Source organism: Heteronotia binoei, chromosome 17 (genome assembly GCF_032191835.1).
Source record: "Heteronotia binoei isolate CCM8104 ecotype False Entrance Well chromosome 17, APGP_CSIRO_Hbin_v1, whole genome shotgun sequence".
NCBI classification, from domain to species: domain Eukaryota; kingdom Metazoa; phylum Chordata; class Lepidosauria; order Squamata; family Gekkonidae; genus Heteronotia; species Heteronotia binoei.
Window position 1 is genome coordinate 33217404 of NC_083239.1, and position 70683 is coordinate 33288086.

Here is a 70683-nt window from a genome sequence, read left to right on the forward strand (position 1 = left end):
GGATCCTGGCTGCAGTGAAGCCTACCACTTGCCCCCTGGATCCCTGTCCATCCTGGTTGGTGAAAGCCAGCTGGGATGGTATCAGGGACTCCCTGGGTGATATTGTCAACTTGTCCCTTTCAACAGGGACCTTCCCAGAGAAATTGAAGGAGGCAGTGGTTCGTCCGCTTTTGAACCGCCCAGTTTCAAATTTACTGTTTCTGGGTAAGGTAGTTGAGAAAGCAGTGGCGGAGCGGTTACAGGTTTTTCTGGATGAGACATCCGCCTTGGACCCATTCCAGTCCGGCTTTCGCCTGGGTCATGGGACGGAGACTGTCCTAGTCGCTCTCACAGATGACCTAAAACGTCACCTGGATCAAGGCGGGTAAGCGCTGCTGATACTTCTCGATCTGTCAGTAGTATTTGACACAGTCAAATTGTAAGGGGGTGGCCTTACAATGGTAAGGGGGTGGCCTTACAATGGTTTTCCTCCTTTCTCCATGGACGGGGCCAAAGGGTGGTGATTGGTGAGTAGACTTCTTCGCAGCATCCACTTATATGTGGAGTGCCACAGGGAGCCATTCTCTTGCCAATATTATTTAACATCTATATGCACCCCCTTGCCCAGATTGTCCGAGGTTTTGGGATGGGTTGCCACCAGTACGCTGATGACACCCAGCTCTATCTGTTGATGAGTGGCCGACCAGTCGCCCCCCAGACCAGTTGTCTGAGGCATTGGGATCTGTGGCTTGGTGGTTACAACAGAGCCGGCTGACATTTCAGCTAAGACAGAGGTCCTGTACCTGAGTCGGGGTGGGGTGGGTATGGGCATCGAGCTCCCAGCTTTGGACAGTGCCACATTGGTGCCAGCCCAACAGGTGAAGAGCTTAGGAGTGACCTTGGATGCCTCCCTTTCCCTGGGGGCCCAGATCGCGATGGTTGCCAGGTCTGCCTTTCGTTATCTCCAGCAGATCAGGCAGCTAGCACCATATCTATCCCCCGAGGACCTGGCTACAGTGATCCATGCAATGGTCACTTCCAGACTAAGACTACTGCAACTCGCTCTACGCTGGCTTACCCTTCAGAAACTCAAGAAACTGCAGTGGGTGCAGAATGCGGCAGCTCGCCTGCTGACTGCACCATCTTTACACATGGGCATTCGGCCGGCGCTCCACAGTCTTCACTGGCTGCCCATTGAGAACCGGATCAGCTTTAAGGTTTTAGTTCTAACATTTAAAGCCTTACATGGCCTGGGCCCAACATACCTGCAGGATTGTCTCCTTCCATATATACCCAGAAGGTTGTTACGTTCGGCCTCCCAACATCTGTTGGCCATCCCCGGCCCAAGAGATGCCCGCCTTTCCTCAACTAGGGCCAGGGCTTTTTCAGTCCTGGCCCCGACCTGGTGGAATCAGCTCCCTATTGAGATCTGGGCCCTACGTTCCATAGGGCCTGTACAATGGAGCTGTTCCGCCAGGCTGTTACCTGAGGCTGTGGGCGTCCATTCTTGATCTGGTCGGCCTCCCCAGCCAGCACTGTCATCTGTGCTAGGAAACGGAATAAAAACTGTCATGATGTGAGACGGCTAGGCTGGGCAATATGTGATGACATGGTAATTTGAGTGCTGTTGATAGAATGTTTTTATTGCTTATAGAATGTTGTCTGTTTATAGAATGTTTTTATTGTATTTTATTGTTTTATCATGTTGTGCTCCGCCTTGAGCCCTGCAGGGAATGGGCGGAATAGAAATATACTAAAATAAATAAATAAAATAAAAAGGAAGAAAGGCTTGGCTTAGTAGTTCCGCTGTGAGACTTAAGAGTGCCTGGCAAAGCAAGCGATCCTTCCCCCCTTCCTCCCCAAGGGAGGAGCCTCAGCCAATGGCAAAATAAGAGCCTTTGCTCTGTAGCTCCTGTGCGATTGAGCAAGCCTGGCAAAACAAGCTGTGATGCAGAAGGAAGCAAGCAAGAGGGAGAAGGAAGCAGATGACAACCAGTCCCTTAGGGGCCTGATAGGAGTCCACCGGGGGCCTGATTTGGCCCCTGGGCTGCATGTTTGACGCCCCTGTGTAAACCAATGGCTCCCAACCTTTTTGGCACCAGGACCAGTTTCATGGAAGACAATTTTTCCATGGATGGCGGAGGGCAATGCTGGGGGTTTTGCCACCCCAGGCTGCCCCCTTCTGCTCCTGCTGTGTCCCTGCCTCCCATGGGGATCTTTAAATGGGGGTGAGACTGGGGCTGTTTCTGCTGCCTCCCTGCTAGGTGGCCAGGCAACAGAAGGCCTATCTGGCTCCCCCTCCCATTTAAAGACCCCCACCTGAGGTTGTGCTGCCTCTTTCATCTGCCCGGGTCCCAGGTGGGTGGGGACAGTGCCTTGCTCTGCGATCTCTGCCTTGCTCTGCGGCCCAGTTGCTAGCAGGCCATGGACCGGTACCAGTTCATGGCCCTGTGGTTGGGGACCGCTGCTGTAAACCACTTTGGGTCCCCAGTAGGGAAAAAGTTTGTGTTCAAATGAAGCAATGGAAGCAATAGATTTATGGGAAGGCAAGAAGGCTGACAGCTGATTGTCAGAATAAAATCTGCTTGAAGAAATACAATTGAAAAGTGCTCCCAGGACCAGGTCTTTTTTTTTGAGCAGGAAGGCACAGGACAGGAACACAGTTCTGACTAGCTAGGTGTCAGGGGGTGCGGCCTAATATGCAAATGAGTTCCTGCCGGGCTTACTCTACAAAAAGCCCTATGTGAAAGAGTGGTGATGTCACAGGGTGTGGCCTAATATGCAAATGAGTTCCTGCTGGGCTTTTCCGACAAAAAACTAAAGGACACTTGCTATATAGGGGAAGGGGGCGGAATCCCTGTTACAAGGCTCAGATGAATTCGGCTTGACGCCAGCCAAGCATTGATTCTCACGGCAAATGCTGTGCAAACAGCTCGCCGGGGCGTCCACGCGAACGAACCGCAAAAAAAGAGACTGGCACTGCCCCGCTGACCGCGGCTTCTCACGTTACGCAACTCCTGCCGCTCCTCACGTGTCTTTGATCGCGCCGGCGGCCCTTCGCAAAGGGAGGGCGTCTGGGTCCGTGGAGCCTTGCGGGTGAAATACCAGAACGCGGGCGACACGCGAAGGCCCCCGCGATGCCCTGCCGTCACGTGTGAAGCGTCGTCCCCTTTCTTTCCACCCACCACCGCTCCTTGGGGGAGGTCATTTTTGGTCTCCCCCCCCTCCCCCTTTGCCCGTCCGCTGGAAAGGAGCCGGGCGCTGGCCGGCGGACTCCTGCGCCTCCATTGGCTGGCAGCGATGCGTGTGGTTGTGAGTGTGTGGACGCGGCAGTGATGTATCCGCAGAGACAGGAGAGAGGAGCCGCTCAGAGCGGGGAGAGAGAGAAGGAGAACGAGCGAGTGGCCGCGCCGGATGCGTTGCTGCCTTAGCCCAACAGGGGGTCCTTCCGATTCGCTTTGAGATCCGGATTGGCTGCTGCCCTTGTGTCCAGACGGACGCCGAGATCGGGGCGCTTTGGTCTCCCGGGACCGGATTGCTCGCGCCTTTCCATCTCCCCCCCCCCCCCCAGGGGATCCAGTCCGCCGAGGAGAGCCCCCTTCCCGGGGGGCAGCCGGGAAGCGCCCCAGTCGCTCCGGGGAGGCACGGCGGATGGGAGCGGCGGCCGGGCGGCGGCGGAACCTGCCGGGAGCCCCGCGATCCGCCACTGCAGCAGGGACAGGGGCGATGGTGACGGCCGCCGCTACGGGGCCGCTGCTGGGTTAGAGGGCCACGCCACGCCGCGGGCGCCGGGCACCCGGTTTGGGGAAGGCGGCGGAGGAGCCCGCCAGCGAGGGGCTGCTGCTGCTGCTGCTTCTTCCCGGCGGCCGGAGGATGGGCTGGCGCCTGGGGCTCGGCGGGGCCGGCGCTCCGCTGCTCCTGCTCCTGCTGCTGCTGCTGGCCGGGCCGGGGAGCGGCCGAAAACCCTCGCGGAGGAAATGCGCCGTCCGCTGCTCGTGCGCCAAAGACGCGGCGCTCTGCGAAGGGGCCGACGAGATCCCCAAGGAGCTGCCCCCCAAGCTGGTCTCCCTGTAAGAGACCCTCTTGTCCTCCGGAGCGGGGGGGGCTGGGAAAGGGCTGAGCCTGCAAGAGGGGACTGGATAAGCATTTGGGGCAGAGGCCCACTAGTGGCTATTGGCCACAGGGTATAGATAGACAGAACTCCCTGTCTGGGGCAGTGACGCTCTGTATTCTTGGTGCTTGGAGAAGGGGCACAGGGGGAGGGTTTCTAGTGTCCTGGCCCCACTGATGGACCTCCTGTTGGCACCTGGGTTTCTTTGGCCACTGTGTGACGTGGAGTGTTGGACTGGATGGGCCATTGGCCTGATCCAACATGGTTTCTCTTATGTTCTCCAGATCAGTCTCTCTTATCCCCCCCCCTTCCTCCTTGTTCAGCCTTTCTTGCATGGTTGGGGTGGGCAATAAGGGGTTAATGGTGGAGGGCGAACCTCTCTAGTGGAGTTGTCTGCCTCCAGGTGGGACCTGGGGATCCCCCAGGATGAGTGCTCATCTCCGGACTTCCAAGATCGACTCGCCTGGAGAAGAAGGGATGCTTTGGAGGGCGGGCTCTCGGGCATTGTACCCCACTGAGGTCCCTGCCTTCCCTGGGCTCCACCCCCAAATCTCCAGGAGTTTCCCAACCTGGAGTTGGCAATCCTCCCCTCCTACATCCCCTGTCTTGCCCCCCCCCCAAGCTGGTGGGGACTAGAGAGGTGGGTGGGTTGCACTGGGGTGAAGTTGAGAGCAGTACTAGTTCAGGACTAGTTGGAGTTCGGCTTGAAGATGCCTTGGGTTGGGGGTGGGAGCTGTGATTCCCCTCTCCTCCCTTCCATCTTGCAGGGATGGAGGCTGTCGGTCCAGCTAGGTTTCTGGAAGGCCCTAGAGATCTGCATCCCCTATAGACCCCAAGTGGTTCCTCCCCCCCTCCCCCACAACCATTGTTAGACACAGAAGATGAACCACCCCTGGAATGGAACCCAGAAACCCCTTCTCTGCTTCCCTCCCCACCTAATCCTCACCTCTGTCCAACAGCCCTTTAGTGAATGGCTGAGAGGCAGGTTGGAAGGTGCCCAGTCTTGTCAGATCTCAGAAGCTACGCAGGGTCAGCCCTGGTCAGTACTTGGATGGGAGACCACCAGGGCTTTTTTGGGGGTAGAAAAAGCCCAGCAGGAACTTATTTACATAATAGGCCACACCCCTGATGCCAAGCCAGCCAGAACTGAGTTCCTGTGTGTTCCTGCTCCAAAAAACCCCTAGAGACTGCCAAGGAATACCAGGGTCATGACATGGAGGCAGGCAATGGCAAAACACTTCTGGACATCTCTTGCCTTTGAAAACCCCACTGGGTTACCATAAGTCAGCTGTGACTTAATGGCAGTGGGGGGGAAAGAGGGGCTGCCTCTTGTTATGGCATCTGAAGGGCTACATGAACTGCACCCCTGGAGGGAAACGGGGGAGACCCCTGGTTTGATGCTTTTGGCCTCTCTCTGGCTGATAGGCCACTCCAGAGCATGCAGATAGAGCTCTAGAAGGGAGCATCGAAAAGGGTTTCAAAAGGTTGTGTTGTACTCCAGGAAGGGGTTGGAGATACATGTGGGCGGATTTCTGCTAGTTTACCCGGAGATGCTACAGGAAGAAAGTGGCATATGGGTGGTTAACAGGGTTCAAAATGGCTCTGAAATTCGATGGCTGGATTTGTCATCTGTTTTGGGAAGCTCAGCTGTCATTCTGGTTGGCCCTTGAGCGTCTTCAGTTTGGAAACCCCTGAGTCAGGCGCTAATGGTTCCGATCCTGCCATCCCTTTGGGGGCCACCACTGCTGATGTCCCCACCAAGCTGGCTGAGTTCACATCCAGCTTCTCTCTCTCTCTCTCTGCAGGTCTCTCATTCGCTCAGGATTCACTGAGATCATGGAAGGCAGCTTTCACCACGTGCCGACAATTCAGCTGCTGTAAGTACCCTTGGGGTTGCATGAGTGGCACGCGCCAGGGCATGCAAAGGCCATGTCTGTCACAGGTTGGGGAGGTAGTGTGTGGGAATCGGCTTTTGGTCGACCCATCTGCCTTGCCATGTGTCCAGTCCGTATAAGCCCCTGTGAGTGTGAGAATTCCCTTTAGTGAGCCATTAGTATGCGCTCCACAAGCGTGAGTGTGCAAAAGGAGCGTGGGCGATCTGGTGACCATTTTGATGTGCACAGACCATGCAGATGTCTGTCTGTCCTCTGTATCCTAGTACCCTTGTGAATGATGTGGATGAACCTTTGCAGGTTCTTCCTTAGGAGCATGTAACCGAGGGGTTCTTGATGTCTCCTTCGCTATGATAATTGGCAGGGTCTGTGTGCGGAGGAACGTTCTTCTTTAGGCAAATGAAACTGGGGCATTTTCACTGGCACTAATTAGCCTGAGGGCCATTCTTTCATTTGCAAATCAGTAAGCCTAATCCACCAAAAGCTGTGGTCAAGATGAGGAGCAAGTCACTGGAACTCATACTCCCCTCCCTATTCACTCTCAGTGGCATGATGGAAGAAATTAAATTCTTGGGCATGTGCTGTGGCTCAGTGGCAGAGCACCCACTTGCCATGCAGTAGGTCCCAGGTTCAGTCCCCAGCATCTCCAGTTGAAAAGATCAGGTAGTAGGTGATGGGAAAGAGACCTTGGAGAGCAACTGCCAGTCATAGCAGACATTACTGAGTTTGATGGACCCATGGTCTGAGTGTTCATAATGGCTGGTGTGCTGTCTGAAGACATGCAGGTGATGGGGAAGATGCTACCTGAGACTCTCAAGAACCACTCAAGTCATGACCAATGTTCCCACTAAACCAGGGGTCCCCAACCCCTGGGCTGCCCAACCCCTGGGCTAGAGAGGGCTAGAGAGGTCAGCAAGCCACCCCCCGCCCAAAATCACATAAGTGGAGAAAGGGTGGTGTGGGCTTCTCCAGGGGTTAATGAGGGCTGCTGGGGGCGTGGCAAAGCTCCTGGAGGCTGGCTGGCTGCCCGCTCTCCTAATCCAGGGATTGTTATACAGCTGCACCTGCTATTAAATGGGCAAGGTAGGTGAGGAGGAGAAGGGGGAACCCTCAGAAAGGTTCAGGAGCTATGCTCCTGTGAGCTCCTGCTGAATTCAAGGCCTGGGGGTGACTATCTGGCCTTGTCTCTTCCTAGGATTGTAGATCTGTCTACAGGCATCCCAAAATCTCAAGGCCAGTGGGTGAGGTGCCTACAGCTACACCTCAACACAGCCCGGATAGCAAACCTTGAAGTATTTATACATGTATTTGCTTGATTTGTAGTCTGTCTTTCTTTCTCATGGAGACACGCAGTGGATTACCGAATGAGAAGCAAATACAATGAAAAACAGTATTGAGGCAAATGACAAGTGCAAAATTTTGCAACGGAAACCATATAAACCATATAATAAAAACTAGCTTTTAGAAAGCAGCCTAACGTTTTCAGGGATTAAAATTAGAATCCTGTTCACTTTATTTAAAAATGCTATTTTGGCCAGTTTCTTTTTGCTGCAACCAGATCCCTTATATATATATTAAAGCAGTGATTTATTTGTTGGTAGATCCAAATAGACAGCCGTGTTGGTCTGAAGTAGTAGAACAAAATAGGAGTCAATTGCACCTTTAAGACCAACGTAGTTTTATTCAGAACGTAAGCTTTCGTGTGCATGCACACTTCCTCAGACGAGGAACGAGGTACAGTAAGCAGAGTACAATAAGCATAGCTGGTGGGGTTTGGAATGCCAAGTGGTACAGAGTTAAAAACCAATAGCAGAATAGTAAAATTAACAAATTCAGAAAACCTTTGATTGGGTTGCATTAGCGTGGGAAGCCAAAAAACAGTAACATGTCAGAATGTGAGAATGCCTGTTAATTATTCTATTGCTAATAAACCTGGGTCAAAAAGAAGGTATTTCTTTTCCATAAGTTTTTCCTGTCCAGCTAATTTACCTTTAAACATGTAACAAATATGAATGTCATTTTAGTTTGCCATTAGGAAAAAATACATTAAAATATAGTGGAAGATGGGTTTAGTATATGTAATGAGATAAACAAGCAATATCCCTTGTTTGAGTATGTCAATGCAAAAGCATTATTCTGATACACTGTCCTAAAAGAGAAATACATTGGTGAAAGTGGGTTTAGCATCTGTAATGAGATAAAAAAAAACAATATCCCTGTTCGGTCCAGGGGAGGTGTTTGTTCCAAGTTTCGTAATAATTTGTAATTCAGCAATTTCTCTCTCCATGCTGTTCCTGAAGTTCCTTTGAAGTTTATTTGTAGGTAATGGCTGTAGTCATGTGGGAATTGCAAAGCAGGCATTGGTTTTTATGCGGGAGGAATCTGGTTCCCCCAGGGGCTGTTTCTCCCCATCCCACCCCAGACTTGATGGCTTCCCTTCATTCTTTGAGTCTGACTTGCCTGCTTCTCTCTCCCCTCCCCCCCACCCCCAGATTACTCACTTACAACTCCCTGGACCAGATCGGGGACAATGCCTTCGATGGACTCATACACCTGGAATATCTGTAAGTGTGCAAAGATGTTAAGGTAGTGCAGGCGGGGAGGGGGCATGGGCCGAGCATGAGGAAGGTGGGGACTGTGTACTTGGCGTGGAGAATGCTGGAATAAGCCTGGAAAGGTCGTGATGAACCGGATTAACAATTAGGCCAAGTAGGCACTGGCCTATGGGCCCCATGCCTTTAGGGGCCCTGGGCTGGCTCCCCCCCTGGTTTCCCCCCTGCTTGCAGCCCTCCCAGCCTGCACATGCAGCCAGCAACTGAGCTGCTCTTTGTCCAACTTGCCTGGTACGGCTGCTGCTAGTATTGTCACCAAGTTTGCCTCTTTCTGGCGCTCTCCTGCAGCTTAGTAAAAGGGGCTTTTAAGAAGGTGCCTGCAGGCTGCAACAGGAGCCGTGGGTGGTGGGGCAGGTGCTCAAACTCTGAGATAATTTGCAAGGGGGTCCCCAAGATTTTGACTGCCTAGGGGCCTCCACAGGGTTTAATCTGGCACTGTTTATGGACCAGTGTAAAAGAGGCAGTGAGGCTAAGAGGCCATTTGAATCCCTGTCAAGTCAATTTTTTTGAGGAAAATCTTTTGCTGATTAATTATTTGGCCATCACCGATTCAGCATCCTTTCAGCTGGAATACATTTGCCCTGAAGCCTTGGAAGGAAGGGCTTACGCAGGGCAGGATCACTCTCTCTCTGTCTGGGAACATCTCAGAGTTGCGCAGACGAAACACTTTCCCCGGACTTCTTCCTTTGCGACCCTTCCGCAGTCAGGAGAAACTGTCCTGGGTAGACTCGTCTTCTGCAGGTGTGACAAGTAAAGCCACCAGAACTTTGAGCCAGTGTGGTGTCATGGTTACAGTGTGCTGGGCTATGATACATGGGAGCCAAGTTCGAATCCCCACTCGGCCATGGAAGCTTATTGCATGACCTTGGAGACCTCTCTCTAGGGCCAGCCCTAGACTGGCACCCTAGGCAAGGCTAACTTCTGAAGCCCCGCCCCCTGCACTGATAACATCACTGAGTCACATGGTGGGTGCCCAATTTGGTACCTCCAGAAGGCTGGCGCCCTAGGCAATCACCTAGTTTGCTTAGTAACAAGGCCAGCCCTGCCTCTCTCTCTCTCTCTCTCTCTCTCTCTCTCTCTCATTGTCTCTCAGCCTAGACTACATCATAACAGGGTTGTTATGAGAATCAACAGAGGGTGAGATGCCGATTTTTTTTTTTACACTGCTTTGGGCTTCCACTGTGGGAAAAGACAGGCTATTGGTTTTTTTTAAAATAACATATTGTATTTACTCAAAAGGAAGTCTACCTTGAATGAAAGATGACCCCCACGAAGAAATGTTATACACAAATAATTATTAATTGGCATAACTAATTTGTATGTGCAGTGCAACCCTATGCAGTTACTCCCGTCTAAGCTCATTTCATTCATTTGGCTCAGAAGGGTATAACTCTTCATAGGATTCATAGAGCCTTGCATTTGAGTAAATACAGTGATATGATCGTGGGCTTTCTGATAGCTGGGTGGTCTGTTAATATCCAGATTCTGTCCTCTGGTGAAATTATGAACATTAATTAACATTGATTTGTCTGCTTTTTAACCTGCCCGGTCCCCAGAGGCTGAGGGATTGTGAAAGCTCGGGAGAAGATACTCGATGCAGGGCCGAGCAATCCACAGTTCATTGTGGATGATTGATTCCTGTTTCCAAATATAGGCCTGCTATCTAGTGAGTCAGTGCAGCTAGTTCCAATGCAACATGTCAGAGCCGCCTGCCAAGCACAGGGGCTAGATCTTTTCCAGGATTTTATTCATCTGTTTTGTTGCGTTGCTTCCTTTGGATCCTGTTCTTCCTTAGAGAATGGCCTTCAGTCATTTTTTAATTCACTTCAAAAGGGACGTGGACAGAACAGAGTGGGTGAAGAAGAGAGCCACGACGAGGAGGATGAGGGGCCTGGAGTCCAGCCCTGTGAGGAAAGGCTGAGGGACTTGGGAATGTTCAGTCTGGAAAAAAGGTTGAGAGGGGACGTGATTGCTCTCTTGAAGTATTTGAAAGGCTGTTGCTTAGAGAACGGCAGGGATACTTGAGGCTAATCTAGGGTTGCCAAGTCCAGTTCAAGAAAATATCTGGGGACTTTGTAGATGGAGCCAAAAGACATTGGTTGGAGTCAGGAGCAAGGTTGTGACAAGCATAATTGAACTCCAAGGGAGTTCTGGCCATCACATTTAAAGGGACCGCGCTCCTTTTAAATGCCTTCCCTCCGTTTGGAAATAATGGACAGGGGCACCTTCTTTGGGGGCTCATAGAATTGGACCTCCTAGTCCAATCATTTTGAAACATGGAGGGTATTTTGTGGAAAGGTGCTGGATGCGATGCTGCAAATTTGGTGCCTCTATCTCAAAAAACAGGCCTTTCAGAGCCCCAGATACCTGCGGATCAATTCTCCATTATATCCTATGGGAATCGGTCTCCATAGAGAATAATGGAGTGCCCAGCAGACATTTCCCTCTCCCCCCACTTTCTGATGACGCTGAAGCTGGGGGAGGGCCTCCAAGCTGGGGGATCCCCTGCCGCACCTGGGGATTGGCAACCCTATGATAATCCTGCATTGAGCAAGGGGGTTGGATTGGATGGCCTATGTGCTCTCTTCCAGCCAGCCTTGTAGCCAGGATTTTAATTAGTTGTGTGTGGGGGGGGTGCTTAGCAGCTCCCCTTCCCTGGCCGCCATCACCATGACTCAGGGCACCCAACTCCGGGTGCCTGCTGATTGGCAGACCCTTTAAATGGCATGGGAGCAACTGCTCCTGGGTACCCCTCCTGTGCAATTTACATTGTGGGGGGAGGGAGGGGGCAAAAAAAGCCCCGGGAGAGGGAATGTTGAAACCATTTGTCTGCACTGCCAGCCATACTTTCCTGGCTCTCTTGGCAACATAACTGAGTTCCTCATTATAAGAAATATGTTGATCCTCTTGGCCCACTTGCAAATCAATTGGGAGAGGGAGGGAGAGGTGGAAAGAAAAGAACTTTAACTTTAAATGCATTATGCAAGCTGCCAGCTGGCCTGACTTGGCAAAATGATTTAAAGAGACAAGTGCCTTCTTCAAACCAGCTGATGGGGCGGTGTAGGCTTTGAGAGCCACATAATATTTGTGAAAGAGCCACATGTGGCTCCCGAGCCACAGTTTGGCCACCCCTGCTCTTGGCTTTATAGGTGAACCTTTTCAGGCCTTTAAGATGATCTCCTCCCCCAGCAAGCCAAGAGATGAGTCCCCTCATTAAACTTCTCAAACTGACAGCAGTGTTTTCCCTTTCATGGCCTCTCCTTTGCTCATCATTTAACTAGTTGCGGCTTAAGAGATCTTCTCTCTCCTTACAGGTTCATTGAGCACAATAGACTGGATATGATCTCCAAGAATGCCCTCCAAGGCCTAAAAAGTCTTCTCCATCTGTGAGTGCTTTGGGGATTCCTTCCCCATCCCCAGCATACACTCTTCACCTAACACAGACCACCAACAATCCTCCAAACACAGCATCCTGCAACCCAGCACTTCCTTATTCTCCTGGTTCTCCATACGACCTTAACCCCTTCTTGCTGATGACATTTCTGTCCCTTTCTTCCATCATGGAACTTAAAGTGGCCTACCAGGGATTCCGAGGAGATCTCTGATCCAATCACACTGGGATAAAGACAGCGTATCAGAGAGAAGATTAAACCGAAACCCTTCTCTCTGGTTTTCTGTGTAGAGGGAATTGGGGCCATAAATGAAGGGTTGCCAACTCCAGGTTGAGAATTTTCTGGAAATTTGAGGGAGCGGAGTCTGGGGAGGGTGGGGTTTGGAGGGGAAGGATTGCGTTAGGGTATCTTGCCTTAGACTCCGCCCTCCAGAGCAGCCATTTTCTCCAGAAGAGCTGATCTCTGTGGCCCAAAGATTGTTTGTCATTCCATGAAATCTCCAGGCCCTGACTGAAGGGTGGCAACCCTAGTACACAGAAGAGAATTTGTATTATCACGAGATCCCACTTACTGTTTAAAGTCACTGATTTGTCCCCTCAGTGAAAACGGGCCTTCAATCAAACTCAGACTCATAACCGCACCTCATTCTAACATTCACAAGTTGTTGCCAACTTTGGGTTGGGAAATTCCTGGATATTTGTGTTGGGGGTAGATCCTGTGGAGGGGAAGGACCGTAGTGGGGTGTAATGCTATAGTGCCCATCCTCCAAAGCAGCCATTTTATCCAAGGGAATGGATCTCTGGAGAGCCTTTGTAATTCTAGGAGACCTCCAGACCCCACCTGGAGAGTGGCATCCCTCCTTACAGTGCCTCCTCCCAACCCAGTGAAACTTCTGACTGTTCTCCGGCCTGTTAATCCCACTGCGTCCACTGCTTCCCTTATAAGGCTGTTCCTCTTCTTTCTTGTAGGAGCTTGGCTAATAATAACCTACAGACCTTACCGAGGCATCTCTTCCGAGGCCTGAATGCTTTGACCACAGTGTGAGTTGGAAAGAAAGGGAAGGAATGGGAGGGGGGTTATGGACATGGTAAGGTTGTCAGGTCTGTGCGGGAAAATACCTGGAGACTTTGGGGGTGGATCTAGGAGAGGGCGGGGTTTGGGGAGGGGAGGGGCCTCAGCAAGGTACAATGCCATGGAGTCTACCCTTCCAAGCAGCCATTTTCTCCAGGGAAACAGCAACAAAAGAAGGGAAAACCACAGAACAGCTGTGCTTATAAATACAAATAGACTGTGGTCAGAGAACTAACCAACTGTTTTAGCATAGTTAGAGTCATATTCATACAAATATAAGATAAATGAATCAGTTCATACATCATAAATCCTCAAAGTGCAATAGTTGCCTGGATGTTGAAAAACGTCCAGCCCAGTAAACTTATCCGGTCCAATAAAGTGCTCGTGCAGCATCGTTTCTCTGTTTGTGATCTTATTCCGGACGCTCCATCACCAAAAGCTGGCTCCCCCTCCGCTGGAGTGGGGACAACAGGACTGCCAGCTCCAGGATGAGGAACACCTGAAAATGTTGGGGGTGGGACCTGAGGAAGGTGGGGTTTGGGGAGGGGAGAGACTTCAGTGGGGTTTAATGCTGGAGTCCACCTTCCAAAGTGGCCATTTTCTCCACGTTGTCATCCCAGGAGATCTCCTGCCACCACCTGGAGGCTGGCAATCCTAGGGGACAACCAGCCACTCCTGAGCTGGTGTCCCAAGCCCCAGACAGGGGAGGCATGTGTGACTGTCCTTGCAGGAGGACTGTCCGAGACCCAGACGGAATGGGTTCAAGTGACAACAGAGGGAATCTTTTTCCTCTTCCATCAGGTGGTGAGACCATGGGTGGTTAGGGGGCCTCCTGGCACAGAGTCTGATGCATGTGCCTCTGTGTGCCTCTGTTGGCTAAGACCGCCCAGATTTGCAGCAGGGTCCCCCTTGGGCTGATCTCAGTCTTGTATGGTAACAAATTGCTTTCTTACTTGGCAGGGACTTGCGGGGAAACGCCTTCCACTGCGACTGCAAGCTGAAATGGCTGGTGGAGTGGGTGAGCTACACTAATGCTGTGGTGGAGCCCATAGAGTGCCGGTCCCCCATCGAGCTGAACCGCACCAATCTTGCCGAACTGCGCCCAGAGGGCTTCAACTGCATCACCACTGGTATGTCTTGTCATTCTTTGTGCTTCTCTCACAGAAAGGGCTCCCTTAGTCTCTCAGTTTCCCTAAACCATGAAGACCCTTCCATTCCTGCTTTATTTGTCTGTAAAAACTGCTCAAGATTCCTGTCTCACCTCTTCCTTTCCCACCGTCTTTCTGTATCTTAAGGAACTCAGTAGCAGCAGGACAGGGCAATGTGCAATCTTAGGAGAGAGGTGAATTATGCCAAAGGGCAAGTAGACTCCCAGTTGCCATTTTTGGTGTAGTGGTTAAGTGTGTGGACTCTTATCTGGGAGAACTGGGTTTGATTCCCCACTCCTCCACTTGCACCTGCTGGAATTGCCTTGGGTCAGCCATAGCTTTCACAGGAGTTGTCCTTGAAAGGGCAGCTGCTGTGAGAGCTCTCTCAGCCCCACCCACCTTACAGGGTGTCTGTTGTGGGGGGAGAAGATATAGGAGATTGCAAGTCGCTCTCTGATTCAGATAGAAGGGCGGGGTAAAAATCTGCATTTCTTCTTCTTTTAAAATAAGCACTGTATGTACAGTGTACTGCCTTGTTCATTCCTCAGTCTCTCCCCTCATTCTGTATTAGGGTTGCCAGCTCTGAGTTTAGAAATACCTGGAGATTTTGGGGGTAAAACCTAGAGAAAGTGGGGTTTGGGGAGGGGCGGGACCAGAGTTACCAGGTCCCTCCTGGCCACCGATGAAGAAGATATTGGATTTATATCCCGCCCTCCACTCTGAAGAGTCTCAGAGCGGCTCACAATCTCCTTTACCTTCCTCCCCCACAACAGACACCCTGTGAGGTGGGTGGGGCTGGAGAGGGCTCTCACAGCAGCTGCCCTTTCAAGGACAACCTCTGCCAGGGCTATGGCTGACCCAAGGCCATTCCAGCAGGTGCAAGTGGAGGAGTGGGGAATCAAACCCGGTTCTCCCAGATAAGAGTCTGCACACTTAACCACTACACCAAACTGGCTCTCCGATGGAGGATAGGGTTGCAGATCTATGTTGGGAAACTCCTGGAGGTTTGGCGATGCAGCCCGTGGAAGACAGGGGCCTCAGAGGGGTACAATGTCATAGAGTCCACCCTCCAAAGCTGCCAGGGTAACTGATTTCTGTAGTATGGAGATGAGCTGTAATTCTGGGAGATCCTCAGGTTCCACCTGGAGGCCGGCATCCCTAAGAGGGATCTCAGCAGAATATAGTACCATAGAGTCCCCCTCCCAAATCCGCCATATTCTCCAGGGGAACTACTCTTGGTCATCTGGAGATTAACTGGAGTAGTGGGAGACCTCCAGGTGTCCCCTGAAGGTTGGCAACCCTGTGATGGCTAGATGGGCTTCCAGTCTTGTCCAAGCATTCTCCAACATGGAAGATGTTACAAAACCAAACATTGCTTTGAATCTTGTTTCCACTGAATCTGATTCACCATTGTCTTGTTCTATGCACCCTTGGTCGGTTCAGCGAACGAGGCTCTTCAGTCCTCTTACATTGTGCTGCAGAAGACAAAACGCTCTGTGCTCTTAGAAAACAAATATCAAAACTCTGCATCAAGATATTCAGCGCCAAGAAAAATCTGGCTCCCGCGACTCCTATAAATTATGCAAATTCTGGGGGAAAAAATGCAGATATTGCCTTCATGTCGTTCATTAGTTTTGTTTTTGCGAGTCATCAGGAAGGGACGATGAGATATGCAAACCACTGAATCTCTTTGACTAGTCAACTCCTGCTGAGCCCCCCCCCCCACGAGGTACCCCCAACATGCTACGAATCCTATCATTGCACCCATAAGGAGTACAACTTTTTTTAAAAAAATTGCAAGATGCTGAAGTCTGGGGCTTTCTTGTGGCTTTTTCACACTGTACAGAATTGCCAAGTAATGGACTGGCAATGCAGTCCTAAAATAAGTCACCCCCTTCTAAGTCCATCAACTTCAAAGGCCTTAGACAGGTATTAACTCTGCTTAGGATATCACTGCGGGATTCTTGTTGGCCGGATGCTGTCTTCTTTTTGAAGCTGGCTCGGTTAATACAGAAAGGAATGTTCTTTTGAACATGAGGTCACATTAGGTGAAGTACAGGAAGGAATGAGACATTATTTATTTATTTATCCTTTCATTTGGATTTATAACTTGCTCTCCTGGAACCAGCTCAGGGAGGGCAACGTTGGTTTGTAAAAAAACCCAAACATACAGCAATGCTAAAACATTAGGAAATACAATAAATGCACTGAAAATGATAATACTTAACAATAAATTCAATAAGATGATCCATAAAATACACTCACTATATAGCGAAAAATGGCATTCATATGGAGGGGCAATATAGAACCATCTGATGAGAAGGAAGGGGTAGGGGAGGGGTGGGGTTTCCAGGTCTTACCTGGCTGCCGATGGGGGATAGATCTCATGCGCGCAGAGCACACGAGTCACAATGATGTCACCCAGAGTGATGTCATTGTGTTGGGCACATCAAACGCTGATGGAGCTCTTTGGGGGCAGGGATCTCCCTTATGGTTGAGGGCAGGTCTGTGCTGCTGGATTAGGGGCTGCAAAACTGGGGGAACCCCCCATCCCGTGGGTGTCTGGGAACCCTAGGGAGGGGAGAAAGGAGAAGAAGGGGGAGCCCAATCATAGATGAAACTCATCAGAAAGGACCCTGTCGCCGCTCTAAACAAGGGGTGGCCAAACTTGCTTAACATAAGAGCTACATAGAATAAATGTCAGCTGTTTGAGTGCCGCAAGACATGAACGTCAGATGTTTGAGAGCTGCAAGAGAGGGAGCGGGGGAGGAAGGAAGGAAGGAAATGAGATGGGGGAGGGAGGAAGGAGGAAGAGGTGGAAAAGCAACTTTAACTTTAAATGCATTCTCTAAGCTGTTGGCTGGCTTGGTGGAGAAGTGATATAGAGAAATGCCTTTGTGGGGACTTTGAGAACCACACAATATGTGTGAAAGAGCCACTTGTGGCTCCCGAGCCACAGTTTGGCCACTCCTGCTCTGAACCATAGGCCAAGTAAAACAGCTTTGTTTTACAGACCCTGTGTAATTGTAACAAGATCTCCCAGAAGTGTGTATTGGAGATGCATTTATAGATTGGGGACAATTTCTTAATGCGAAGAAAAAACAGACAAGATTGTAATTGCCTTAACAGATTTTTGTGACTACTCTCGTGGTGCAGCCTCCAGGTGGGGCCTGGAGATCTCACGCTTTTACAACTGATCTCCAGCTGGCAAAGATCAGCTCTCCTGGAGAAAATGGCTGCTTGGAAGGGTGGACTCTGTGGCATTGGACCATGATGACGCCCCTCCCCTCCCCAGACCCCGCCCTTTCCCGGATACACCCCCAGAGTGTCCAGGTATTTTCCATCAGAGTTCTGCTCAAGAGCAGTTCTGGGAGAGCACTCCCAGCTATCTCATACAGGGTGTCTGTTATGGGGAGGGAATGGAGATTGTAAACCACTCTGAGACTCCTTTGGGTAGTGAAGGGCAGGGTATAAATCCAACCTCCTCCTCCTCCTTCAGGAGACCTAGCAGAGGGTCCATGATTACCTCTGCCTAGCTTCTGTGTGTTTGTGGGTTTACAGAATTTTTTAAGAGGAAAAAACGGTATCAAACATAGCAAATAGATAGGAAGAACCCATATGGAAAACAAGCGACCTTCTTGATGAATTGTGTTCCAGCCCCTCTCCCCTCGCTGAGTTTTCTGCTCTGGACAATAAAAGCCAAAGGGAAAAAAACCCCCCAGGAATACCCTCCTGATCTTGCTGTGATCTTCTTCCATCTTCCTACAGACCTTGTTCTCATCGAGGTTCTAGATTACCAGTCGCTTTCTGTGGAAACCTTCACCTACCATGGGGAGCAGAATTTGGTGATCGCCCAGCCCTTTCTCGGACGTTGCATCTTCCTGGAGTGGGACCATGTGCAAGGAAAATTTCGCAGCTATGCCAACATCACCGGTGAGCTGGCCCAACGGCGGTCCAAAGATTCTACCCTACACTTTTGAGGAAGAGATGACGATGCGACGATGGCCAACATGAGGAATAGTCAAACAACGGTTTCCAGATTGGGAAATCCCTGCAGAGATTCTATTGCAGAGATTCTTGGGAATTTTGATTCTGTTCTGCTGGGTTTCTATTGTCCTTGCTTTTTGCTGCCCTCCCCCCAATTGGAAAGTGCTTTCCTGGGGGCACCTTCCTTGGGGGCTGTAACTTAGACCATAACTTGGGGGGCAGGTAGAGGAGAGTTATCTGGAGATCTGCTGTGAGTTTGATGCCCCTAGATTTCACAGGGTCCATTCTATCCACTCTGAACCTGCATCTGTCATTTCCTCAGAAAGCTTTTTCCAGGGGTACCTTTGTTGGGGACTGTAACTTGGATCCTGTACTTCCAATCCTCACCAAATTTGAGGGCAGGTAGAGGAGAGTCAGCAGGAGCTCTCCTGCAAGTGTGGTGTCTCTAGCATGCCAGGGGCCTATGTTGCCACATCAGAAACTTAACAAACCGATTAATTTTTCATTCATCATGGTCCGTTATTTGGTCTGTGGGTCCTCCACGAACCATAATTGAACTGTATTTTCCTGGTTCATGCCTATCTCTAACCTGAGCTGCAACCAGATAGGCAGTTTGGCCCAAGGCTTTGTTTTGAGCAGGAATGCACAGGGATGCAATTCTGGCTGGCTTGGTGTCAGGGGGGGTGGCCTAATATGCAAATGAGTTCCTGCTGGGTTTTTTTCCTATAAAAAGGCCATGTGTGAAATACTGGTGATGTCAGGGAGCATGGCCTAATATGCATAGGAGTTCCTGTTGGGCTTTTTCTACAAAAAAGACTCCATGTGAAACACTGGTGATGTCGGGGTGTGCGGCCTAATATGCAAATGAATTCCTGCTGGGCTTTTTCTACAAAAAAAGCACCCTGGTTTGGCCCAATAGTTTCCTTTCCCTAACGGATTAAAAGGGCTTGGTCACACAGCCACATCTGGCAGCCGATCCCCAGTTGCACTCACCCTGTCATAAGACGAACTGGATACAGAGTAAATAAACAGTAGTTGAATTTGGGCGCTAATGGATCCCTGTGAATTCATCCCACATTTCCAAATGTCTGAACCTCCCCAGTGCATGCTCAAACTAATTTAGGAAGTGTGAACCTTTAGTTCCTGTTTCTCCTGTTTTATAAAATACTAGAGCCTATGCGCGCGGGTGCTCATGCGCACCCAAGATATGTTTTTTAAAAGGTCCAAGTTGTTGTTTTTTTAAAAAAAATAAGACTCCATGGTTGACATGCAGTACTGATCTGAACAGTCAACCGTGGAAGAAGTGTGCCGTGAGAATAGATCAGCAGGCTCAGCCCAGCCAGTAGGCAAGCTAGGTGATTGCCTAGGGTACCGGCCTTCTGGGGGTGGCAAATTGGGTGCCCCCATGTGATTCAGTGATGTTATCAGTGCAGGGGGGCACCAGAAATTAGCCTTGCCTAAGGTGCTGGACAGTCTAGACCAGCCCTGCAGATCAGGGTGGGAGCCTGATGGAAAATCTACGTCACAAAATGTGACATACTTTTAGCGCTGCCTCCAAAGTGCCCCGAGCTGCCATTCTGACCACAGCCCTGGAGAGTTTGAGGGTGGAGACTGAGGAAGACAGGGTTTGGGAAGGGAGGTTCTTCAGTGTGATATGATGCCATAGGCTTCACCTTCAAAAGCAGCCATTTTCTTCAGGGGAACTGATTTCTGTCACCTGGAGATCAGCTGTAATAATGGGAGATCTCCAGGTTGGAAAATTTCTGGAGATTTGGGGGACATGGCTGGAGAGGACAGAGAATTCAGTGAAGTATGGTGCCATAGAGCCCACCCTCCAAAGCATCCATTTTCTCCAGGTGAACTAAACTCTGTAATCTGGAGAGGAACTGTAATTCCAGGGGATCCTTAGGCCCCACCTGGAGGCTGGCATCCCTAACATAACACAGGTCTTCTCCAGAGCTGACACTAATAAATAAAGTGACCAATCCTTATGTTGTCAAAGGCTTTCATGGCTGGAGTCCATTGGTGGTTGTAGGTTTTCCGGACTGTGTGGCTGTGGTCTTGGCATTGTGAGACCTGACGTTTCGCCAGCAACTGTGACTGGCATTCTCAGAGGTGCAGCCCAGAAAACTGGAGTTCTCTCTGGGTCAAATTGAGAAGAAGTTGGTAGGTAGGTAATTTATATCTACTCAGGCAGGTGGGGTAGGGCTGAGTCATTATCTTGGGCTGTTACATGCTAATGCAGGAGCTTATCTGAGGGGCTTCTTTTGTATATGGATTGGCTATTGAAATTGTAATCTTATCTGTAGCGCTGTTGTAAGGGCATTTTGTGTTTTTCAGGACTGGAAGCCATGCCCTGTTCACAGTTGCTGGCGAAACGTCAGGTCTCGCAGTGCCACGGCCACACAGCCTGGAAAACCTACAACAACCAATGACCAATCCTTGCTCTTGTTCCTTTTCCCTAGGCTCATCCACTGTCGTCTGCAAGCCCCTCGTGATCGACGGCCAGCTCTTTGTGGTCGTAGCTCAGCTCTTTGGCGGCTCGCACATCTACAAGCGGGACGAAGCCACGGGGCGCTTCCTCCGCACGCAGGCCATCGAGGGCTCCCGCATCCGCAAGCCCAACGACATCGAGGTCTTCCGCTTGGAGGGCGACTGGTACTTCATCATGGCTGACAGCTCCAAGGCCGGCTCCACCACCCTGTACCGCTGGAACGGCCACGGCTTCTACACCCACCAGTCGCTACACGACTGGTACCGTGACACGGATGCGGAGTTTTTGGAAATCGCGGGCAAGCCTCACCTCATCCTGGCCAGCAGCTCCCAGCGCCCGGTCATCTACCAGTGGAACAAGCAAAAGTTCACCCCCCGCACCGACATCCCTGACATGGATGACGTCTATGCCGTTAAGCATTTCAAAGTCAAGGAGGACGTGTACATTTGCCTGACCCGCTTCCTTGGCGACTCCAAGGTGAGCCGGGGGTTTGACACTTCCTAGGGCCGGGTGGAAGGCTCCTTGGTCCCTTGAGTCATGCCGTATTGGCTGCTGCAGTCCCATCTCTGAACCGGTCCTATCGGTGATGCATCAGCACAGCAGACAGCAGGCCACAAGTTCCCTCTGCTAACAAACCGCCAGGATTGCACCATGGCCTCAGCATACTCTCAGGCAAGGCTTTTTTTTTGTAGCAGGAACTCCTTTGCATATTAGGCCACACCCCCTGGTGTAGCCAATCCTTCAAGAGCCTACTGGGCTCTTCTTACAGGACCTCCTGTAAGCTCTTGGAGGATTGGCTGCATCGGGGGGTTGTGGCCTAATATGCAATGGAGTTCCTGCTACAAAAAAAGCCCTGGTCTCAGGTGGGGTGGTTGCCGGGGCCTGGGATTTCTGGTGGAGGCCTCTGCTGCCAACCCCTGCAATGTGCCATTTCCCTGCCTGCTCGCTTATGAATGCCCTGCTGCCACCCATGCTCCCAGCTGTGCACATTGGCCTGTGCCATCAGGTAAAGTGCTGTGGGTAGTGCAGATGGCTCTGTAAGCATGGGCAGTGATAGAGCTTGTGAGTGGGGAATAGGAGAAATAACATACAGGCGGTGAGACACACACAGGGCTTTTTTTTTTTTTGAGCAGGAACGTACAGGAACGCAGTTCTGGCTGGCTTGGTGTTGGAGTGTGGCCTAATATGCAAATGGGTCCCTGCTGTTTGCACAGGGCTTTTTGTGTAGAAAAAGCCCTGTGCAAAACAATGGTGATATCAGGGGGTGTGGCCTAACATGCAAATGTGTTCATGCTGGGTTTTTTCTACAAAAAAAGCCTTGGACACCTGTGTGCGTGTGCATGAACTCTTTGCCCAGGGCCTCCCAAAATCTGGAACTGCCTCTGACTAAGGCAGTGATACTTGAAAGCCATGGGTGGCTTTCTGTCAGGGCTTTCCTGAAGCCTGTTTCCCAGTGAAGCATCTGACTCATTATCCTGGAAATGAGCATGGCAGTTGCATAGCGTTCCAAACCTGAAGTTCTCCCGGAATTATAGTTGAACTCCATGGGGTTACCAGGTCCTCTTTGGCCACTAGTGGGAGGTGGGATGCGGTGGGGTAAGTTGCCAGATTGGGAAACTCCTGGAGATTTGGGGATGCCAGGTTGGGAAACTCCTAAAGATTCAGAGGTGGAACCTTGGAGGACAGGAACTTCAGTAGGGTACTTCAGAACCAGTTTGGTGTAGTGGTTAAGTGTGAGGACTCTTATCTGGGAGAATCAGGTTTGATTCCACACTCCTCCACTTGCAGTTGCTGGAATGGCCTCGGGTTAGCCATAGCTCTCGCAAGAGTTGTCCTTGAAAGGGCAGCTTCTGGGAGAGTTCTCTCAGCCCCACCCAACTCACAGGGTGTCTGTTGTTGGGGAGGAAGATAAAGGAGATTGTAAGCCACTCTGAGACTCTGATTCAGAGTGAAGAGTGAGGTTTAAATCTATGATCTTCTTCTTCTATGCCATAGCGTTCACCCTTCAAAACTTCCTTTTTCTCCAGGGGAATGGATCTCTGTAGTCTGGAGATGAGCTGTGATTCCAGGGGATCCCCTGGGTCCCAGATGGAGGCTGGCATCCCTTGATTTCCAGATCACAAAGATCAGTTCCCCTGGAGGAAATGACAGCTTTGGAGGGTGGACTCTGTAACATTATACCCCCCAAAAAGTCCCTGACCTTTCACAAACCTCGCCCTCTTCAGGAGCCAACCCCAAATTTTGGGGAATTTCCTAAGCCAGAGTTGGCAACCCTCCTCAGACTTGGATTTCTCTACTTCTAATGGCTGAGGTAATTTGGCCTAGTTCTTGTGAGCCTGTCTGAGCTACTTCATCCTATCTTCTTTGCCCCATGGGGCCAACTGAGGCAAACTGTAAGGGAATGGGAGATGAGGAAAGGAAACTGAAGGACTTCCATTCTTCCATGAAGCTAGGCATCCTCCCACTCTGTGCTGGTGCTTTTAATGACTTAGCTCTTGAGTAGCTGGTTGCTAAGCAGCCTACTGGGCCTTTTTTTCCTCTGACTTCATTCTGTGCTTCGGAGGCACTCAGAATCTCCTTGGTAGAATATGAAGCCAGAGATGAGCTTCTCCTCCTGTTCTTCCACATGCCAGAGGATTCAAGGAAGGTCCAGAGTGATTGCGGCAACCACCATTAACAGCTGACTACCTTGATCAGCTAGAAGTTGTGGGCCTCTGGGTTTAAGGGCAAAACACATGCTACATGTGACCAGGGCTGGCCCTAGGCAAAGCTAACTTCTGGCGTCCTCCTGCACTGATAACGTCACCGAGTTACATGGGGATGCCCCCAGAAGGCCAGTGCCCTAGGCAATCACCTAGTTTGCCTAGTGGCAGGGCCGGCCCTGTGTGTGACGCAGTTCAAGTCTCAGGTGCATGAGCTGACTTGTGTAGCCACAGGTCTGGTGGGGGGGGGCAGAACTCATCTTCAAAGTGTTCTATTACTCTGTGTGGCCTGGGCTTCCCTCCCATGCTGTTTTCAGCAGCAGAAACAACTGTGAGGGGGCAGGGGAGGGCTGTTTCCAGTGGAGTAACAGAATAATCTGAGGTAAGTTTCCCTGATGAGATGTGTGGCTACAAGTCAGGTGGGGGCAGGGCTTCAGATCTTTCATAATCACAACTGGTCTCCAGGTGCCAGAGATCAGTTTGCCTGAAGAAAATGGCAACTTTGGAAGATGGACTTTGTGGCACTATACCCCAGTGAGCCCCCAGGCTCTACCCCTAAATTTCCTGGAATTTCCTAACCCGGAGCTAGCAGCAACCCTAGGTAAGAGACTTTTGACCTGACTTGGGTCGCATGTTCATATTTGTTCACACACACAGGGCACTTTTTTTTTGTAGCAGGAACTCCTTTGCATATTAGGCCACACACCTCTGATGTAGCCAATCCTCCTGGAGCTTACAGTAGGCCCTGTACTAAGAGCCCTATAAGCTCTTGGAGGATTGGCTACATCAGGGGTGGGTAGCCTAATATGCAAAGGAGTCCCTGCTACAAAAAAAAAGCCCTGCACACATACATACAAAATGCAAGATAACAGCTTGGCCTATCATAACACAAGCTAAAATCTAGATACCGCTTCATCCTTTGTTCTGTTTGACCTTCGGAATAACATCAGAGCTGGCCGTTGTACCAAAGAAAAACAGGAATCATCTGTCCATATTGAGCAAGAAGGACCCATAAATCTGTCAGATATTTGGACAGGCTTATAAATTAGTAACTGCTGTTTCTACAGCTGCTAGCAAAAGACTTCACACAGTTTATGTTCAGATGTCCCTTGCTATAAGCTTATGTCCCTTGTTCTTCATTCCACAGAATTAAGTACTTTGTTTCCATGTCATGGTTTCCATGCACAAATTTGCATATTAGGCCACACACCCCTGATGTGGCCAATCCTCTAAGAGCTTACAGCACTCTTAGTACAGGGCCTACTGTAAGGAGGATGGGCTACATGATGATGATGATGATATTGGATTTATATCCTACCCTTCACTCTGAATCTCAGAGCCGTGACAATCTCCTTTACCTTCCTCCCCCACAACAAACACCCTGTAAGGTGGGTGGAGCTGACTTATACCATATTAAACCATAGATCCATCAAGGTCAGTATTGTCTACTCAGACTGGAGTGGTACTCAAGGGTCTCAGGTAAAAATCTTCTGAACCACCTCTGAGGTGATTCTTAACTGGAAATGCTGGAGATTGAACCTGGGACCTTCTGCAGGCCAAGCAGATGCTCTACCATTCAGCCATATCCCCTCTATCTAGGCAGTTCAAGCCCTACCTCACCTTATTAGACTGCCCTTGTATGACTTTTCAGCCAGGCAGTTCCTCCAAGAGCTTGCATAGAAGTGTGAGCTCCAGCCCTGATAGAAGTTTCCATTGAAGTCACCAATTGTCATTATTCATGACAGTGTACTCCCACGCCTACAGGTGATGCACTGGGATGGATCAATGTTCCGAGACGTTCAGCACATGCCGTCTCGCGGCTCCATGGTTTTCCAGCCCTTGACCATCGCCGGTTACCGCTACGCCTTTCTTGGCAACGACTACTCCTTCAGCCAAGTGTACCGCTACGAACCTGTCACGGGACTCTTCCAGCACTTCCAGGAGCTGAACACTCAGGCCCCGCGGTCCTTTGCCCACCTCCACGTCGACAAGCAAGACTTCCTCATCGCTTCCAGCTTCAAGGGCAAAACCCACATCTACCGGCACGTCATCATTGATCTGAGCGCCTGAGCCTGTCTGCAGCGGGGTTCGGGGGTGTCTAATCAGGAGGCAGCCGCCACAGGGAGGAGAGGAAGTGGCGGCAGCTGCTGGGGGAAGTGCAGTACCCGAGACGGCCACTAGGGCGACCGCACTGGAAGCAGAGGCTGTTGAGAGTGCGATTCCCCAGTGGTGCGAGGAAAAGAGGGCGCTGAAGAACAACTAGCCAACGGGTGGAAGACCAGCAACCGAAGATCACTAGAAAATGCAAACGGCAACCAGATCAGTCACCAGAATACCATTCTCTCTCTCTCTTTTTTTAAAAAGTCAGTATGCATGAAGCCTTACTGGTTGCTAGAAGAGGCAGCAGTGGACGAGGCCTGCATGCTTTGCAGCAGGGCTTAACCAAATATTTTGACCAATGGGGCGTGCAGATTTGGAGAGGCGTCACTTTACCTGCAGTCCCTCCCAATCTGGCTTGCCAACCTATCGTTCTTGCTTTGTTGTTGCAGAGGATTCTTTCCCTTTAAACACCCCCCCCCCCAGTCCCTCCTCATGAGTTGAATGAATCAGAGTATTGGCTTGCGTTTCCCACCCCGCCCACTTACATCTATTTCTTTTCCCTGTCAACAGATGCCATGAGCCGCCGAAAACCTGCTTCATTTCACCGCTTTGTTTTTTCCTGCAAAATTATCTTGCTCCTTTTAAACCTGGATTGCTTTTTTTTTTTTTTTAATCATTACAAAGGAACATAAATCCAGCCAAATCCAAGCGAACGTGATAACGGCAAAATCTCAGTCACTGGGCATGAGATAGGCAGCCTGATCCAATGCATGTTTACACAGAAGTAAACCCTGCCTGGGCAGAACAGGACTTGCACCCAAGTTGGCGTGCTTAGGCCTGCGGCTTTGATTGCAAACTAACTTTTGCTGGAATGCATCAGATTTCCTTTTAATTCCCGTTTTGCTATTTAATTTAAATTTCTTTTTTTTTACAACTTCAGACACTGCACAGTGTCAGATACTAAAGCACAAGCTTAGCATTAAGCACAGAAGGGAAACCCCCCTCCCCCCCGATCCTTAATGGAAAAGAAATGTTGGGGGAACAGGGTAGACTGGACTCATTGATGCGATGGGTGGGGAGAAGAGAATGTGGGATAGAAGAGGCTCCCCCAGGAGGGGGGCTGGGAGCCCAACGGAGTGGTGAACAAAACCGCCATTTGTCCTTTGCCTGTAAATATCCAGCATGTTTATTCAAACACAATCAGCCAACCTTCCAGTAGCGGGCAGCTACAAAGAATACATGCCAATGTATTTATATCCCAGTGAGGATACAGAGCTGGAATCGTTTGGGCTGGGAATACACGAGATTGTCTCCTGCCAAAGAGGACCTGATATGCTCTTCTGTCTCTCATTCATGAACTGGGATCCCACGTTATAAGCATTGTAAATAAAAAAGATAGTATATTGTTTGTGAGCCCAAGTGTAGCATCATTTGCTTTGTTTCGTCTCCCTCGTGTGCAGCTGAAGTGGGCTTGCCGTTCAAGAGTTGGAGGGGAGAAAAGGCCAGCGGCGGAAAAGGGTTTCCTTAATGACGCTAGGATTTTTCCAATGTCTCTGTGGTCTTTACCACAGAAACCAGGGGAAATTCCTACAGCATCACCTGGAAGTGACATTACATCCTCCCCAAGCTCCACCTAGCCTGAGGCACCATCCTCAAATCTCCCAGCATTTACTGAGGCAGTGCTGGTAATCCTAGCCTAAACCTAACCACACTAAGCAAGTGGCAGAAATATGGGGAATAAGTGTTATTTATTTTGGACTAGGAAAAACCTCGAGATTTGGGAGTGAAGTCTGGGAAGAGCAGGATTTGGGGAGGGGAGGGGCCTCTGGGATACACTGTAATAGAGATCATCTTCCAAAGCAGCCATTTTCTCCAGGTGAACTGATCTCTGAGTTAAGTCATAACTCAAGATCTCCAGGCTGCAAATTATAGAGAACTATAACAAACTATAACCTATAGTACCTTTCCGATCTACCAGAAGGACAAGGTGAGAAGATTTGCCCCCACAGCAGAGGTACTACAGGAAGGTTTGGGGGTGGAGTTGTGCTGGGCTTCTGGGAAGCTAAAAATAATACATGCATACACTCACCCACCCACCCACAAAAGCAAAACTACTTCTCGTATAGCAGTAGACAGGCTTCAGGTCTGAATGTTGCGTTTCATTGCGTGGCCCATAGAACAGCTGCCAGTTCTGAAATTCCTGGAGATTTGGAGGAGCAGCTTGGGCAGGGATCTCAGAATGGCATAATTCTCCAGCGTTTACCCTCAAAATTAATCTCTGTAGTCTGGACTGCAGCAGGGAGCTCATCCTACCTTAAAGGATCCCCACCTGTTTAAACTGCAGTTTTGAAGCAGAGCCTTAAAAATATATATTTAAGATGTAAATTGAAACTAGGACTGGCAACTCCACCTTAATTCCTAGAGATTTTACTTAGATCTTAGATCGTAGCACCAAACCATATGTAATGCCGATTTTAATTCTGAATGTATAATTTTATTGAATGGATTATTTTATAGCTGGTATATTTTACTATTGTGGATTTCTATGTTGTGAGCTGCCCTGAGCCTGCTCCGGCTGGGAGGGCGGGATATAAATTAAAATAAATAAAAAATAAAAATTTGGAAGTGGGATTTGAGGACTGAAGGGTAGAGAACTCCTTGGGAATTCCATAGTGTCTATTGGAGAAAATGGTTGCTTTGGAAGGGGATCTGTATGGCATTATATCCTACTGAGGTCCCTCCCCAAAGCCAACCCCCCCCCCCCAAATCTCCAGATAATTTCCAACCCAGAGCTGGCAACCCTAAGCTGTAGTTTCCTCCAGGGGGGACTGATCTTTGTTGCCTGATGATCAGTTGTAATTCTAAGAGGTCTCCAGCTGCCATCTGGAAGTTGGGAACCCTATCTGAAGCAGAAGGGTTGCCCAACTGGATCAGACCAGTGGTCCAGCTAGTCCGGCTTCCTGTTTCACACAAAGGTCAACCGATTGCCCTGGAGAGTCAACAACCAGGGTACAGAAGCCAACTTGAAGTTGCCTCATAGCACTGGCAGCTTGATATTCGGGGCCCAGGTATCTTGGCAAGAAACAATCACCACCAATACACCTTGAAAATCTGCTGCACCAGTTCAACTGTCATGGCTGCCCTCTCAGAATCTGGGTATTTGATAAGGGTACTCGGAATTCTGGGACAGAAGGTTCTAGCCCTGCCATATTGTCCTGGCAATGGCTATGAAACCACACGGAGACTGTGTACAGTAACCAGGGCTTTTTTTGTAGTAGAGACTCCTTTGAATACTAGGCCACACCCCCTGATGTAGCTGATCCTCCAAGAGTTTACAGGGGTCTTATTACAGGGCCCACTGTATGCTCTTGAAGGATTGGCTACATCTGGGGTGTGTGGCCTAATCTGCAAAGAAGTTCCTGCTACAAATAAAGCCCTGACATTAACTATACTGGGGTGGCCAAACTTGCTTAATGTAAAAGCCACATAGAATAAACATCAGATGCTTGAAAGCCGCAAGACATGAATGTCAGATGTGTGAGAGAAGGAAGGAAAATAGATCAGAAAAGGGGAGGTGGAAAGAAAACAACTTTAAATGCATTCTCCAAGCAGCCAGCTGGCTTGGCGAAGCGATTTGAAGAGACAAATGCCATCTCCAAGCTGGCTGATTGGGTGGTGGGGGCTTCAAGAGCCACACAATGTGTGAAAGAGCCATGTGTGACTCCTGAGCCTCAGTTTGGCTACCCCTGAACTATACCCTTCAGTGCACTTACTTACTTAACAGTATTTCCATTTATTTGCACAAACTGTGCCATACATCAACCACCCAGGAAGGAAGCTCAGTGCTTATTGCCAACATGACAGGGTTGCCATTTCCAAGATGGAAAAGTCCTGGGGATTGGGCAGTGAAGTCTGGAGAGTGTGGGGTTTGGAGAAGGACCTCACTGGGGTATAATGCCATAGAATTTGCTCTTCAAAGCATCCATTCTCTCCAGGGGAACTGATCTCTATAATCTAGTATCAGTTATAATTCTAGGAACTGGTCAGTGTAGTCTCTCCAGGCACCACCTGGAGGTTGGCAATCCTAGTGGCAGTCAGGTATGCTAAAGCCAAGCTACCTTGGTGACATTCACAACCAGGGCTTTTCAGCTTAAACCACTACACTAGCTTTGCTAAAGCTTCCTGCTTCTTATGAGGTCAACAAAGGCCAAATGCTAATAAGTCCCAAGTCCGGACTCTTTCCTGTTCTTGGGCAGCAGGGAGGGGCTTCTTTTACAGTTCTAGGAAGGAGCTGGAAACAAAGGCTATCATACAGACATTTATTTCAGGCAGCAGGGGTCAGAAAGGGCATTCGCTTCCCAACTTCAGCCTCCATTGCTGTATGTATGAATTTTAAGTGAGCTGTGATGCAGGAAGGCACATTTTTGAGTTTTCCCTTCAAGCCCTCCCCCCCCACCCTGAGAAACGGCTGGAATTGGCTCAAAGGGCAGTTGGCAACACAATCCTACAAAATGTACAAGCTTGGCATCCTTCAAAGCCATATTTGTCAACTACTACAACAGATGCCAGGAATATGGCCCTTAAAAAGCGTGGGGTAGGCCTCTCCAAGCCAGCATGAATGGTTGCTAGACAACACAGAAATTCCTCCTTAATGCTTTCCCAGCCCAAAGCTGAGGCCTGGTTGAAGCATGACACTGACAAGTCCTATTAGGGATGGCAAATTCCTGGAGATTTGGGAGGTGGAGCCTGGGGAAGACAAGGTTTGGGAGGCAAGGGACTTTACTGGGGTGTAATGCTATGGAGTTCACCTTCCACGGCAGCCATTTTCTCAAGGTGAACTGATCTCTGTCACCTGTGATCAGCTGTAATAGCAGGAGATCTCCAGCTACCATCTGGAGGCTGCTGCTTGAAGAGCACTTCGTGTAATTAGTAGACTGATCAAAGCCACCAAGTAATACACCGTCTTTCAGTTTGCAAAAACATAAGGATTGTGTACAACGCGTAATAAACAATACAATAATGATAGAGGCCGGTGGTGCTAGGGTCTTTTAAAGTAACAGAAACTCCAAGGGGCCAATAAACCCTGTCCTCAAATGAATAGATATAAGTAAAAACTTGGAAATAGTCCAACTGAAATTCACAAGGTGGGTGCTCCTGAGGAGCGTAGCTTCAACGCAGCCGCTTTCTTAAAAAGATGTGTCTCTAGATTTTGATGACGTTCAAATTCTTTCTTCAGTTTAACGGCTCAGTTATTTAGGAACTACAATGATAATAATAATTACCGACCAAGGCTTAAACAAAAAATATAAATTACACTTTAACATATCAGAACAATAATTATATTGTAAATTATAATTTCATTATGGAGTCCGGTGTTTACACTGAAATGAGAAGCTTAATGCTGTGATTAGAGAATGTAGAATGGGGGTAAACCTTTGCATATAATTGTTTTTAAAGTGTAATATTTTAAAATGTAATTTATATTTTTTGTTTAAGCCTTGGTTGGTAATTATTATTATCATTGTAGCTCCTAAATAATTGAACTGTTAAACTGAAGAAGTGAAACGTCATCAAAATCTAGAGAGACGTCTTTTTAAGAAAGCAGCGGTGTTAAAGCTACACTCCTCAGGAGCACCCACCTTGTGAATTTGTTGGACTATTTCCAGGTTTGGACTTATATCTATTTTTTTGGCCCCTTGGAGTTTCTGTTACTGTTCTGTTACCGCTGGCCTCTATCATTATTGTATTGTTTATTATGTGTTGTACACAATCCTTACGTTTTTGCAAAATGAAAGATAGTGTATTACTTGGTGGCTTTGATCAGTCTACCATCTGGAGGCTGGCAACCCTAGCCTGAGGAAGGGGGGCAACAGTGGTAGGGCTTGGGGGAGTAGGGTTGCCAATCCCCAGGTGGGGGCAGGGGATCCCTTGGTTTGGAGGCCCTCCCCCCCACTTCAGGGTCATCAGAAAGCAGGGGGGGGGATGTCTGCAGGCACTCCTTATTCCATGGCTATCTGGTCCTCGGAGGGGCTGTTCTTTGAGTTAGAGGCACCAAATTCTCAGAGTAGCATCCAGTGCCTCTCCTTAAAACACCTTCCTAAGTTTCAAAAGAATTGGACCAGGGGGTCCAATTCTATGAGCCACAAAAGGTGCCCCTACCCTTCATTATTTCCAATGGAGGGAAGGCATTTAAAAGGTGTGCGGTCCCTTTAAATCTGATGGCCGGAACTCCCTTTGGAGTTCAATTGTGCTTGTCATACCCTTGCTCCTGGCTCCACTCCAATGTCTCCTGGTTCCACCCCCAAAGTCCCCAGATATTTCTTGAATTGGACTTGGCAACCCTATGGGGGAGGCAACAGTGGGAGGGCTTCTAGTGTCCAAGCCCCACTGATGGACCTCCTGATGGCACCTGTTTTTTTTGGTCGCTGTGTGACACAGAATGTTGGACTGGATGGGCCATTGGCCTGGTCCAACATGGCTTCTCTTATGTTCTTAAGGTAGGGTGGTGATGATGATATTGGGTTTATATCCTGCCCTCCATCCTGAATCTCAGAGCAGCTCACAATCTCCTTTATCTTCCTCCCCCACAACAGACACCCTGTGAAGTGGGTGGGGCTGAGGGGGCTCTCACAGCAGCTGCCCTTTTTGAGGACAACCTCTGTGAGAGCTATGGCTGACCCAAGGACATTCTATCAGGTGCAAGTGGAGGGGTGGGGAATCAAACCCAGTTCTCCCAGATAAGAGTCCGCACACTTAACTACTACACCAAACTGGTGAGGGGAAGGGAGAGACCTCAGCAGGGTATAATGCTATATAGTACCTTCTCCAAAGCAGCCATTTTCTCTTGAGCATCTGGAGATCAATTCTAATAGCAATCTGTAGGCTGGCAGCCCTGCATCCCATGTGATGTTTCCTGTACCCCTCCCCTTGTTTAAAATGGCTTTGCAGTCACCTTTTAGCCAATGTCACTGAATGAAAGCCTATGCGGGCAACTAATACTTCAGTGCTGCACCTTCCCTTTATGCAAAACTGAACAAGCTCAAGCTACTGTTAAGAAAAAAATCATAAGCAAAAAATGCAAATTCACTCAACTCCATTATATTTAAATGTTCATTCAAGTTGAAGCAGCTGTGAGCCAGGCTTAAACAAAATTCTGGGCATGTTCAAGATCACACAAGTAAATTCTTTTTGCCGGCAAGCACCGCAGTTCAAATCAATGCATGTTGTACATACAGTCTCTGTGGCAATGTCTACCGATGTTCATGAGCAATTTTGGGAACCAGTGGCCGGTCCTATTAATTCCCAAAGCACTTTTCACAAATTTAAGAGAATGATTTCTTTCTCTGTTGCTTATCTTGCCCTTGTGACAGATTTATTACACCAACTGGTATGTAACCAACTTAAGGTTGCCATTTCCTCCAGGGGAACCGATGGCTCCAGTCTAGAGATCAGTTGTAATTCCAGGAGAACTCAAGGCCTCACCTGGAGGTTGGCAACTCTAACCCGACTACTCATCGTACAAGAGAAAAGAAATCCAGAAAGGGTTGCCAACTCTGGGTTGGGAAACTCCTGGACCATTTGGAGTAGAACCTGGGGAGGGTGGAGTTTGGGGAGGAGAGGGGCTTCAAGTGGGGTATAATGTCATAGAGCCTACCCTCCAAAGCTGCCAATATCTATGAGATAATTTATCTCGGTAATCTGGAGACCATATGTAATCCTTGCAGATTGCCAAACTGCAGCCCCCATTTCCAAATGTGATTCCACCCAGCACAGCCTAGCAAGACACTTCCTTTCCAAAAAGCAGCAGCTTTTATTATATACATATATATATAAAAATTGGACATGGATGCGAAAGCCCAGAACAACATCAAAAGGACCAGCCTGTCGCCACCAGCAGATAGGAGCCATTTCAAGGAGAGGGACAAGAGGCAGAATTAGCTTCTCAGAGGAAGCGGCCATTTTCTTGACTCAGCACTCTGTAGCTTCATCTAGAAGGCAAGACGGAAAAAGTGAACATAGCACATTAGAGGCATGAGAAGGCCTATACTTAGGATGGGTAAAACACCCTTGAGAAATTTCACTGGCCTCATCAATATTTTTATGGCTTGCCTTGAAATTCCTCAGAAAGTTGGCCTGAGAGGGACCACCAAACTTCGGGTCAAATCCCACACGTGACCAAGACAGACTCCACTCACACACATTAAGTGTCATTAGCTTTGTCCAAGCTTGTCCTTGAACAACCAGAAATGCCACAAATTCATGCCAAAAATTTCAGGCAAAAGATGTGCCACTTGTCTAGCAAACCTCCTCCTGTTGGGGCACCGCTGCCATGAAGTACTCAGCAGCCACCACCAGAGGGCAAAGTTGCAAGGATACCTTGCCTATCAAATAATAATTAAGTGCCATCAAATCATAGCTCACTTAAGGTGACCTCCATAGGTTTTCAAGACAAGAGAGGAGGTTTACCATAGCTTGCCTCCACATCATGACCCTGGTATTCCTTAGAGGTCTCCCACCTGGGTAGTAACCATGGCCAACCCTGCTTAGCTTCCAAACTGATGGATTCAGGCTAATCTGAGGTACTCAAACAAATAATCAGGTTCCAAATCCCTTTCAAGCCTGGGAAATGTAAGGTGTACTCTCTGTAACAAAATACAGGGTTGGGTCCAACCAGCCTTTTTTCAGTTAATCTCACCGGATTCGTCTCCTTCCTACTAACCCCATCCAATGTGGTATTTGTAGATACCTGAGATCCCCAGCATAGCATTTTGGAGTGGTTCAAAGGAGATCTTTCCTCTCTTGCCCAATGATAGAAGAACTGATTGGATCCAAACCACACACATCTCAGAATTTGCATTTGTACTATTGGAGCTCTCCCTGACCGGAATGGCCCAACCTAACTTGACCTTGTTCATCTCAAAAGCTAAAAGCAGGTTCAGTATTTAGGATTTGGATGGGAGAACACCGAGGAAGTTTGGGATTGCTACACAAAAGCAGGCAATGGCAAACCACCTCTGTTCATCTCTTGCCTTCAGACACCACCATAAGTCACTTAAACAGGTCTTTCCGTCACCACCGTTGGGAGTGCAGATGGTTTTAAAGACCTAGCCCAAAGTTCTAAGTGATGCGGGTACAACTCCTACCCAATGACAGAGAACAGCAGGTTCTGGGGTCAAACAGACATGCCATTCCCAAGGGGACACTTACCTGAAAAGGTTTTCTTTACAGGAACCATGGCATGGACACTAGACAAGAAAAGAGGATTGGTTACAGAGGCCAAAATCATAACCTGCCTCGCTTCTCTTTCTCCCAGTTTTGGCTCAGCTTCAGGCCTTGCCTTGGCCATCCCACATTCTTTCAATTTGATCTTGGGGCCAGGAAGCAATTTTCTCCAGGCTAGTTTGGCCAGGGATCCTGGAGGTTTTTTGCCATCTTCCGGGCATGGAGCAGCAGGGGAGGTATTTGCACGGGAGCAGGTATTTGTGAATCTCCTGCATTGTGCAGGGGGCTGGAGATGGCCCTGGAGGTCTCTTCTAACTCTACGATTCTAATTCTTCCACCTGGGACACCAATCAGCTGTTGTCCCCACCAGCCTCTACCCAGCATTCTCCTCCTACCTGGGTTTCTTTTTGCATTTGCATTTTCCACCTGAAAAAAGGGAAAAATAAAAAAAAGCAAAGTGATCAGACAAATTCAGAGAAGGCCCCATCCACACCTGCCAAACTGGAGGAGCACTGTACAAACACAACAGATCAACAGTTTCATGATGCAGATTTTCACTTTCCCTCCACACAACTCATTGCATGAACCCACGCCTGCAGTCACATCTTGACCACAGGTTTATCGCTATGACGGGAATTAGGCTGACATGCAGGGGTGGAATTCTAGCTGGAGCTCCTTTGCATATTAGCCCACACACCCCTAATGTAGCCGATCCTCCGAGAGCTTACAAAAAAGAGCCTTGTAAGCTCTTGGATTGGCTACATCAGGGGTGTGTGGCCTAATATGCAAAGGAGCTCCAGCTAGAATTCCACCCCTGCTGACATGTCCCAGCAGATACCAAGAACGTCCTGCCCTCCCAAACCACCACCTTCACACCAACCAGGTTTGGGTTTCCACTTACTGATCAGGATAGCAATTCCGATAAAACAGAGGATGCCAGCAAAGATCATGCCACCGACACGAAGCGAATGATAGTCTAGGGAAGGAAACAGAAGATGTTTGGCATTGCCTAGGATACCTCTCTTCTCCAGCTCGGCCGTGTTCATCCATCTCAAAATCTCTTTTCCATGTCATTCATCATTCAGCTAGTCCAGTGGTTTTCAACCCATGGGTTGGGCCCCTCGGGGGGGGGGGGCGTTATAAGATCCACCTGTTCAACCACGTCCCTAATCCATATGTCCAAGTGGTGGGTGGGTGGAGACAAGTTAGCACATAAGGAGCACATAAGAAGGACTGTTGTGGAAGGATAATGAGGGACACCTCAGGCTGTAGAGCTTCTTCCACGGTATAGCACTGTCTGTTACACAAACACACACAGTTTCTTCCATTTAGAAACAGAGCGCAGATGCCCATCTTAGCCTGGTAACTTAAGATAGGTCACAGAATACTGGCAAGAAGGACTGTACTTACCATAAAAGAAAGGGCTGTTTTTATCTGTGGAAAGGAGAAGAGGGGAGAGTTAATGACCTACTGCTAGCATCCCAGAAGGGGGCTGGGGGAAGCCAGGATTTCTAGCTTTGCTGCTAACTGGAAGTCACTTTACACATTCCTCTTTGCACTGTGGTTAGTAAATCCTTTTAGACTTCACTTCAACATGTATTGGGAAGGGATGCCAAACTCCAGGTGGGACTTGAGGATTCCCTGGAATTGCAGCTCATCATCAGAGATCAATTCTCCTGCAGAAAATGGCTTGTTTGGAGGGTGGAGTCTATGGCATTGTACCTCACTGGGGTCCTTGTCCTCCACAGGCTCCATCCCCAAATCTCCAGGAATTTCCTGACCCGAGTCTGGCAACATTATTTCCTCCCGGTGTTATCACAGAGTTTAAAGGGGCCATAGAGGCCATCTAGTCCCACCCCCTGCTCAATGCAGGATCAGCCTACAGCAGCCCTGACCAGTGGTCATCCAGCCACTGCTTGAAGATCATCAGCAAGGAGGAGCTCACGGCCTCCCGAGGCAGCTGTTATTCACTGCTGAACTACTCTTACTGTTAAAAAAAAACTTTCTTAACATCCAGCTGGTACCTTTCCACTGCAATTTAAACCCATTATTGTGAGTCTCCTCCTCTGCTGTCAAAAGGAGCAGCTGCCTGCCCTCCTCTAAGTGACAGCCTTTCAAATACTTCAAGAAAGCAATTCTGTCCCCCACCCCTCCCCCAGCCTCCTCTTCTCCAGACTGAACATTCCCAAGTCCCTCAGCCTTCTCTTAAAGTACTTGGTCTCCAGGAAAGCCAGTTCAATGTAGTGGTTAAGTGCGCGGACTCTTATCTGGGAGAACCGGGTTTGATTCCCCACTCCTCCACTTGCAGTTGCCGGAATGGCCTTGGGTCAGCCATAGCTATCGCAGGAGTTGTCCTTGAAAGGGCAACTGCTGTGAGAGCTCTCTCAGCCCCACCCTCCTCACAGGGTGTTTGTTGTGGGGGGGAGAAGATATAGGAGATTGTAAGCTGCTCTGAGTCTCTGATTCAGAGAGAAGGGCAGGATATAAATCTGCAGTCGCCGTCTCCTTCAGGCCTCTGATCATCCTCATCTCCTCCCACACTGTTCTGTCCACATCTTTTTGAAGTGAGGCCTCCAGAACTGCACCCCATACTCCAGGTGCAGCCTGACCAATGTGCTGCACAGTGGGGCTATGACATCTTGCAATCTGGATGTTATGCCTCTGTTAGTAAACCCCACGTTCCATCATCATGTGGCACGAACAGAGGCGACAAGCGGTTCTGCATGCAAGAAAAGGTCTGATGTTCCTACTGATTTTTCAGGGTTCCAGTTTGTGCACCGCAGCTTCATACACACTTCCCCTCTCTCAGCCTCTCCCTCAAGCTTTAACCTTCTTACTCAGTTCACAGATTCGCCTTTCTCAGAGCCAATGTACACACTACAGCAACTGCCGGTCTGCCACAGGGTCTTGCAGCCACACTGCAGCTGGGAATAGCAGGGGCCAACTTCTTTTGGCAGAGGGCAGGGGCAATTTGGTTCTGGACCTGCCCCCACCCCAATCATTGTCCCAAGGCATTCTTCACCCTGAATGCATGCACATAGACCCTCCCCATGGGGCAAACACTTGCCAGGGATGCTGTAGGCTGATCCTGCAGGTATGGGACTAGATGACCTCTATGGACCCCGGCACCCTTTTGGCTTGGGAAAATGGTGCCGTGGGGAGGAAGGAAAGCCTCTCAGTCCTGAGCAGAATCTGGCCCTTGCTTTGTTTTTGAAAAGAGGTTTCTATAGAGAATTCCCAGCTCCCGAATAGCTGCAAGTCGCAGTGGCCGACTCATGGTAATTTTGGTCCTAATTGAAGGAGGCCCGTAATTAAGACATTTGTCATTTGTTCCTTATTAATTTATTTCAGCGATGCTAGTAGAATAGCAATTGTTAAAAAGTAGCTTAATTTACATTGCAAGGATAATATATTTTAATACAGGACTTCTAGTGGTCTGGCACACATAAGACATTGTTTTCTTACAGACCATGGGTGGCCAAACCTGCTTAACGTAAGAGCCTCACAGAATAAATGTTAGAGAGCTGCAAATCATGAGCATCAGATGTTTGAGAGCCGCAGGCAGGCAGGCAAACAGATGGCGGGGAGGGAGAGGTGGAAAGAAAGCAACCTTAACTTTAAATGCATTCTCCAAGTTGCCAGGTGGCTTGGCTTGGAGAAGCAGTTTAAAGAGAAACGCCTTCTCCAAGTCAGCCAGTGGGGCCAGTGGGGGCTCCGAGAGCCACACAATATGTGTGAAAGAGCCACATGTGGCTCCTGAGTCACAGTTTGGCCATCCTTGTTACAGACCAACAGTGTGTTCCTTGTTATGGACCTCTTCAAGCAGCAGTCTGTATTGCCTTAAAGGCAAAGAACAGAGGGAAGCAAGTCCTTCTAACGGGGCATTTTCCCAGCAGGACCGCACAGGTATGCAATTCCGGTTGGCTTGGCATCAGGGTGTGAGCGGTTGAGTGGGCTGAAGGTGAAGGTGATTGGTGCTGATTGAATAGGAGTGGCTGTGTTCCCCACCCTCTTTGCATTGTTAAGCTGCGCCTTGCCAAAGGGCGAGAGCTAAAGGGCTATTGGCCTGTGGCTCTTAGTCTGGGGGCTCTGTAAGGACCAAGAACCCAGATCCCTAATTTCCTTGTGCTCCCAATAAGGTAAGTTGACCCTCCAGAAGGGGAACCACATAAACCAACAGGATTTAAAGGGGACTGTATATTTTTGAAAAAAAGCTATCATGAAGGTAGAATGCCAACAGGGGAGTGGGGGCTTTCCAGTGTTTTGCACTGAGTGCCACATGTATGACTATCTGCCCACAGGACAGAAGTCTTGGGTGTGTGCTCGATGCAAGGAGCTCCTGGTCCTCAGGGAATGAGTTCGTACCCTTGAGGCCGAGGTGACTGACCTGAAAAAGCAGAGGCAGTCAGTTAGGCACTCGGGGAAGACTCTCGGGGGCGTACTAGATGAGCCCTGCTCTGAACGTGGCAGCCCCGTTGCTGCCAGGGAGCATGAGGGTCGAGAGGAAACAGGGCACCGTGCTGAGGATAAGGGGAATGCGCCCTCAGAGGGGACCTCTTCTTCAGTTGGTGAGCGGGAATCCTTTCGCACCAAGGAACCATCCCTGGGCAAGGAGAGAGGAGGGGTCTTGGTAATTGGTGATTCGATCCTTAGGCAAGTAGACAGCTGGGTGGCAAAACCGCGTACTGACCGTATGGTGACTTGCCTGCCTGGTGCGAAGGTAGCGGACATTACGCTTGTAGTAGATAGGCTGATAGACAGTGCTGGGGAGGAGCCAGCGGTCGTGGTGCATGTTGGCACCAACGATGTGGGGAAATGCAATCGTGAGGTCCTGGAGGAAAAATTTCGGCTGCTAGGTGGGAGACTTAAGGCCAGGACCTCCAAGGTAGCCTTCTCAGAAGTGCTACCTTTTCCACGTGCAGGGCAGGAGAGACAGGCACAAATTAGAAGTCTCAATGTGTGGATGAGACAATGGTGTAAGGAGGAAAGGTTTAAGTTTGTTAGGCACTGGGATGCTTTCTGGAACAAGCGGGAGCTGTACAAGAGAGACGGTCTCCACTTGTCCCCAGATGGAACCAAGCTGCTGGTGCTTAAAATCAAAAAGGTGGCAGAGTAGTTTTTAAACTAAATCTTGGGGGAAAGCCGACAGGAGATGAAATGTCTCTGGTTCAGGAGGACTCATCTCAAAGAGATGAAGGGTTAGCTGTAATGGATCAGAGTTGTCCACTGAGATGGTGACAAACAGTATGGACTGTCTGCCAAAGTCTCGAGGCGGCAGGAGGAAGGTTGCGGGCCTAGCTTGCCTGGGAAATTATAGATGTTTGTATGCAAATACAAGAAGTGTTCGAAGTAAATTGGTGAGTTCGAAGTAAATTGGAGAAAACAGACATTGTGGGAATTTCAGAAACTTGGTGGAATGAGGAGAATCAGTGGGACACGGTGATGCCTGGATATAAGTTATATTGGAAGGATAGGGAGGGAAGGGTTGGAGGTGGGGTGGCTCTGTATGTCAGAGAGGGTATACGGTCCAGCAAGACTGAGGTAAGAGAATTAGATTCCCTTCTAGAAATGCTTTGGGTTGAAATAGAGGGCCCAAAAGGAAATTTAACTATGGGAGTTTGTTATTGCCCACCAAATCAAAAGATAGAGGATGATTATAAAGTGATGGAAGGATTAAAGATAGCGGCTAAACATAAAAACTGTGTCGTAATAGGTGATTTTAACTATCCGCAGATTGATTGGGTCAATATGTGTTCTGGTCGAGAGAAAGAGGTTGAGTTTCTTGATGCTCTCAATGACTGTGCTATGGAGCAGATGGTCTCAGAACCTACCAATTATATATATATATATATATATATATATATATATATATATATATATATATATATATATATATATATATATATATATATATATATATATTTTTTTTTTTTGGCCAGTGTGTAACAGAGTGTTGGACTGGATGGGCCATTGGCCTGATCCAACATGGCTTCTCTTATGTTCTTATGTGTGTGGCCTGATATGCAGATATGTTCCTGCAGAGCTTTGTCTACAAAAGAAGCCCTGTGCGAAACAATGGTGATGTCAGGGGGTGTGGCCTGACATGCAAATAGGTTCCTGCTGAGCTTTTTCTACAAAAGAAGCCCTGCCCTCCTACACTTCCAAAGAAACTTCCTATGTGCCATTTTATGTTCTAGCTTTCTAAGCATACTGCTCAAACTGGATTTGGTCTACGCTGCTGGAAATCAGCATGTCATTTAACAACTTGCTTAGATGTGCCACATCCATTCTCCTGACACGAAGGAAATCCTCTCTGGGAACGCCTGATAACTTCTAGCACCTGTTCAGGAAGTATAGCAGTAGGATGGCTGCATGTATGATTGCCTATGGGGCTCCTTAAAAGCATTCCTGCAGGGCCTTGCTAATTAACCTGACCTCAAGTGGAATGTGAATACAGTCCACTGTCAGATTGCAAGATAACCTGTCTTCCACATCCGTGCCACATCTGGACACGAAGGACCAAGGATCAGAATAGAAGAAGGTACTTACCTGTAGGATCATTTGCCTCCAGGAGAGGGAAGGCTGAAGGACAACATGAATAAAATTATTATTTGCAGGTAATGACATAGCCATAGAGGTAGAAGAGAGAGCCATGACCTATAGTCCTTAACTTCTAGATTCTCATAAGAGAGACACCATTTGGAATACAGAAGCTATCTTCTACCCTCATATCTTTATGGTTCTCGGTCTTATTTGCCTGACCCTGCTTACTATGTATCCTGTGGTGTTCAGTCTCTGATAGGGTTGCCAGACCCCACCAGAGGAGGCAGGGGTCCCCCCATTTTCAGCCACCAATTAGCTGACCAGCAGGGGGGGAACTTCCCTGTTAGGAAGCCCATTTGACATGCAGTGATGTCTCGGAAGTGACATCATCATGATGAGGACATTGGGGCGATGCTTTGGTATCTGGGCAAAAATTCTATGGTAGAAGCCAAATTTACCATAGAGTTTTTGCTCAAATCCCAGAGTGTCACCCTAATGTCCCAGATGTAATGATGTCACTTCCAGGCCACATGGGCAGTGACATAGACACATTGCAGCATGTTGGATGGGCCTCCCTGCTGCTCCCGGCAAGTCCTCACCATTCCCCACCAGTTGCCAAGAAAGATCTGGCAACATTAGTCTCTGACTAATTTATAATTCCAGTCCCCTTGATGTGGGTCTCCCATTTTTGCTATGGGCTTACTTAGAGGCAGGGATATCATGGGAAAGAAGGCTCATGTTTTTACCTTTAAGTGTAAAGCACATACAGCTTACAGCTAACACTGTTCTCACACCTATGACAATGGGCATTCACACCCCACTTTTATGGAGCAAATCACAAGTCTATGGAAACCCAATTTGATACTTAATGTCACCCAAAAGTCAAGCTCCATCACCTCTCTCAGGAGGTTTTCCCACCATTAACTGCAGCTACCAAGCTGACACTCAAATGGAAGACAAAATATTGTTGTGGAGCTGCTACTAGACACTGAAAAGGAATTTAACTCCAGAATCAGCCCCAGATCCATCCTAAGCTGCAGGACTGAGAAATGTCCTCTTCTGTCAGTGAGAAGTGTCTTCTTCTGTCCCAGATCCACCTTCTACTACAGTATTTCTGGCATCTGAAAAAGATGGCCCTAGTGCTTTTTTTTAATGTAGAAAAAGCCTATTTGCATATTAGGCCACACGTGGCTGTCACATGGTGGGCTGAGCCAGATGGAGCCCTGGCCAGCCCAGGTGGAGCTCTGCTCCCATGGGCTCCAGCAGGGAAAAAAAGTCCTGGGTGGTCCTATCTCTATTGAGTCATTCATACTAGAAAGTGGCATGCACAACAGTCAATTAAGTGTGGCGCCTTCTCTTGGACCCAGATATGGAACTAGCCAAGACGCTGCAACACAGATTCAGGGCCACCAGTCTAATGCGCCCCACCCCATTGATTCTGCTGTAACCAACACTATAAAGGTGGCAGTCACAGCTCTCGCTCTTTATTCCAACCTAAAAAATGTAACTTGAACTTAGAAGCACCTGCCCTTGAAGGACTGTGGCCAAAGGAAAACAGCCTGTTGGCCAAATTGGTGTTTCTCCCAGCTGGTCAGCATAAAAGCAGAAGGTTTAAGATGCATCCCTGAATGAGTGACTGAAAGAAGGAAATCATCCAGAGATCCAAGGATGGAAGAGAGCAACTAGATGTGAGCCAGCCTCCTAGACTGAGCAGGCATCTCTCCCAGTTATGCCACCCTCCCAATTATGCCACCCTTCCCAGCTTCAGGAGCAGTGTACTCCGCCCCCCACCCCGCAAAAAAAAAAAGATTGCAACTCCCACCCTCTCATAAAGAACACATCCAACAATGTTACCAGTCAGCAGAAGCAGCAGGATCTCCGTGGTCGTGGGCTTCATCGTGGGCTCTGTGGAAGGAGACAGCTGTTCATCAAAAGGAAAGGTTAAGGGCAAGAACTTCTGGTCCCTGCATGCCCATTTGACTCTGGGACACATGGTTGAGCTGCCCCTAGGAACTTCTCTCAGCCCCACAAGCCCTTAAATATAGAAGCAGCTACTACGATGACCTGTCTTACTTAATCTCCAGTTTCCCAAGAATTCTAAGCATCTTTGGAAAACAAGAACGCATAAAGTTGCTTTATACCAGGAGTGGCCAAACTTGATTAACGTTAAGAGCCACACAGAATAAATGTCAGATGTTTGAAAGCCACAAGACATGAGTGCCAGATGTTTGAGAGCCACAAGGAAGGAAGGAAGGAAGGAAGGAAGGAAGGAAGGAAGGAAGGAAGGAAGGAAGGAAGGAAGGAAGGAAGGAAAATAAATGGGAGAGGAGGGAGGGATGGAGAGGTGGAAAGAAAGCAACTTTAACTTTGAATGCATTCTCAAAGCCACTGGCTGGCTTGGAGAACTGATTTAAAGAGAGAAATGCCTTCTCCAAGCTGGCTGATGGGGTTATGGGGCTTCGAGAGCCACACAATACGTGTGAAAGAGCCACATGTGGTTCCCGAGCCACAGTTTGGCCACCCCTGCTTTATAACTAAGTCAGGCCATCATCCCCAACTTGGCGACCACCACTGGGTTTCCTGGCGCCCATTAACTTCTTCAATAAAACATTTATTTTCTAAAGCTAAGAACCAATCCTGATTTTCCTCTTTGAGCAGTGAGATGCTTCAGGAGAGCCCAGAAAGCATCCCAGTGTGGCTACAGGGTGTACCCATCTGCAAACAAGATGCCTCCAACACAGGAAGTTGTTGGCTTGCAGCCTCTCAATGTTTGGGATTGGATGGACTCAGGCCCGTGAGACAGCTGTTTTGTGGTTGAACTTCAGGGCGGCCATTTGGTAGTGTTACAAACTCTTTGTTCTCAAAACTCCAAAGATGCCTACAATCAGGGCTGCCAGACCTCTGATAGAGCGGGGGATCCTCAGCCCCTTCTTCCTGCTGCCAATCAAATGCTGGGTGGGTGGGAGACTTACCAGCAGCGAGGGGAAGCCTAGGTCAGCCATGCCACTTCTGGCGTGCACTGGAAGTGACATCATCCCATTGTCAGCGATGTGGGATACTCTGGTATTTGGCAAGTAATCTATGGTTATAAAGGCATCTATCATAGAGTTTTTGCAAAAATACCAGTGTCCCATGTTGCTGGCAACAATCTCACTTCTGGTTGTGCACCAGAAATGATGTCACCATGTCACCAGCAGTGTCACTGCAGAGCCAGCCTAAGCCTCCCTCTGCTTCAGGTAAGTCCCCCTGCCAGTTGCCAGGAGGGATCTGCAAAGCTCCTCCCCCAGCCCCTAAAGGCAGGGCTTTTTTTGTAGCAGGAACTCCTTTGCATATTAGACCACACATCCCTGATGTAGCCAATCCTCCAAGAGTTTACAGTAGGCCCTGTACCGAGGCCCTGTACCTGTAAACTCTTCGAAGTTTGACTGCATCAGGGGTGTGTGGCCCATTTTGTTCCTGTTACAAAAAAAAAAGCCCTGCCTAAAGGATGGGCTGTTTGAAGGGATGCCAGCCTTCAGGTGGGGCCTGGGGATCCCCCAGAATGACAGAGATCCATTCCCCCTGAGAAAATGGATGCTTTGGAGGATGGATTCTGTGGCAATGTACCCCACTGAAGTCCCTGTTCCCCCCAGGCTCCACCCCCAAATCTCCAGGAGTTTCCCAATCTGGATCTGGCAACCTTATGCCCCCATCCACCACTGATGTTCAGGGGACAGGGGGGAGCTGGCAATCCTAGCTGATTGACACAGCTTTCCCTAAGTCATTCTTTCACCAAAGTGCTTTTTAGGATAAGCTCTACACCCAAGTGAGTACTAAGCATTCTTCACATACCAGATGCCTTCCACTGAACAGCCAAAACCCTTGATCTCCATGTAAGATAGCAAAAAATGTGGGTGAAAGGCTACGTTTTACATTTCTTTAAAGAAAAAAGAAAACACGCTCAAGACTTGAGAGCGTTGGGCAATTCAGTTGGTATCCCAAGGTGCTCAAAGCCAATCAGGAGCTAAGTTAGGACAAAGGCAGAACGTTCCAAACGGAATCAATGTTCTGATAGATGTTCTGGTCTTCCAAGCATGCCCAGAATCAGAGAGATAAGAGATCTCAGCTGTATGAGTTACTTTGGTGTTTATATGTCAACATGGCAATTGAGCAAGGGGAAATGCCCAAAGTTTAAGAGCAGGAGAGGAAGATAAACAGTCTCACAGTTGCACTCAATGAGAACACAAACACTCCAGGATGGTGTATAAACTGAAAAGCACGTAGACCAAGACTGAACAGATCCACTCTGCCGCTAGTCCTCAGTGAACTTTCAATGCTAGGTCCAAATCATGTTTGTGCAACACTGCAGTGCAGGAAGACAGAAAAGCAACTGGTATTTTTTCCATAGGACAATCAGTTAAGTCAGAAACCAGACATAAGCACATAAAAATGCTACCTCGTTTCTCATACGCAGGGATTGGAAAAGCAGCGTTAAGTGGCACAAGTGAATTCAGTCTGAACTCGCGGGATGGGGGGGGGGAGCACAGAATAAGACATCTAGCAGTAACTGATCAGGCATTTGCATTGCTGAAATGTGTTTTAAGAATTGCAGAGAAATGCGTGAGAGAATGAGCAGGAAATTGGGGAGGGCAGGTCCCCACATCCTGGAGTCCCAATGTCAATGGAACAAACCAGAAGTTATGTCAATGCACTGTGTGTGTGTGTTTGTGCAATCATGCATCCCAAACTCTATGGTTTTACCCTCAAAATTACAGCTCGTCTCCAGACTGCAGAAATCAGTTCCCCTGGAGAAAAGGGAAGCTTTGGAGGGTGGACTCAACGGCATCATACCCCACTGAAGTCCTCCCCAAGTCCCATCCCCAAATCTCCAGGAGTTTCCCAACCTACAGCTGGCAGCTCCACTTTCACTTTGCACTGGAAGTGATGTCCTAATGCTAGGGGCTGCCAAATCCCCCCACCCCCAGAGTCAATGGGTGAGGTGATGTTTGGCAGGGTGTGACAGGCAGTCCCTGAAATATTGGCTGACAGCACCGCAAGGGCCACTCAGATGGTCTTTTCCCTGGGCCATATTCTCAGTCTGGCTGTAGATGAAAGCAGCAAATAGCCAGTGTGGTGTAATGGTCAGAATGTTGGACTGGGATCTGGGAGATCTAGGCCCTGTTCACACAGCGTGTTGAGTCTGTGTTAAAATGACCTGGTTCTGTTCCGAATATCTTTGTTCCAGATATTATTGTTCAGACTGCCATACTACAATTTGAATCACTCCGCAGTGAAACCATCTTCTGCTGTCCACACGATGGCACCATGCAGGGTTTTTTTTGTTTTCCTACTATTATGCACACATGCGCATACGCACATTATGTGCATGCGCATAGGTCAGAAAACATTATGTGGTTAGGAAGTTATGCGCATATCGCTAAGTAGTAAAAAAAATGGCGACTGTAAACCGGATGCCTGAGGCTCCTTTTGCTCTGGGACCACAAAGGAGCAGGTAACAAAATAATCCCGTTCGGAGAAGGATTGGGGGTGGGGGGACAATGATTGACTACTGGGAGGCATATGCTGCTGTCTGATCAGCCACTTTTAATCCAGGTAGGAAACAGCAGTGACAACTGATTAAACTGTGTGTCTGAACAAGCTCTAAGGCTCGAACCCACTCATGCCATGCGAGCTCTCTGAGTGACCTTGGGCTAGTCCAGGGGTGGCCAAACTTGCTTAATGTAAGAGCCACAGAGAATAATAAACTTCAGGTGTTTGAGAGCGGGAGGGAGGGAGGGAGGGAGGGAAGGAAGGAAGGAAGGAAGGAAGGAAGGAAGGAAGGAAGGAAGGAAGGAAGGAAGGAAGGAAGGAAGGAAGGAAGGAAGGAAGGAAGGAAGGAAGGAAGGAAGGAAGGAAGGAAGGAAAACAGACAGGGGAGAGCGGTGGAAAGAAAGCAACTTTTACTTTAAATGCATTCTCCAAGCTGCTGGCTGACTTGGCTTGGAGAAGTGATTTAAAGAGATAAATGTATTCTTCAGCTTAGCTGACAGATTAATGGGGGCTTCAAGAGCCACTCAATGTGAAAGAGCCACCTGTGGCTCCCCAGCTGCAGTTTGGCCACCCCTGGGCTGGTCATATACTCTCAGCTCAAGCTGCCTCCCAGGGTAATAGTGAGGATAAAAGAGAGGAGAACAACTTAAGTGGTTCAGTGTCCCCTTTGGGAAGAAAGGTGGGGCATAAATAAATATTGTGGAATGGCTGCAAAAGGAGCAGGAGGCCATTCATAGATATCTGACCTACTAAGTTTCACAGATTGATTTTAAAAATGAGCTTTGTGGCGATAGGATACAAGGGCTGGCCAGTGGCCATTTGAGGTCTGCCGTTGCTGGGGTGGGGAGGGAGAAATCCCTACCGTCTCGAAAGGGGCAGTGCAATTCAGGAACAAATACTTTATTATCGGCAGGCTGAAGAGGGAGAGCGGTGTTGCAAAGAATGTTGGACACTTTTACACCTCTGGCGTCCAAAAGGCCAGCCTGCCAAGCCGATAATCTGATTGGCAAAGGGCAGAACAATGTCCTCCTTGGAAAGCTCGAGTTACCCGCTCATTACGACGGCCTCCTTGCCAAAGAGAAACAAGTTTCCGCAAGCGCAAAAAAGCTGCCTGGCACTGAGTCAGCTCTCATTACTGGATTGTAGCCCCAAATTAAAGCAGCTCTGGAGGAAGAGGCCGAGCGCTCCATCAGCAGTGCCTTTTCAGGTTGTGCCACGACGAGCACAAGGTGCTATGCCGGCAGAAGTGGAGATCTGGGTTTGAGTCCTAACCAACAGGGAGAAACTATCACCTGAGGAATGGCATTCCCTCTCTGCCTTATTTTTTTTTTAATCTCAGTTGGAAATTGTAGCAGCTGAAGGACCGATTGATTTATACCTCACTTCCCCACCACCACCATGGGAGTCCCAAACAACATATAACGTTCATATCCCCTCCTCCATTTTATCCTCATTACACCCCTGCGAGGTGGATTAAGTTGCAAGGGTGACTGGCACAAGATCACTTTCAGATAGGGACTCCCATTTCCATATGCTGAAAATTTGGTGCCTCTATCTCAGAAAACAGTCCCTCCCAAACCCCAGATACTCATGGATCAATTCTCCATTATACTCAATGGGAATTGGTCTCCATAGAGTATAATGGAGTGCCCAGCAGACATTTCCCTCCCCCCACTTTCTTATGACAATGAAGCAGGGGAAGAGAGTCCCACCTGCAGAGCTTCCCTGGCGCAGCAGGAATTCAAACTTGGGTCTCTAACCATTACGCCCATTGACTATAAGTCAGAGTACCAGCTCTGGGTTGGGAAATTTCTACAGATCTGAGGGTGGAGTTTAGGGAAGACTGGGTTTGGAGGAGTGGCGAGTCCTCAGTGTATAAGGCTATTATGTCTACCCTCCAAAGCAGCCATTTTCTCCAGAGGAACTGATCTCCATCATCTGGAAAAAGAGCTTTTTTGTAGCAGGAATTTATTTGCATATTAGGCCACGCCTCCCTGATGCAGCCAGTCCTCCAAGAGTTTACAGTAGGACCAGTACTAAGAGCACTGTAAGCTCCAGGAGGATTGGCTACATCAGGGGAGTGTGGCCTAATATGCAAAGGAGTTTCTGCTACAAAAAAAGCCCTGTCTGGGGATCAATTGTAATTCCAGGAACTGTCCAGGCCTCACCTGGAAGTTGTCAATCCTAACTGTCAGGCAGTTAACATCACAAGCAGGTTAGACGACTTGCAAATGCAGAAGAACTGTAGCCACAAGCGGCAGAGCTCTGTGTCAGCTCTAGAAAAACTGCAGGGATGTGAGTCACAAGTCATACCACTGATTTCTAAGCAGCCAATAGAAAGTTAGGCGAAATCATTCGAAGCAGCCCCTAAAGCCATTGTAAGGAAGCACTTTTGTTTGATCCAGCAACCAAATGGGGATGAATGGGCATGACAAAGTCCCAAGACTGCAGGCTGTAATTGCCTTAAGAGGTGCGAGGCGGGCTCATTAGGTTAGAACAATGTCGCAAGGGAGTTTAAAGAGCTCAGAAGAACAGCTGATGTCTATGTCTAGAATCTTTTTTTTTTTTTTTACATTACATACCATCTGGAGCTCAGAACATAAGAACCTGATTATGTACACAGTTCCCCAAAGCGCATGCAAATATTCTCATTACCCTTCCTAGGCCAAATCTAGGTGAAAGCTTTTATTCCAAGTCCTGCTTTTATTCAGCAGCAAAAGAGCCTTAGGATTCCCCTGAAGTGAAGATTCTCACAGTGTTTAAGATCTCAGTCAAGATCACCAGTCTACAGAAGAAGATGGTAAGATTGCCAGCTCTGAGTTGGGAAATACCTGGCGATTTTGGTGTGGGGGTGGAGCCTGGAGAGGGCGGGGTTTGGGAAGGGGAGGGGCCTCAGCAGGGCATTTTGCTATATAGTCCACCCTTGAAAGCAACCATTTTCTTCAAGGGAACTGATCTCTGTTGGCTGGAGGTCAACTGTAATATTGGGAGATCTCTAGGTCCCACTTGGAAGCTGGCAACGTGAATGGTTGTTCCTTATCTGAATAGCCAAGAGGTCTAGTAACATGTTTTTAAAAACAAGCAGCAGCACGCAGCAGCTAAGATTCTCAGGAATCCAAACCAGGTGCAACATATCAGATTAAGGGTGCCAGCTCCTGGAAAATTTGGGGTGAAGGCTGTGGTCAGAGTTTGGGAAAGAGGCTCAACCAGGTATACCAGCAGAGTCCACCCCCACCCCCAGCAGCTATTTACTGCATGGGACAGATCTCTGCCATCTGGAGATCAGCGGCAATTCTGAGATCTCCAGGTCCCACCTGGAGGTTGGCAACCTTAATTTCCCACCCAATTGTAGAATAAATTAAATTGCTTTTAATCTTTGTGGAAAAGTTTATGCATGTAGCAAGAATGTAAAACCTATCCTTGTTCATCTGTTGAAGAATCCTGTGCCATTTTAAAGCTTGCTAAATCCTATATACTAACATTGTGGCCACACATTCTTTCCAATGGAAAGGTATTACATGGATCCATAAAAGAATTAGTCTATGGCAAGGACACCTCACAGGGGTGGGGGGTGGAAACAAAACAGCAAGTGGAAAATCTTTTACCCAGGCAGAGGAATGCTTCAGTCGCTTCTGCAACTTGATTGCTCTTTTGTGCCCAGGAAGCCTGATCTCCTAATGAAAGCTTGCCAAGGGGGAAAGTTCTTTCCTAATTTTGCAATCCAAAAATGCCAGAAAGGCATAAGGTTCACCTGCACCATTTCAGGAACGCACGTTTCATTCAGCTAGGCCTGCAGGGAGATAAGCGCCAAGCCAGGGGGTGTACTCTGTGTTTGCAGAAGGGCCGCAGCCCCTGATCTAACCTGATCTGAGAAGTCATTCCACAAACCATTTATTGTTATTCATTTCTTTTTAGGTATTTATACCTCCATTTCTTCTCCCCAATGCTGAGGGTTGCCAGCTGCAGGTTGGGAATTACCTGGAGATTTTGGGGTGGAGCTTGGAGGACAGAGTTTGGAGAAGGCAGAGACTTTGGTGTGGCATAAAGCCTTACAGTCCACCTTCCAAAGTGGCCATTTTCTCCAGGTGAGCTGATCTCTGTTGCCTGGAGATCCGTTATAATCCCAGGCAGGGATGGAATTCTATTAGGAGCTCCTTTGCATATTAGGCCACACCCCCTGATGTAGCCAATCCTCCAAGAGCTTACAAGGCTCTTTTTTGCAAGCTCTTGGATGATTGGCTACATCGGGGTGTGTGTGGCCTAATATGCAAAGGAGCTCCTAATAGAATTCCACCCCTGATCCCAGGAGATCTGGAGGATGGTGGCAACCCTACCAATGCAATTTACAACATCTTTCTCCCCAGTTCCATTCTTATCCTCACAGCGTCCACAGCAAAATGAGAGCCAATGTGGTATAGTGGTTAAAGGGTTGGAATGGGATACAGGAAACCCATGTTTGAATCACCACTATGCCATGGAAGCTCACTGGGGTGACCTTTGGCTGGTCACACACTCTCGTGCCCACCTCACAGGGTTGTTGTGGGAATCAAACAGAAGAGAGGAGAACTGTGTCAGGTGGCTTTGGGTGCTCACAAGGGAGGGGAGGTGGGATATAAATTTAAAAAATAACTGCCCGCAGTCCCTCAGCTGAGCTTCCAGGGCAGATTGGCCTAGCAGTAATGAAAATTCAAGCCAAGTTAGAGTCAGTAGAGGCCAGTTAAGATTCTAACTAGTAGTCAACAGACATTAGGGGAATCTTTCCATTTTTATGAAATATGCTTCAAAATGTAATTTTATAGTGTTTTGATCATTATTTTTATTGTTTGTAATGGCCATTGGCCCTAGGCAATAAAACTGATCTGAATCTGCAAGATAGGGTATTCAAAACCAGGTCTCCCACATTCTATTCTGATGCTCTAACCACCAATGTGCCCTGTAAACTGTGAAGTCTTGTGAGCAAAAATTCTACTTCATGAGTTACTGGCATTAAAGTTTGTGAGTTACTGCATAAATTAGTTTGTTCTGAGGCCACTTTTCGTGAGCTGGAAGCTAAAAAACTGTGCTAGTTCACACTAACTCACCTTAGAGGGAATACTGCTAACCACTATCCTATGCCACCTTGAGGAATTAACAGCCCCCATCTACAGACAGCCGGGCTGAGCCTAATCCAGCCTGAATGCCACCCCCTTTTCCTTGAGACCCCTGCTGGGATTCAGTCTCCGGACTATCACTGCAAGTGAAGCAATTGTTTGCATGTGGATCAGAGGGCGCTTGCTGGAGTGACAAGGCAGCAGCCTAACCCTGCGTCAGGGCTCTGAGTCAGCAACCCCCCTGCAGAAACTGAAAAGCCAAAACCTCAAAGCAAAGTTTGGAGGTTTCTCACATTGTCAGATGCAGATTCCTCTCCCCTTTCAGGCTTTTGAACTGATGCAAAATCCAGATGTGCAGCCCAGTATCCCAAGGGGACTTTGCAACTGGCAGAACTGCAATCAGAGTTCTTTAGGGAGGGCTCTGGAACCCCACTTTGGCACCTTTTCAGCCCTGCAAATCAGGTGAACTTTCAGTGGGAGGGGGGATACCAACAAGAGGCTTTGCCTGCCTGCCTTTGCTGACTGGAGGAGGGTGTCTTAACAGGGGCTGAGGAAAGTAGCCTTGCTCCATCATCCATGGTGGCACTGGCGCCATCCAATAGGCGCTTGCAACCACCATGCAACCACACGCTTATGGCAATACTCTACTTCACAGTGATCCACAGGGTAGAGAACTATTACCCCCACAATTGCATCACGACCAAGGGGAATTAAACACCAATCCTAGTATCAGATTGCTGCTTGCAAAAACCAGATCAAACAACGGGGGTGGGGGTGAAGGAAGGGATTATACCACCAAAAATGCAGCTCTCTCTACATGATGGCTGTCTCCCCACAACTGCGGCTTTCACATCTTCCTTGGAAGTTCAATCTTTTTTTTTTTTAAGCCCAGAAAGAAGCACTTGGCTGAGAGAGGATGGATGGCCCGGATTCTATAAATCAAGCCCCGCCACAATGACACATCTGCTGGGCTTGCATCCAGAACAGCCTTGCATTCTGCACCCAGTTCAAATCAGGGCACGCACAAGAGCGTCCTTCATGGCAGCTGGACAGTTATGGACCTGAATCTATCCCATGCAGGGAAGTGTGGGAGGTGGTGGTGGTTTAGCGCTAGAGCATCTGCTTTGCATGCGGGTGGTTCCAGGTTCAATCCTCCTTCTCGGAAGCTGTTGGCAAAGGATGTGAAAGGTCTCCTCGGCAGAGCCGCTGCTGGCCAAGGGGGAAACAACTGACCCACACAGACCACGTTTCAGGTGGGGAACTGCTGGCTTGCATCAGAAGAGCAAGATTCAAATCCAGTAGCACCAGACAGACAAGATTTTCAGGGAACAATATGGGACAACTCGTGTAAAGAAAGTATTGTAGAACAAAGCTTGTATTTTTATGCAGAACAAGGTCAAAATGTATTGTGCTCTCTACTCCCCCTATTCCCTACCCTTAATCTTTTTGAAATCAATAAAACTTTTGAAAACTGAAGATTTTCAGGGAACAAGCTTTCCAGAGTCAAAGGTTGCATCTGGCAAAGGTACTCCTGGATTTGAATCTCGCTCTTGATAGGTTCTGATAGGTCCTGTTCACAAGTTACAGCAAACAACACATACAAAGAGAATGGGCTTTTTTTTTTAAATGTGCATTGAGCAATTCTCAGGTTGCAGTACAATGCATGCCCCTTCTTTCAGCTGCAAAGTGAACACATGTTGGCTCTTTTCTGCAAACAGATAGACACATCTACATGCAGGATGAGCATGCATGCACTGTAATAAGTGAACAGGGGTAGGTTTAAGGCAGCTTTACGTGTGCCATAAACCAGCCGCAGCCACCAGAGACATTTATCTGTTGCCCGCACCGACTAAACTATGTTTAGAAAGGCTCCCTTTTGCATGCAAGTAGCCAGCCGTCACAAGGGACTGGAGGTGCACCAATCTCTTCCTTTATACTGCAGCCAAAGCCCCAGAGGGAAGCCCTGGATTCGGGGTGCACAGCCCAACCACCCCTCAAGTGCATCACAAGGTTGCCAGCCTCCAGAGGGGGCCTGGAGATCTCCCAGAATTACACCAGACTACAGGGATTAGTCCCTGTGGAGGAAATGGCTGTTTTGGAAGGTGAACCCGACAGCATTCTACTCTTTCGAGGTCTCTCTCTAGGCTCTATTCCCCAACTCTCCAAATGTTTCCCATCCCAGAGATGGCGATTCTGAATTAACAGCTAGTTTAAAGAAAGGCCTGAGCAGATCCCGGAGTTTAGACGAGGCAGCAATTTGGAGCAACCGCTTTCGGAGGCAGAGCAAGCCCGAAGAATCCAGATTGGAAACCCCAGGCGAAAAGCGCATGGAAACTTTAAACGAGCAAAAAGTACTAATGGACTTTTAATGGACTGAGGTTTTGGGTGTTTTTTTTTTTTTTTGGTAAATTGCAACATGCTTTGCAAATTAACACACAGGCTGCCGCCCAGATCCTCCACCCTTTTGCAAAATAAAATAATTTTTTTTAAAAAATCCATGGCACCTATATCCGGCAGGCCAGCAGCTAGATTTCACCTGGATGGAATGCAAGACAATTGGGGGGCTTCGCGTGCCTCCTCTGTCCCAAGCACCGCCAGTCCACCCCTCCCCCCCACCCAAAAAAAGCATAAGGCGCCTTGATTTTGTTTTCCTAACATGCAGGCAACCAGCCAGCCCCGCTCCACCAAGATCCTGCTGCAAACAGGTAAGTTGTCAAGATGAACCCTTCCTACGCCAGCCCAAGAGACCGAACGACGACCCCTCCACCCCGGACCCCGAGATCGCCTCCTCCTTACCTGCTCTCCAGACAGCAGCACGAAGGCAGAGACACTGGGGAGGTAAAAAACAACAACAGCCAACCCGGAAAAAAAGGAAAAGAGGAAGATGGGGCGGTGGCTTCGCCTGATTCAATAGACCGGCGGGTGGGCCACACCCAGGCCAGCGCGGGCAGGTGAGGAACAGGTTGGGTTGCCGCAGGGGAGGGCCGGGCCCGGGCCCTTCCTTTCGGCTGGGAACAACAGATGCCGAGCTTGACCCGGCTCGGGGAGCCCTAGAGAAGAAACAGAGCGTGTTGGGGGGGGGGGGGGAGGTCTATTTTCTCCCACCACCCCTTGTTTTTGTTTCCCGGCCGGGTTCCTGTGCTTTGAAGCAGCTGCAGAATTGGGTGGCTTGAAAAAGGGGGGGGGGGATCGGGCATACCGTCTCAGTGGTTGACTGAATGGAGCCTCCAGTTTGAGAGGCAGTGCACCTTAGAATGTTAGCTGCTTGCGGTGGGAAGCAGTGTTCCCTCGAAGCTGAGTTAGAGTGTGAGCCAGCTCACAGGTTTTTAGCCTCCAGCTCACATATTTTTTGCCTTAGCTCAGGAAGGATGGCCCCAGAGCACACTCATTTATGCAGCAGCTCACAGCTTTAATGCCGGTAGCTCACAAAGTAGATTTTTTGCTCACAAGACTGCAGCGTAGAGGGAACATTGGTGGGGAGAAGCTGGTGCAGCCATACTTTCCGGGAACCAGGGGTCCTTTTTTGTAGAAAAATAGGTGGCGGAGCTCATTAGCATATCCCCCCTTGCCAAAAGCAACCTGATGCAAGAAAAGAGCCTAGGGCTCTCCTGGACCGCCCCCTCCAGCCAAAAGGCCAGCAAGCCACCCACCACCCCAAATCACATAAATCTGTGGAGAAAGAGTGGCACGGGCTTCTCCAGGGGTTAATGAGGGCTGCTGGGGGTGTGGCAAAGCCCCTGGTGACTGGCTGGCTGCCCACTCTCCTAATCCAGGGATTGTTATGCAGCTGCACCTACTATTCGATGGACAAGGTAGGTAGGTGGGGGGAGGAGGGGGAACCCTGAGAAGGGTTCAACAGCTGCGCTCCTGTGAGCTCTTGCTGAGTCCGAGGCAAGCCGGGAACACTTTGCATATGTTAGAAGTGAATTGTATTCCATGGAAGCAGATGCGGGGATGATGTTTTGCTAGACTTTAGGATACCACAAGTCTCCTGTTTATTTTGGGGGGAGGGGGGACTTAAGTGCTGTATGTTTGCTTGGCTGTGGAGCCCTTCCGTAGTGCTTCAGAGGGTGGACCCTGGTAATCTTGACAGCAGCCCTGTAAGAGAAGATAAGAGGAGATGGGATGGGATTTATACCCTGCCCTTCCCTACCCCAAGGAGTCTCAGAGCAGCTTACAAACTTCTTTCCCTTCCCCTCCCCACAACAGACCCCCTGTGAGGTAGGCGAGGCTGAGAGAGCTCTGACAGAAACTGCTCTTTCCAGAAAAGCTTCTGACAGAGTTATGACTGACCCACGGTCGCTCCAGCAGTTGCATGTGGAGGAGTGGGGCATTAAACCTGGTTCTCCCAGATAGGAGTCGGGGCACTTAACTACTACACCAAACTGGCCTATAAGGTAGGCCAGTAGCTTCAGCTTCCCTGTGTTGAAATGAAGGCTGATCGTTCATGGCATGTCTAGACCCCACTCAGTGGGCTTTCCGAAGCGGTGAGATTTGAATGCAGTGCGGTCATGTTGACACTCCGCTTCGCTGGTTCTCATTGTTCAGCCGGTGCTGTGTCTATTCGGTAGTACAGGGAGAAAGAATGTTGCACCTGTTGGACAGTGGCCTGCTGTGCTATCGGTAGTTGACGTTACTGGCAGCCGTCACCTGCAGCATCCGTTTGGACTTGGGCAACAGGAATCCAAAGCCATTCAGATTCTTAAAAACTTTGACTTAGGCATTTTTGCTCTTGGAGGGAAAGCAGCATGGTCTAGCCCAGGAGTGGCCAAACTGCAGCTCAGGAGCTACATGTGGCTCTTTCACAGCTATTGTGTGGCTCTCGAAGCCCCCACTGCATTGTTGGCCAGCTTGGAGTAGCATTTTTCTCTTTAAATTGCTTATCCAAGCCAGCCGGTGGCTTGGAGAATGCATTTAAGGTTAAAGCTGGTTTCTTTCCACCTCTTCCCTCTTCTATTTGCCTCCCTCCCTGTCTTGTGGCTCTCTAGCATCTGATGTTCATATCATGCGGCTCTCAAACATCTGATGTTTATTCTATATAGCTCTTACATTAAGCAAGTTTGGCCACCCCTGGTCTAGCCAGTTTGGTGTAGTGGTTAAGTGTGCGGACTCTTATCTGGGAGAACGGGTTTGATTCCCCACTCCTCCACTTGCACCTGCTGGCATGGCCTTGGGTCAGCCATAGCTCTGGCAGAGGTTGTCCTTGAAAGGGCAGCTGCTGTGAGAGCCCTCTCCAGCCCCACCCACCTTACAGGGTGTCTGTTGTGGGGGAGGAAGGGAAAGGAGATTGTGAACCGCTCTGAGACTCTTCGGAGTGGAGGGTGGGATATAAATCCAATATCTTCTTCTTCTTCTAGCCCAACCTTGTCAGATCTCAGAAGCTAATTAGGGTCAGTACTAGGAGGGCAGGCCACCAAGGGCCGTTCTGCAGAGGAAGGCAATGGAAAGCCACCTTTGCTTCCCACTGGGCTTTGACCCCCTTCCTGGGGTCACCATAAGTTTATGGCATAGCCTGATTTCATCAGATCTTGTAAGCTAAGCAGGGGTGGTACTCGGATGGGAGACCACCAAGGATGACTCTGCAGAGGAAGGCAATGGCAAGCCACCTCTGCTTCTCACTGGCCTTTGAAACCCCCTTGCTGGGGTCACCATAAGTTCATGGCATAGCCCAATCTCATCAGATCTCATAAACTAAGCAGGATTGGGACTTGGATGGGAGACCACCAAGGATGACTCTGCAGAGGAAGGCAATGGCAAGCCACCTCTGCTTCTCACTGGCCTTTGAAACTCCCTTGCTGGGGCTGCCATAAGTCAGCTGTGAACTGACGGCACTTTACACACACACACAGATGCACACTTTTATGCCCCAGTTTGTTTGTTTGTTTGTTTGTTTGTTTGTTTGTTTGTTTCTTTCTTTCTTTCTTTCTTTCTTTCTTTCTTTCTTTCTTTCTTTCTTTCTTTCTTTCTTTCTTTCTTATTTATTTATTTGTTTATTTATTATTTGTAATTTATATCCCGCCCTTCCCACCAGGTGGCTCAGGGCGGCTTACAACACATAAAAACTAACATAAGAGTATAAAATTAAGCATAAAAGTTTAAACATTTCACAATTTACATAGTTAAAATCTAAACATTTCTCATGGTTATATACTTAAAACATTAAGTATTTCACAATTTACATAGTTAAAATCAATTTACATAGTTAAAATCACAATTTACATAGTTAAAATCTAAACATTTCTCATGGTTATATACTTAAAACATTAAAAACATACAGCGATCTTACAACTACACTCAGTTTCAAGTTTCAGTGCCGGTTAGTTGTGAGCCAGCCGGAAAAAGACTGTCTTACAGGCCCTGCGGAATTGAGCAAGGTCCCACAGGGCCCTTACCTCTTCCGGCAGCTGGTTCCACCAGGAAGGGGCCATTACAGAGAAGGCCCTATCCCTTGTAGTTTTAAAACGGGCTTCCTTTGGCCCGGGGACAACAAGGAGATTTTGAGTTCCTGATCTCAGTACTCTCTGGGGAACGTGTGGGAAGAGACGGTCCCTCAGGTAGGCAGGTCCTAGGCCATATAGGGCTTTAAAGGTAATGACCAGCACCTTGTACCGAACTCAGTAGAGTATTGGCAGCCAGTGCAGAGCCCGGAGTCCCGGCTGAATGTGCTCCCATCTTGGGAGCCCCAATAACAACTGGGCGGCGGCGTTCTGCACCAACTGCAATTTCTGGGTTCGGCACAGGGGCAGCCCCATGTAGAGGGCATTGGAGTAGTCCAACCTCGAGGTGACCGTTGCATGGATCACCGTTGCTAGATCGTCACGCTCCAGGAAGGGAGCCAACTGCCTTGCCCGCCTAAGATGGAAACATGCGGACTTGGCAGTGGCTGCTATCTGGGCCTCCATCGTTAAGGAAGGCTCCAGTAGTACCCCCAAGCTCTTGACCCTATGCATCGCAATCAGCGGCGCACCGTCAAAAACCGGTAGGGGGATTTCCCTTCCCGGACCCCGACGGCCCAAGCAAAGGACCTCTATCTTCACCGGATTTAGCCTCAGCCTGCTCAGCCTGAGCCACCCAGCCACAGCCTGTAACGCCCGGTCCAGATTTTGTGGGGCGCAGACCGGCTGGTCATCCATAAGCAGATAGAGCTGGGTGTCATCAGCATACTGGTGACAGCCCAGCCCGTACCTTCGGGCAATCTGGGCGAGGGGACGCATATAGATGTTAAATAACATCAGGGAGAGAACCGCACCCTGAGGCACCCCGCAATCAAGCGTGTGCCTCCGGGACAGCTCATCCCCAATAGCGACCCTCTGTCCCCGACCTTCAAGGAAAGAGGAAAGCCATTGCAAGGCCAACCCCTGAATCCCTGCGTCGGCGAGGCGGCGGGCCAGTAGCCGATGGTCGACCGTATCGAACGCTGCCGATAGGTCCAACAACATCAGCACCGCCGAGCCACCCCAATCCAGATGCCGTTGCAGGTCATCTACTGGGGTGACCAGCATCGTCTCCGTCCCATGGCCCGGGCGGAAGCCGGACTGAAGGGGATCAAGTTTCTTCCCCAGCGAGGACCCAAACATACAGCTTTGTTCTCACAACAACAGCCCTGTAGGATAGGTTAAGCTGAGAAAAAGAGTGCTTTCCCCAAGGCCCGTACAGCAAGCTTCCATGGCAAAGTCAGGATTTGAACTAGAGTCTCAAAGATCCTGGTCTGTTGCCTTAGCAGAGCAGTGGCAATTTCCCCATTTGAAGCAAACTGACCCCAAAGCTGATGCAGTAGCCTTCAATAATGCTTCCTTCCAAGCAGCATGTGCTTAAGTTGCTGCTGCAAAGTCCAGTTGCATGCGTGTTTGTTGAAAAGGATGTCCAGCCAACTCCATGATAAGTGGGCGCAGGGTGGCCATTGTGGCTGAAGCCCTACCAGTGCTGTTGAATATGGATGGAGGCAGGGCTTTTTTTGTAGCAAGAACTCTTTTGCATATTAGGCTATGCCCCCCTGATGTAGCCAATCCTCTAAGAGCTTACAGGGCTCTTCTTACAGGGCCCACTGTAAGCTCCAGGAGGACTGGCTACATCAGGGGTGTGTGGCCTAATATGCAAAGGAGTTCTTACTACAAAAAAAGCCCTGGGTGGAGGAGATCACACAATGCCTCAAGACTGGCGTAGGTGTGGTTTTTCCTCAATTGCATCATTAGCAGCTCGCTCATGTGTCTGTGCGCCAAGTTTGCTGATCAGGAGGAAGAACTTTGTGCTGGGAAATCCCTGGCTGAGCTCTTGCTTCAGCCAAGAGCGAAGGCAAGAGGCCTGGGCCAAGAAACGAGACCTGCAACAGGTTGTCCTGAGTTCACCGGTTTGCTCAAAGCAGCCTGTCTCCAGGCAAAAGTTACCCTGCCTTCCATCCAGTACCACAATGCTGGTCCAAAGGGTCCTTCGGCAGCTTTTTGAAAAAATCAGAGACATTTGGAGACCAGTGCAGAGATCTGCGTGCATTTCATGCGATGAAGCCCTCAATGCCTTCCAGGAAACTGGGAGTTCTCTCTCCTGGCCTCCACTCCCTGTCAATAATATGTGCACAGAGGTAATAAAACTCCTCTATCTGGCAGGGGGAAGTCCTTATCTGCATTTCAGTTGCTACAGGATGATAGCATGCAGGAGTAGCTTGTACCTGATTGGGTAGCAGGACTGCAAGAGTGCATCTTTCTTTTTGGCCCAGCTGATGTGCCATTCTCAACTCACGTGATGTTCACGTGTGGGTGGGCACATGCCTATCAAACCCAATGCACATAGGCAGGGGTGGAATTCTAGTAGGAACTCCTTTTCATATTAGGCCACACACCCCTGATGTAGCCAATCCTCCAAGAGCTTACAAAAAAGAGCCTTGTAAGTTCTTGGAGGATTGGCTACATCGGGTGTGTGGGCTAATAAGCAAAGGAGCTCCTGCTAGAATTCCACCCCTGCATATAGGTGTGGATTGGGTGCTCAAAAATCCTGTCTCTTTTCCAAGTTGCACCTTTAAGACCAACAAAGTTTTATTCAGAATGTAAGCTTTTGTATGCATGCATACTTTGTTTACATTCTGAATAAAACTTGGTTGGTCTTAAAGCGTGCTACTGGACTCCTACTTTGTTCTGTTGCTTCAGACCAACAAGCCTGCCCGCCTGGATCTGTCTTTTCCAGGTTGTTGTTTTTGTGCCTGTGCGGAATACACACGTACATCTGCACTATTCAAACATTATGCCCACACACTGCCTTCTGGAATGGCACAATAGGGCACAAAGGGTGTTCTCTGGTATTCTGCATGATTGGATCAGAGTGTCATTTGATCCAGGCCTCATTTGGGACAGGAGCTCACAGTAGTGGAGCTCTGGAACCTCTACATTTTATTGTGTTCCTTTTTTTGTTACCCCCCCTCCCCAGTACTTGTTTCTGGGCTCCATTGTTCAACCCCCCTGTGAGAATTTTGCTGCACTCTCAGATTTCTAATATTTTTTCCTCACAAAAAATGGGAACATAACCAAAACTTAGAAAACCGACAGGTGGAAATCTTCCTCATGCCACTGTGGCCACATAGGAGAAAGTCATTTTAAAAGTCTGATGGGAGTAAGGTTTTGTTATGGCAATGATAATTCAAGAAGCACTTCAAGGTAGATGTTGACCTGATATAATTTAGTACACCTTCTAGTTGGTCTTAAAGGTGATGCTTGACTCCTACTTTGTTCTACTGCTTCAGACCAACACGGCTGCCCACCTGGATCTATCTGCATGGAATGTACATTAAGCTGCATGGAATGGAATGCCATCAACCTTACCAAGAAACTTGCACAGGTACAGATTAATATTTCCTTTCTTATAGGTAGCACTGCTCACTTGTACCCCGTGCTGTTGTCTGAAGACGTATGCATGCATGCAAAAGCTTACATTCCAAATAAAACTTTGTTGGTCTTAATGGTGCTACTGGACTCCTACTTTGTTCTACTTTCCGGTGATGTCAGGGGTGTGTGTGGCTGATGCAAAGGAGCTATGCCAATGGGTTGTGCTAATGAGCTCCGGCACCTCTTTTTCTACGAAATGACCTGACCCAGTGCCTGCCCCTCCCATTGCTTTGGGAAAAGATTCTGATCTGCTGAAGGTGGGCTTATAGCTAAGAGCTGTTTAGAGCGGCCCCAAGCCTTTATCACAGTTCTCTTGCTGCATGATTGCAGGCATTCCAGCTTCCTTATCGGCCATTTTTGGCTCCCACCCCGTGCAAATTTCCCTATGTAGAACAGGGGCTGATACAGCCTGTTGCTTGCAGATTACAGGAAAGAGGGTGTTGTGCGCTTACAGATTGGACCAGAGAAGACTTGAATCAGATGCTGGAGATATGTAAAGAAGCCAGGAATGTTATGCAATTGGAGGCGTTCAGGCCCTCCTGGGCTGGGCAAGAGCCTGGGGCCAACTGAGACGCTGCCAACAGAAGTGAATGTCTTTGTAGGGCAATCCCAAAGATCCGGCTTGCAAGGAACAAAATTTGTTTTAGTGGTTTGGTTCGAGAGGGGAAAACAAAGGCTATTTCAGAGGGGGAAGGAGCAACGTTCCAATTGAAAAGCTGTCCAATAATGAATCTGTTGGGGCCTACCAAAAGATGAGAAAATAACAGGCAAAGTTTAGACCGGGATGGCCAAGCTTGCTTAACGTAAGAACCACATAGAATAAATGTCAGATGTTTGAGGGGCCGCAAGGCATGAACGTCTGATGTTTGAGAGCTGCAAAGAAGGAAGGCACGCAGGCAGGCAAATAGTTCAGGGGAGGGAGGGAGAGGTAAGTTCTTGGAGGAGTGGCTACATCAGCAGGGTGTGTGGCCTAATGTGCAAAGGAATTCCTGCTACAAAAGAAGCCCTGGGGGAAAGCAATATCTAAACCACCTCTGCTCACCTTTTTGCCTTCAAAACCACATGATGTGGAAGTTTGTGGCCTTTTTATAAGTTGGTTATAACTCAGAGGCATTTACTTACTTATTTCTGCTGATTTATATCCCACCTGTCCAGTGGATGGCTCGTTTTTTTGTTATTGCTGTAGTTATTAAGCTGAGTGTTTTGGGGTGGTGTGGTGTGGTGTTTTGTTTTTTTTTTGTTAACAGGATATTAAGGCTTGTTGTCTGGTTCTTGTGACATTCACAGGTGCTTCATTCAAATTTAGCACTGCAGGCCTAAACTGGATACCAGCAAAAGGGCTGTGGCTCAGTGGCGGAGACTCTGCTTCGCATGCGGAAGGTCCCAGGTTCAATCCCTGGCAACTCCAGTTAAAGGGATTAGTTGCTGGCGATGGGAAAGACCTCTGCCTGAGACCCTGGAGCGCTGCTGCCCTTTTGAGTAGTCCTTACTGACCTTGATGATCCAGTATAAGACAGCTTCATGGGGGAACGTCCTGTTGAACTGAGAGGTAAAGACATTGGAGACAAAATGTTTGGGATTGCAGCGTGGATCGTGAAATAGCAGCTTGCATGAACAGCATCTGTTGCGGTTACAAATCTAATTGGCACACCTCAGGCTAACTTGGGAAACAAGATCAGACAGAAGTCTTGGGACACTTGGAAGACAAACAAAATTTGATTCCGGCGCAGGCTTTCATGCATCACAGCTGACGTCACCAGATGCATGAAGCATGCAGCCGTAGCAGCTACGAGCAACAGAAAGGTGGAAATGGAGAAACGTGAGAAAGAGAGCAAGGTACAAAATAATTACGTTTGCTTTGAAGCGCAGCCCCCCACCTGGATGGCACTATTGTTTTAGTCTCTGGAAAGGACAGGTAGGGCCAGGCAGGCATCCACCTCGGTGGAAATCTAATCTTCCATCTTTACCTTTGTTCTCATCAGTTTCACCTTCCCAGAGACAAGGCAATTAAGCTTTCCACTGTCTGAATATGCAAATCCAAAGCAAGAATGTCAAGGCAATTCTGCTGCTCTTGATAAGGCAGCCAGAGCAGTGTAGGGGTTAGGCCGAGAAACCTGGGTGAGAAACCTGGCTTCGAATCTCCACTCTGTCTTGGAAGCTTGTTAAGTCATCTTTGGCCAGTCAGACTTGCTCTCGGTCTCATCTACCTGGCAGGGCTGTTGCGAGAATAAAATGGAGGAGAGAAGAGGCGGTACCTTAAGCTTCTTGGAGCAAGGGTGAGAGAAAAACGCACCGTCTATGAAATATATAAATTCAAGCATTGAGAGCCATGAGGCAGCTTGGCACACTGGTTAGAGTGTTGCATGAAGACCAGAGAGATCTGGGTTCAAATCCCCACTCAGGTATAAAGTACACCTTATCAATATAACCACAAGTTGAGGATCTTGGAAGAAGACTGTTCAAACACAATGGAAGAGAAATAAGTGTACATCTTACTCTGATTTTGGTCACATTTCTGGTTATGGCCCTGGTCTTGCTCCTTGATTCTGAAGACTGCACGACTACATGAAAGGTGTAGTGATTAGAAGAGTCTCAGACTGAAATCTGAGAGACTTGGGTTCGAATCCCCACTCTATTGTGGAACCCTGCTGGGCCAGTCACACACTCTTGCCTCACAGAGTTGCTGTTAGAATAAAATGGAGAAGAATTTATCTATTTAAAAACCTTTCTACCCCATTCCCGCCATTCCTCTTGATTCAAAGTGGCTTACAATAACACAATTAGCCCCTCGGCGTCCACGACGGTGGGGGCGGGGGAGTGGGGTAGAAATGAAGTCAATAAATTCTCACAGGTCAACAGTATATACAGTTCCTCTATGCTGGAGAGCTTGTTCTAAGACAGGATTCATGCCCTGGGGTTCAGAACATCTTGTTCTCAGGCTCGGCTAGGAGCCAGCATGGTCTCTTTTGTCGTGGAAGTACCTGTGACAATTTTAATGGTGTTGTTTAAAACAGCAGTGTTTGAATAGCACAACAGATAAAATCAGTGTGAACTGTTCTCCTCCCCATTGTTTCCTTGCGTGGAAGGAGTCAGTGTCTCCCCACCCCCCACCCCACCGTCTCCTCACCCCCCACCCCACCTGTCTTGCCGCCGCCTCCAGCCTCTGACAACCTGTCCAGGAGAAGGTGATTTGAAAGCACCAGCTGGATCTAGAATTCTAGAATATGCCTGCAATAAAAGTTGATGATCCAGTTGCCCAGAGGTAATGGAGGGCACAGTATCGCTCTGATTTGTTAATAATCTGATGTTTGTCGTTTCAGCAGCCAGACAAGTGGGACGGAGAGCTGCATAATCTGGGTAGAAGCAGCCAAAGCAAAGGCAAGGGTTCCCCGGTTCCCTGCTGCCCACCAGAGCCAGATTAACAATTAGGCCAAGTAGGCGCTGGCCTATGGGCTCCCATGCCTTTAGGAGGCCCAGGTGGCTTTCCCCCTAGTTTCCCCCCTGCTTGCAGCCCTCCCAGCCTGCACTGAGCCGCTCTTTGCCCAGCCTGCCTGGTGAGGCTGATACTGGCATCATTGCCAAGTTTGCCTCTCCCCCGCAGCTTGGTTAAAGGGGCGTTGGAGAAGGAGCCTGCAGGCTGCAGCAGGGGCCACAGATAGTGAGGTGGCCGCTCCAACTCTTGAGATAATCTGTGAGGGGGCGCCCCGAGATTTTGACTGCCTAGGGGCCTCCACAGGGTTTAATCCAACCCTGCAGGCCACCAGTGAGTAGTAAACTTGTCAACTGTAGGTTGGGAAACTCCTGGAGTTTTGGGGGTGGAGTCTGGGGGAGGACAAGGACCTCAGTGGGGACAGTGCAATAGAGTCCCCCCTCCAAAGCAACTGTTTCCTCCAGGAGAACTGATCTCTTAGTCTGAAAATGAGCTGTAATCAGGGGTCATTTTGTAGAAAGAGAAATGCTGGAGCTCATTTGCATAACTCATTTGCATCTTCCGCACGCCTGACATCACTGGAAGGTGGACTAAAGTATATCAGCTTAGCATCTTCCTTAAAATGCTTCTTGAATTATAATTGCATAATGATAAGATCTTACTCCCATCAGACTTTAAAAAATTGGTTTCTCCTATGTGGCCACAGTGGCATGATGAAAATTTCCATTTGTCTGCTTTACATGTTTTGGTTATTTCTCCCCTTTTTGGGGTGGGGAAAATATTAGAAAGTTCGTCAGATCTTAAGAGTTTAGCAAAATTCTCACAGGGGGTTTGAACAATGGAGCCCAGAAGCACTTTTGGGGGTGGGGGGGGGGAGAAAGAAAGCACAATAAAATTTAGAGGTTCTGGAGCTCTGCTCCTGTGAGCTCCTGCCCAAAATGAGGTCTGCCTCCAGGAGAACTGATCTTAGTTTGAAGATGAGCTGTAACGCTGGGAGTTCCCCAGACACAAGACCCATAGCAAAGACAGATATTGGCTCAATTGAGACATAACATGAAACTCTGTTTCATTAACCCTGGTGACCATGGTTGCCTGAATCCATTAACAAAGGTCCCTTGGGGTCTGTGTCAACCCTGGGTCTGCTGTAGAAATCACATCTAACCATGGTTTTGGATAATTGCAGGTACTGGCTCTGTTCAGACATAACGTAGACCCGTATTTTATCTATGGTTAGGTTGGAAAACCAAGATTCAGCTTGCAGGTGATCCCTAAAATCCCGGTTTGCCATGAGAAATAGGGGCTTTTGTGGTTTGGCTCTGTAACTCAAGTAGGTAGTACCAATCTCCAGGTGGTAGCTGGAGATCTCCTGGGATTACAACTGATCTCCAGGGGACAGAGACCAGTTTGCCTGGAGAAAATGGCTGCTCTGGAAGGTGGACTCCATGGCATTATGCCCCATTGAAGTCCATCTCCTCCCTAAGCCCCGCCCTCCTCAGACTGCACCCCCCCAAATCTCTTTGTATTTTTCAACCTAGAGATGGTGCCTTTAAGAATGTGGTCAGAGCTTTTTTGTGTGTGGAAAAAGCCCAGCAGGAACTTATTTGCATATGTAGCCACACCCCCTGATGCCACCATTGTTTTGCACAGGGCTTTTTTTGTGGGAAAAGCCCAGCAGAAACTTATTTGCGTATTAGGCCATACCCTCTGACACCAAGCCAGCTGGAACTGTGTTCCTGTGCATTCCTTCTAAAATAAAAAGGCCCTGTTTGTGGCACAGAAGAACAAGCCAGGACTTTACAAGTCACACAAAGCCTGCGTGAAAGTTAACTGTTGCTAATAATTAAGAATTTCACATTCTGTAGCTATTTTGTGGCCTGTTCCTTGTCTGAGAAGTGTTTTATTACTGTCATTATAAAATGCTCTTGTTTGTTTTGTGTCCTTTTTATGTTGTGCCTTGTTTGCATTCACTTTCTTTTTTAGTTTGTTTTATCCACCCGGTGTGTTTGATTTCATTTTTTATTGACCTGATTTGTATTTAAAGGGCTTGGTTTTGATTGTCTTGGGGGTTTATTGTTTTAGTTTACGGGCCACCAGGAACAGGTTTGGAGAAACAGCATGTACAGGTTATCTAAAGCACTAAACTACCGGATCAAGTTCACGCTGTCGTTTCAGGTGACAGCTTGCAACTGACCGTAGTTAGACCAGTGTCTTGTGTTCAGATAACCATGCTTTACATCCTCAACAATGCTTTACCTGTTGCACTTCAGTGCTTTGAAGCTTTCTTGCCGTGTCTTGAATGTGATAAATTTAGCTAGAGAAGAAGCAATTGTGAAATGGGGACCACGAAGTACTATCCCGTCCACTAAATATCTCCTGTGCATAGCTGCGTGGAAATGTTATGCTTCACTGCATTTGGAAATTTCATTGGAAGATTCGTCACTGCTATCAACAGACTGGAAATTTTGGATTTATATCCTTCATTAGACTTATATGGACTGTATTGAAAGGTGGTTCCCCCCCCCCCCCCCCACTATGTGAAGTTTCTTTTTTGTGATGAATTTGATGTGGTTTACTTTTCATTATCTGTGGCTTAATTTCCAATGTTAATATGTGGCTTTATTTCATATTATATGAGGTTTAATTTTTTTACTTTATTACATTATGATTTTCTAAATGTTTGTTTTTTTTATTGAGGCTGGTACACAGAAACCTTTGGTTTTTTTCCCCTTCTTCACCTTTCCGTGATTTCTCTTTGGTTGCTTAACCTCCAGGTGGTGACTGGAGACCTCCCAGAATTACAGCTGGCTTCCAGACAATGGAGATCAGTTCCTCTGGACAAAATGGTGATTTTGGAAGGTGAATTGTATTGCATTATATCCTGCTGAAGTCCCTTTCTCCTCAGACCCCCCCTCCCCGCAAATCTCCAGGTCTTTCACAACGCAGACCTGACAACCTTGTTCATTGACCTCTTCGTGAAACAATGTCTGGACTCAGACACTATACAAATATAATTGCTAGGTTGCCAAGTCCAATTCAAGAAATATCTGGGGACTTTGGGGGTGGGGCCTGGAGACTTTGGGTTAGTGCCAGGAGCATTGGGGGTGGAGCCAGGAGCAAGGGTGTGACAAGCACAATTGAACTCCAAAAGGAGTTCTGACTATCACATTTAAAGGGACCGCACACCTTTTAAATGCCTTCCCTCTACTGGAAATAATTAAGGATAGGGGCACCTTCTTCTGGGGCTGATAGAATTGGACCCCCTGGTCCAATATTTTTTAAACTTGGAGGGTGTTTTGAGGAGAGGCATCAGATCCTATTTTGCAAATTTGGTGCCTCTAACTCAAAAAAACAGCCCCCCTCCCGAGCCCCAGATATTCACAGATCAATTCTCCATTATATCCTATGGGAATTGGTTTCCATAGGGAATAATAGAGTGTCCAGCAGAAATCCCCCCCTGCTTTCTGATGACCCTGAAATGGGGAGGGCCTCCAAACCGGGGGATCCCCTGCTTCCACCTGGGGATTGGCAACCCTAATAATCGCATAGAAGGATTTGAACATAAACATGCCTTTTAATGCAAACCTGGCTCTGCACAGAGTACCACTGTGAGAATCTGTTGCAACCCAATGGGGAAAAAAAGATTATTGGGGCATTAAGTTTCCATGGGCACATCTTCAGCTGCCAAAAAAAGTATCCACCATTGGCACATGCTGGGGTATTTATTCAATTTAATTTAAAACTTTTCTCCCACCTTTCAGTTGGCGCTTTCAAAACATCTAGCCGTAAAAGTTAAATGCCATCAATCAGAACATAAAAGAACTTTCAACTAAAACAGTGAAGCCCATGACAACGCAGTAATAAAACCAGCCCTGGGGTAATAAAACCTGCCTTAAAAGCAGAGGCAATAAAATACATTATCTGTTAAAAGGCTGGGAAAATAAAATTGTTGTCGCTTAGCATCTAAAAGCTACAAAGTAACAGAAACCTTGTGGGGAGAGTAGGTCATGTGGGGTGCCGCCACAACAAAGGCCCTGTCTCAGATCTATGCCTACCTAGCTTACAGAGGCAGAGGGACTTGGATAGGGCTGCCCAGGGCTTTTTTTGAGCAGGACTGCAGTTCCGGGTGGTTTGATATCAGGGGGTGTGGTCTAATATGCAAATTAGTCCCTGATGGGCTTTTTCTACAAAAAAGCCCTGTGTGAAGAAGATAGAAGATGATATTGGATTTATATCCCACTCTCCACTCCGAATCTCAGAGTCTCAGAGTGGCTCACAATCTCCTTTACCTTCCTCCCACACAACAGACACCCTGTGAGGTAGGTGAGGCTGAGAGAGCTCTCCCAGAAATTGCCCTTTCAAGGACAACCTCTGTGAGAGCTATGGCTGACCCAAGGCCATTCCAGCAGCTGCAAGTGGAAGAGTGGGGAATCAAACCTGGTTCTCCCAGATAAGAGTCTGCACACTTAACCACTACACCAAACTGACTTGAAACAATGGTGCTGTCAGGGGGTGTGGCCTAATATGCAAATGTTCCTGCAGGGCTTTTTCTGGGTGGAAGAACACCTGGAGATTTGGGCTGGAGTATGGAGAAGGTGGGATTTGGTGAAAAGTAGAATCCCAGCAGGGTATAATGTCCTAGAATGCACCCTTCAAAGCAACCATTTTTCCCTGGGGAACCTTTCTCTGTTGAGCAAAAGATCTCCAGGCCTCAACTGGAGGCTGGCAACCCCAGAAGGTGATCCTTGACATGGCTCTTCAGATGGAGGAAGTTTTAGGTGGGAAGAGGCTGTGCTTCAGGCACAGAGGAAAAAAGTTCACCCCCCCCCCCCAAGGTCCATAATACTTGTGATTCAAACTAAAATATCACGGAACAATGAGCCCTGAGCCCGCCTCGGTGGGGTAGGGCGGGATATAAATCGAATAAAGTAAAGTAAAGTAAAAAGCTTTGAAGTCCTCCAGAATTCTTTATCAGGCTGGATGGCACAAAAACTGCCAACCTCAAAGTAGGGGAAGGAGCTAATCAGGGATGTTACACCTCTCTAGGACTTCCATTTATCCTAGACTCCATGGTATACCATAGTTTCAGAGGACTGATTCTATGGTATGCCAAACAGTATAATGCTGTAGAATTCACTCTCCAAAGCAGTCATTTTCTCCCAGGGAACTGCTCTCTGTTGTCTGTGGGTCAGTTGTAATAGCAGGAGATCTCCAGGTCCCAACTGGAGGCTGGCAACCCTAGAAGATGATCTTTGACAAGGCTCTTCAGCACAGGAAGCTGGAGTTCTCCCAGAACTATATTTGATCTCCAGACTACAGAGATGCATCCCCCTGGTGAAAATGGCAGCTTCAGACAGAGAACTGTTTGACATACCATACAGTCAGTTCTCTGAAGCTACGGTATACCATGGAGTCTAGGAGAAATATACCCAGAGAGGTATAAGATCCCTGATAGAGCTTCTTCCCCAAGCACCAAGTCTCCAGGAACACCCCCAGATCTCCAGGAATTTCCCAA

The 70683-nt window shown here is 48.5% G+C and overlaps 2 protein-coding genes across 2 annotated transcripts; one reads left to right on the forward strand and one right to left on the reverse strand.

Moving 5' to 3' along the window:
* The first annotated feature begins 3844 nt into the window (after positions 1 to 3844).
* On the forward strand, positions 3845 to 25956 carry LOC132586476 (leucine-rich glioma-inactivated protein 1-like). Its single transcript, XM_060258568.1, has 9 exons — positions 3845 to 4049; positions 5896 to 5967; positions 8475 to 8546; positions 11909 to 11980; positions 12955 to 13026; positions 14018 to 14187; positions 17974 to 18138; positions 20658 to 21163; positions 25153 to 25956. The coding sequence occupies exons 1-9, from the start codon at positions 3853 to 3855 to the stop codon at positions 25456 to 25458; spliced, it is 1632 nt and encodes a 543-aa protein (XP_060114551.1). The 5' UTR covers positions 3845 to 3852; the 3' UTR covers positions 25459 to 25956.
* A 7322-nt stretch (positions 25957 to 33278) lies between these two features.
* On the reverse strand, positions 33279 to 54871 carry LOC132586494 (FXYD domain-containing ion transport regulator 3-like). The gene is made up of 8 exons (XM_060258589.1): positions 54669 to 54871; positions 43108 to 43158; positions 41260 to 41292; positions 36121 to 36144; positions 35612 to 35686; positions 35106 to 35136; positions 34696 to 34733; positions 33279 to 33470 (listed from the first exon to the last, which is right to left on the reverse strand). Exons 2-8 carry the CDS (start codon positions 43148 to 43150, stop codon positions 33457 to 33459), a joined length of 258 nt encoding a protein of 85 aa, XP_060114572.1. The 5' UTR covers positions 43151 to 43158; positions 54669 to 54871; the 3' UTR covers positions 33279 to 33456.
* Between the last annotated feature and the right edge of the window lie 15812 nt (positions 54872 to 70683).

Coding starts and splice junctions, on each gene's coding strand:
- LOC132586476 (XM_060258568.1), top strand. CDS start 3,853: ATGGGCTGGCGCCTGGGGCTCGGCGGGGCCGGCGCTCCGCTGCTCCTG. Junction 8,547..11,908: donor CTCATACACCTGGAATATCT/GTAAGTGTGCAA, acceptor CTCTCCTTACAG/GTTCATTGAGCACAATAGAC. Junction 14,188..17,973: donor CTTCAACTGCATCACCACTG/GTATGTCTTGTC, acceptor ATCTTCCTACAG/ACCTTGTTCTCATCGAGGTT.
- LOC132586494 (XM_060258589.1), bottom strand. CDS start 43,150: ATGAAGCCCACGACCACGGAGATCCTGCTGCTTCTGCTGACTG. Junction 35,137..35,611: donor CGGAATTGCTATCCTGATCA/GTAAGTGGAAAC, acceptor CCCTTTTTTCAG/GTGGAAAATGCAAATGCAAA. Junction 34,734..35,105: donor AAATGCAAAAAGAAACCCAG/GTAGGAGGAGAA, acceptor TTTCTTGTCTAG/TGTCCATGCCATGGTTCCTG.